The sequence below is a fragment of the Thunnus thynnus genome, chromosome 18, assembly GCF_963924715.1.
Source record: "Thunnus thynnus chromosome 18, fThuThy2.1, whole genome shotgun sequence".
Taxonomy (NCBI): Eukaryota; Metazoa; Chordata; class Actinopteri; order Scombriformes; family Scombridae; genus Thunnus; species Thunnus thynnus.
In genome coordinates, this window is record NC_089534.1 from 19,567,994 (window position 1) to 19,632,597 (window position 64,604).

Here is a 64,604-nt window from a genome sequence, read left to right on the forward strand (position 1 = left end):
TCATCAAGTTTATTTTTTAGAAAAGTAAAGACTTTTAACCCACATGACCTGGTCAAAATTTGATTGAAATGTCTGCTGTCAGGTGTGTAGACACAAGAAGTAACTGCAGCTGGACATAGAAAAATACTCAAATATTTGAATGGAGAGTGTGAGAGAACTGCTAGGTGCCTGGGCCCTAATAAAGGAAAAACTGCAGTAGAGAGCTACAAATTTTAGTTTTAACTTTATTTTTCTGCAGCACTTTATCACTAAACTGTCACTCTCACTCAATGAGCTCAATTCAACCCCCAACAAATTTTTAACAACTTTTGTTCAGCACAGTGTCATAAGTCATGTATTCAAGTTTGAAGCCGATACCATTAACGCCCTAGGAGGAGATAGCGTTTGATCGGGGCCAAAATTGGCGCAAAGTCATACTTTGATGAGCATATTGCGGACTTCCTGTTGGATTTAGGTCAGGGGTGTCAGGATATGATTTGTAGGTCTTGATGAGATGAATAATTGAGTTTTGGTTCGATCTCTTAACGACATTCCTACGGGCTGTGGCGGCCATTTTAGATACATAGGTGGTGCATTTTGGCACTTTGGGGGATAATTTTTACATTTTATCAAATTTTTCACCAGACCTGATGTGCGTGCCAAATTTGGTGACTTTTTGAACATGTTTAGGGGGTCAAATTTAGGTCTGAAGTGGTGAGATAATAAAGAAAGAAAGAAAGAAAGAAAGAAACAGAACAGATACAAGAGGGTCTTCGCCCCTTTGGGGCTCAGGCCCTAATAAACTGCTACAATGCACTCCAGAGGGCCAACCCGGTGAGAGTCTTTGATGTGATGATACAGTCCAATATGCGGGTGGGGAGAATAGCCTGGGGTGGCAGGCTCTGGCGAACCCGTCGGTGACCGACCCTGTTCTGTGGAGGTGGAGGAGACGCCGGCCCTTCCCTCGTGGTGGAGGCTCGTCAGCAGTCCCCTTTGTCTTCTTGACGTCGCCATCACCTCACACAGGCCACTGGCCACCGCTGCTCACTAAAACACAAGGACAGGACTGGCAGTAACTCGCCCTCACAAACACAACCCCACACTGAAACAAGTGTACTCTTCCTCTTTTTTTTAACTCACGCTTTTGGGCAGAGTGTTAAACTCTAGTCTCGTCATGTATCGCACTGTAGTGTGCTGTCTCTGCTGTGGCTCTGCTGCAACTCCGCTCTGATTCTGGTTCTGCTCTTTCCTGTATTTCTCTTCTCTCCTCCGCTGCCATGTCGCTTTCTTTCTGGCCTTTATTTGTGTAAGTTTAGCAGTCATTGGCAGGGAATAGTACTCTAGTAGTACTCTCAACACGGCAGAATTCAAACTAAAAGCATGCAATTAAAAACCAATAAAAACAAGCACACATAAAAGCAATTCCAACCAATCTAAAAACCATGCAATAGAAAATAAGCACCGCACACAATAATAAAAATATATATATACATAAAGGAAATCAAATAAAACCAATACTTCTGCCGTGTGACATGTGGAAGAACCATACACAGCCACAACAGCCTGACACCTCCTCATGCTGGTCACCAGCCTGGTCACACACTGCTGTGGGATGGCATCCCATTCTTCAACCAGCATTTGTCGGTTTGTGGGGTTCATCAGAGACTACCTCCAGAATCCTGACCTCAACCCCATTGAACACTTGTGGGATCAGCTTGGGCGTGCTGTTCGTGCCAGAGTGACCAACACAACCATGTTGGCTGACTTGCGACAAATGCTGGTTGAGGGGAATACGTCAAGAATGTGGCAGCTCACTGTTACTGTTTATAAAGGTTACAGAGATGTTATCTATTTTGATCAAAAACAATGGCATTCAAAGATTAAATGTGATGGGAAGACAAATAATAAGTCAGTTGGCAGATGACACAACTTTATTTTAAAAAAATGAAATTTCCTTCCCTTAGCTTTACAATATCCTTAAAGGTGCAGTGTGTGGAATTTAGTGGCTTCTAGCAGAACTTGGCAGAAATGGAATATAATATGCATAAGTATGTTTTAATTAGTGTACAATCCAATGAAAATAAGAATTTGTTTTGGTTACCTTAGAATGAGCCCTTTATATCTACATAGGGAGTGGGGCCTCTTCCACAGAGGTTGCCATGTCGCACTGCTATGTTTCTACAGTAGCCCAGAATGGACAAACCAAACATTGGCTCTAGAGAGGGCCTTTCATGTTTTTCATGAGTTTCATGGCCACTGTAGGTTCTCCTACATGCTTGAGAGGGGAGGGGAAGGGGAGGGGTATTCAGTTGGATACAATCTGCAACCTCACCGCTTGATGCCACTAAATCCTAGACACTGAACCTTTGAAGAACAACTCCACCTGCGCTTCCGGGTGGTGCAAATGGAAACACCCACTCAGCCGTCAGCTGGTTATAGCATCAGAGGCAGGGGTCCATTCATTCCTACGAAAGTTGCTCAGTGGTGCATGAAGCCAAAAAAGCCACTTCCTGCTGTGAAAACATACTGCGCACAATCTATGGGCCCCATGCACCCATAAGTTAGGGTTAGGGGTTGGGGGTGTGTGTGTCATGTAGCATGCCGTTGGGGTGACAACATTGGGGGGGTGTTGTGTAGTGAAGTGAGCGTGTCATGTTGTAAAGTGGGTGTGGTCGTGTAGGTCTGCAAAACTACAGATAGACCCTTCTCATCCAATTAGCAGCTTGAGACGGTCCAGGAAAAGCACAAAAAGCTAAATCGTCATCAGACGATAGCCAATGGGTTCCGAGATTGCATTTCGGCCGATGCATTCCACCTCTTTTGCTCTCAGCACATACTGTTTACCAGCAAGCAACCAAAGCCTCGTCAGACATAATTGGTCAATACAACTCACTACAAATGGAAACCTGTTGCCTGCACATTCTGCATTCATATGCAGATATCTGTTAAAGTAGGAAAGTAGGGAGTACAGAACTCTTATTTTGAAGGCAGCACAGCAGAAAAGTAATTGACAGAGTGCAGTAACCAATCAGGGGAAAGTCCATCCACAGGTGGAATAGCCTATTAAGTTTGTTAAACAAGAATACAAAAAACAAGTTTTCTTATTTCTGTCACTGTCTGTTTTGGTTTTGTGCCTGTAGGCTAAACAAGACTAGGAGATGTAAAACTGTATTTTCGTTTCTGTGTCTTGTTAAAAAACGAGGAAACGAAAATACAAGTTGTTGTCTCGTTTCTGCCGTTTTGGATTTAATCCAACCCTGAATTTCTCCATAAATATACTAATTCTCTAGATGGTAGTATGATGAGTCCCATTCTCATTGATATTCTCACACTGCAGAGTGCTGGTGTGCAGACCCATGCAAACTGACATCTGTTCAAAGTCAACGTTCACACCACCTACTTGATCTCATGTAATTACTTTGCATTTCCTTTAGCTGACACAAGCGCCCTCTTCACTATTAAATGCATTTGCTTTTTATTTGTGAAGAGGATTTGACAGATCTGGTTATGTACAGCGGACTAGTACATTAGCAAAAAGCGAGGGTAGGTGTCAGTATGCTTTGCTTATCCACACTTGTAATTTCACTAGTATGCAGTCTAATAAACAGATACAACACATAGGCAATAAACAGCAACTTCACACTTCAAGAATATCTTAATGATATCAGAGGAAATAAAAAAATACCATAAACTAGGACAACAATTTTGCAAAATGTCTCTAAATTTTTAACAACTGAAAGTTTTTCATTTTGGTTGATAACATGTAGAAACATGTAGAAAAATACCTACTAGTTCTACAGCCTCAGTCATAATAGATGACTCCACACTTTATTTCAGAAAATTGCATTATTTAATAAAGTAATTAACAAAAAAAATAAAAGGAAAAAAAACATGGAATGGCATGCGGTAATATCCAACATACATACTTGTGCATATCTGTTAAGTGATCAGTGAGAAATGCAGTACAAGAATCATTGGGAGGAGCCCAGGTGACCACTCTATTGGTTGGCCAAAATCCCTTCCCCAACATGGTGAAGGGATAGTGTTAAGGCCAGTATACAGTAAGCTCATATCATACCATATCATCAGTAACATTTCTCTGCTCCAATGGACCAGACAAGAAAACAAGCAAAGCCGGCTCAATGGCAAAGAGCTGAAAACAGCTGCGACATCAGACAACACTACAACCAATACAGTACTTATGTATGAGGATATGCATCAACACATTCAACGTTGACACACAGTAACATGTGTGCCGCATACTGTGTTCACTTTACATTTTAATCATTCTGTATACAATGGTGCTCCTTGGGGTGTGCTAGCAGGCCGTGTAGATGTATAAAAAATACTGATATGATGAGAAGAGTAAATGTCTGTTGGGCTCAAGGGATTTCCTTGGATTTCATTTTCCAGCATTCAAGCCTAAGTCTGTAGCGACTGAGTCCCTGTAACATCTCAGGACATACTCAACCAGAAGCCACCAGCTTCCTCGTTGTGCTGATGAGAAACCTTAGCCTGGGCTAAGGCCGCTGTTCAGGCCAGTCAGTATGTTATCTTATGGGGATTTGAGTTTTTTGGTCCGAGGAGAGGCTCCATTCTCAGCTTTAAGAACTCCATTTTCATGGTGCCCAACTAGTGGGGAGAAACAGAGGTCAGGTCAGGATCTCTACTAACACAGGACATATCAGTCATTCAGTGTGATCAGGACAAATCAAGAAAGCAGAGAGTGATGAGAGAGGAATGGGACAAGGAAAATTATGATGACTCTCACTTTGAAAAAAAAATCTGAAACAGTTGTTGCCGAACTTTGCTGTAACTATTTAACAAGAGACGATATCAGTGTATGAAACATGTTTGAGTAGGTGTTAATACTCACGCGAGTCTCTCTTCAGTGGCCGTAGGGGTTGTTTTGCGGCAGCCTTCTTGCGAACAGCCTGTTCGTGTCTGAACTCCCTCCAGCGCCTCAGCTGGAAGCGGATAAACTTCCAAAGTAGCCAAGACTGAGTCAAACATACCAGCAGTAAAACAGTCATCCTGAAGGGGCCCAAAGCAGATGGATTAGTGAAATTGTTTTGGAAAATGGACCTGATGTTGTGCGAAATGAATTAATCTAATGCAGAATCTAACAGAAGGCCTGTAAAATATGTCTTAAATTTTTAGGGTTTGACCGTAACAGTTGCCCCGGACAACTGTGGTGAGATCTGGACTACTTTGTAAGGGTTTAAGAGCAACTTGCAGGTTTAAAATTTATGTATCATAAAAATTATCCTGTGAAAGGATAAGGTATGATTTTATTAGTTTAACAAGACATAAAGGCAGAAATTACGACGGAAAAGTTAGCATTTTGAGCAGCGCCCTTAAAACAAGCTTTTTTTTCCCAACGCATCATCACATATGGGAGTCGCTCTCCCCGTCCCAGCTGCAGGTACTAATAAGTCTGAGGAGCAGTTGTCATTTGGTGAATTTGTATTTCTTTCGCTAGTTTTGTTTTGCATTTAATCATTTTTCATCAGTAGCTAATTGTGTTTGTGCAAGCTGTGCAAATTCCAGCCTGTCAGGACCTGAAGTCCTCTTTCCTAGCAGGAAAAGCAGCAGCTAGATTTCTTGCAGGTGAAGAAATGGACTTCACTGCTGCCTCTAATGGAAAACCACGGTTGTGTGTGGGCTCATTTTAGACAGGAGGGTTAAGTTATTTGCGATATGATAAAGTTCAGGATGGGATGTTAAAGCCAAGACCATGTGAGACTGATAGCTGGTGTACTTCCTCAAATACACACAGCTGCCTCATCAGCTCCGCCTTCAGCAGCAGTGTCGTGCCAACCCGAGAGGTCATGGATTCAGCTCCATGAAGACATGAACTGTTCTGGTAAGTCCTTGTTTCTAATGTTTTTAACTTCCAAATCAGTCAGCATGCTGGCTTGAATTGAGAAGTAATGTCTGATGAGTGTTTATTGTTGTTAGCGTAAATAGCCTGTAAAACTACCAGCTGATTCGCATCCTATTTTGTAAACGCGGTTACCATCGGACACAGCGCGACTTTAAATATTAACTTTGGTTATCTAATGCAGGATCCTGGTATCTAGTTGCGCTGCTTGGTGACTTTCTGTTTGCTCAGCAAAAACATTTGTAATTTTTATTCTCAGGTGGTGTAATGTAGCTGTGATATAAGCTTTTGGGAGATGCTGCAGTAATGAGTGGTGGTGTCTCTGAGGGCCTTTCATATGTAACATTAGCTGCATTTGTTCTGTATTACACAGTTATTAATGATTGACCTTCACCTTATTCTCCAGCGTAATAGTGTATATATGATGCTGCACTGTTATGTAAAAATAAGAGTTACTCTCAAAAAGGGCAGATGCATATTTGCAGTTTCAAGCTTTCTGTGGAACTCTGAAACCATCCTCAGGAGCAGGTAGAGGTGTCAGGAAACAGCTAATAAATACCAGGTGTGGCAGCTGATTGCTCAGCAGCATCTGTTAATGTCTAAACATCATGTAAACAACTTCAGTTCCTTTGATATCCCACATCTTTAAATAATGTTCAGTGTCCAGAACAAACAAACCATTACTTTAATGCCTGGCATGTTGGTAAAAATTGTATCCTGATGTTTGTAGTTTAGTTTAAGTTGGCTGTTTTTTATGTCTAACATTTTCTTTTCAACATCTGTTCTGAAACAGGTCCAGTGAGGCTTTGGATGCAGCATGAAGGAGAGGGAGTGGAGACCCTGAAGCTGTGGAGGCTAGCCATCTTCAACCTGTTAGCAATTTCAGTGAGTCATTTAATGTAATTAATTATTTGGGTCAGTGCATGTATTAAATATTATATCGCTGAATGTGATCTTAATATTTTTATCTCCCCCAGCATATGCATCAGCCCTGATGGAGTCTCTGAGGGAGGACTACTCTACGAGATAGCAGCACTGCCCTGTCCTCCACTGGTCTGGGGTCCCTTTCCAGATACTGCCAACAGACCAACAAACACAAGGCAGTTGGCCTGTAACCTGCACAGCCTTCATGGTTCAAGGAATTTAGTGTGAAACCCAGCACGGATGTTGTGGTTCTCAAATTACAGTTTGACATTATTAAAAGTCAGATTAATTCTATAATTCATACTCATATTTACCAAGAGGTTACATTTTCATTATCAGACTTACTAAATTGTTTTGTTTATTATTTTATTTTATTTATATTTAAAACCTGGTAAGATATTTATATAAAATTTGGGGGAAAATTAGGTCACGAATGATTGAGTTATGGGGTATTTTTGAACATTTTCACTATTTACTCATGGTTATTAAATAAAAAACCTGTCACATGATTGTCTATGTCTGTGTGTGTTTTGATGTAGAGCCAGACAAAGATTGAAACATTCTGAAATAGTTAATTAAGTATTGTGCAGCTTTGACGTATCAACTCTTCATTTGATCATATATGTTTGAGATAGATCCAGACACATAATGTAAAAAATTACATTCAGTATGTTTGTATGTATGTTTTACCTAATTCTAGTCAAAAATAGATAAAGTATATTTCATACCAGTGTGTTATATGTTAGTGGTTGTCTACTGTTACTCTGTGTTCAAACACATATTAATCAGTTTGATGGTGATGGTAATTTAGTAACTAAGTTAGCTTTTTTGAATTTTGGTGGTGGGATTAAACCTTGGTTTACATATGTATTAGATAATGCTTTATTTTTCTCAATGCAGTCGGAGAATATTAGAATTCACTAATAATTTTTATTTATATAGGTTTGTTATTAATTTTAGCTGCTGATGCCAGTAATGCAGTTAACTGCAGTTTGCTCTGGTTTCCTCTGTTTGTGACCATTTTCCCTGAGTTAAAAAAAAATAATAATAGAAATATTTTTTTCATACTGCTTTTGGTTTGAGTGAGAGTGCTGCTGTCACACACTGTCACAAATAATGGTAATGAAATTAAGAATGGAGTAAATAAGTCAAAATGATGGGAAACAGTTACAATAAAAGAATATTGGCCTGTTAAAATATATTCAGATACCTTTAATTATTTTTCTAGCAAGTTAAATTGTAGCTGCAAATAAAATTAATTTTAATTTTGACTTGTCAAAATCCATTTGATCGATTTGTAGAGATGCGTTTATGTGTTACTTTGAACTGAAGAGTAATTTTCTGTCAATTAGTATCAGAAAATCCTTGCTACATCAAGTGTGATTTTATGTTGTAAAACAATAAAAAGTAAACAAGGGTGACTATGTTTTATGGACACCAAGTGTAATTTGACTGTATACTCGTTACAGTAGTTGTAAAAAGTGTCACAAAATGACTCATTATCCACACATGTTGGACATTGCTCATTTTCTCACCTCACTTCTTTATGACCAGGTAAGGCCTCACCTTATCAGTACAGTGTTGAAGTTGCCCATCTCCAAGTCCAGGCCCTGGTTCTCAGCACGAGCCAAACCAAACCCGACGGCGAGGAACATCAGGGTCAGAGTAGACATCCGTGTAAACACAAAGCTGATCGCCCACAGGTCAAACCTGGGGGACGACACACAGTGAAGATGTGGTTAACAAGAAGGATGCTGAGATGATCAACTGAAAAACAAGCTAACAGAGGGGGAGAGAACAAGTCTATGATTTAGTAAATTAGTAAAGCATATCAATAAATCTTTAGGTTACAGAGGTGACCCCGGTTTTCTGATAACATGAGTGAGGTATCTCACTATGGGGTACGCCCCTCTGCATAGTCCTAAATTTAACACTGTTTAATTGCATTTTAATGTCTTTTTACCTGTGTTGCTTTTATATTCTGTCTTTATGCCTTTTATGCTCTATGTAAAGCACTTTGAATTGCCTTGCTGTTGAAATGTGCTATACAAATAAACTTGCCTTGCCTCAGAAGCCCAATACCATTACGCCAGCCCCATTGGCTGGCGGTCATGACAACTGCATCCAGAAGAGGGACATCCTCTCCCTTTAAAAAAGGGATAGTGAAGCGCCATCTACTCATTCAAAACAAGCACACCTCTTCCTCGCCTCACGCAAAGAGGGTGGTCTGGTGAGATACCTCACTCATGTTATCAGAGAACTGGGGTTACCTCAGTAACCTAAAGTTCTCTATCAAACATTTGCTTGGTATCTCACCATCGGGATATACTGACTCCCGTGTTGCCAGAAAAGCTTATCTTGAAGACCAAGTGCCAATCATTACGTTGACAAATCGCGACACACAGAGAAGACCACACTCAGCATGGTGTGCGCCAAAGGGAGTGCAATGACATCCAGTGCATAGAACCTAGCAAAGGTATGAGGTGAAGCCCAACTGGCTGCCAAGCATATATCTTGGATGGACACATCTCTAAATAGGGCCCAGGATGTCGCCATCCCCCCAGCAGAGTGAGCATGTAGACCAGCCAGGGCCTGTAGCCCCTTGATGCTGTAGGCCAAAGAAATGGCCCCAACTATCCAATGAGAAAGCCGTTGTTTCATGACAGGCTTACCCATATGAGGCTTTGCCCAGGACACGAAAAGCTGATACGGTTTCCTAAACCCCCGCGTCCTGTCCACATAGGTAAGTATCGCACACACCAGGCACAATGTATGCAACCGCGCTTGCTCCGAGGAGGAGAAAGGAGGGGGAGAAAAAAATGCTAGGTCAAGGGGGCGACATACCAAATCAGGGTTTTTTTCGTTATAAAGGCCAGATTAGGCCGTAGTACCACCCATGCATCTCCTGTGGCAAACTGAAGACAGTCAGAATGCACCAAAAAAGTGTAAATATCGCTGACCTACTTAGCAGATGCCAGTGCCAACAAAAGCACAGTCTTAAGTGAGAGCACTTTCAGATCTACCTGATCCAAAGGCTCAAACGGGGGGTGAGACAGTGCATCCAAAACAGCAATCAGGGCCAGAGTGGGAAATGCATAAAGCAGAACTTGTGGCCACTTGTGAGCCAGCACGTCCTGGCCTCTCAGAGAAAAGAACACTGGGCACTGAGTGTTCTCCCTCAAGGCGTACAGATCCACGGTGGGGCAACCGTAGCGCTCCCGAACCCGATTGGTCACCTCTAGATGGAGTCTCCATTCTCCATATAGAGGATTGCCTCTGGAGAGCAAGTCCACTGCCCAGTTCCGTACACCTGGAACATGAGTGGCTCTCAGTGACAGGAGATGCACACTGCTCCACAAAATCAGTCTGTGAGCCAGTGTGTGCAACCAAGGGGATCACAGTCCGCCCTGTCTGTTGATGTACACCACCACAGTTGTATTGTCTGACCTTATGGGCATATGATGACCCCCTATAAAAGGGAAGAAAGTGCTGTACAAGCAACCGTGTGTGCTGTAGCGCCCTCTCGTGAGACTCTGTGAGCAGAAGCCAGTCGTCGATGTACGTTGCAATGTGTATGCCCTGCCTCTTGAGAGGTGCAATAGCTGCCTCTGCGCATTTGACAAACACCCGAGGGCTTCAGGAAAGCCCGAATGGCAGGACTATATACTTGTACGTTGTGTCCTGAAAGGCAAACCACAGGAACTTCCTGTTAGGAGCATATATTGGTATGTGAAAATATGCGTCCTTCAGATAAGTTGACGTGAACCAGTCGCCGAGGCACACAAAACGCAGCAGGGCAGCGTGTGTCAGCATCCTGAACTTGTATGACCTGAGGTGTTTGTTCAGCTCCCGTAGGTTGAGGATTGGGTGGAGCCCTATCCCTCCCTTTTTTTGGAACAAGGAAATACGTCTAGTAGGCAGCACCCCCTTGTGGCCAAGTGGTGTGGTACACTGCTGGGGGCATAGTGTGGGATGCCTGCACTGGTGAAGTGCTTCTGTGGCCTATCACCCCAGAAAGATGGCTTTCTGGTGGTGACACAGAGGGGTTTATTTTTACATTGTTTTTCAACATTGTATATTTTTTTGTTTTCATCAGTGCCCTTGGCAACACGCCTGGCTGCACTGTGGACAACTTTATAGTTTGGGACAAATGTGAGTTCTTACGAGACATACAGGGAGCATGTGAATGGCTACAGCTGGTGAACAGGCTCCTTTCCTCTTCATGGGGCGGTGAACTGTAGGCGCCAACTTGGGCCCTGCATGCTCTGGAACAGGCTCAGGAACAGAGCTGGGGGAAGGGAATCTGGCATCAGCAGGGTGTTAGGCCCACTTCTTCTTCCTTGCTCCCTGAGAGGAGGTTGGGGCTGGAGGTCCCCCCTGGGCCACCACAGAGGCAAAGGATATCTTCGGCCATGGCCCCTTGTTCGGTGGTCTTGGCTGAGTTTGTGCTGGGGGTTGGGGGTCTGGGATGCTTAAAAGCCATTCCACTGGTCTGCTTTGCCCCAGCCTGAGTGAAGATCCGGCGAGGAGTGGGTATAGCCTGGGTCTTCCTTGGAAGACAAAGCTGCAGGGCTTACCCCTCCTTTTTCTTCTCCTCACACCGCTTTTGCATGGTCGCAACAGCAGGTCCGAACAGCCTGTTTGGGTCCACACTCTCATCTAAGATGTCACACTTCTGCTTGTCAGACAGATCTGAGAGATTGGGCCATCGAGCCCACTCCTGGGTGATTATGGTGGCCATGGCCCTCCCCGCTGACTGGACAGCACACTTGGTGAGGTGGAGGCAGGGGTCAGTGATGACACAGATTTCTTCCCCCAGTTCAGTCGCTGGTTAAGCGGCCATCTGCTCCTGTACTTCAGACTGATACACCAGGAGTAGAGAGGAGGCGTTCAAAGCCCTCACCGATGTGGCAACCGACTTATAGGCTCTATCAGTCATGGAAGACTGCAGGCGATTTGCCTTGGTGGGCAGGGAGGGGCCAGAGGAAGACACAGCCAACCTCTGAGTGGAGTGAAGGTGGGAAGCCACCAGGGGTTCAACCGAGGGCATGTGGTAGACGCCCTTTTCTTTTCATGTCCACACAGTCAAAGGCTGACCATTCTGAGAAAACTGGTTGCAGCTGCCTGGCTGCCTGTTTTGCTTTTGGCAGCCTCTTTCCTTCATAGTGGGATGCTGAAGCCTAAGCCTGCACCTTCAACCAAGGGATGTTTTCAGCCGCCCTCTTACACACCTCATGCAGCCCACTGACGAGCAGGGATAGAACCCCACTGACCTTTCCCCCTGCGCCCAGCCCCATAGGCTGAGATAGCTGAGATGGCGTGAAAGATGAGTTGTAATCATCATCGTCTCCCTCGGAGGAGTATGTCAGGCGCAACATCCGAACTCCTCATCATTTCCCAACAGTGCGCCAAAATGAGCAGCTGGCAGATCGCCGTCAAATTCTTCAAACATAGGAGTTTCGCCCAACTCATACCTGGTGTGGCTGAGTCAGTTGGGGCTCCGGCTGATGTTAACAGCTGGTCCTGGACACTGAGGCTTGCCTGGCGTGACAGCCTGCAGTGGAGGCTCTCATGCGTGAAGCGGCTACGGTGCTCACATGAGCCGGGTGAATCCAGTGCAGCCTGGGCATGCTGCACACCGAGACAGGCTACGCATACTGGGTGAGTATCCATAGCTGATATCTTAGCCCCACACACGCAGTCCTGTGGTGGGGGTTCTACCGCTGGTGTGGGCATAATTGACGGTGTAACATTAGCTGGTGTGCTATCGACTGGTGTGTTGAGCTTTGACAGAGCCATGGTGAGCAAATTCATTCAAAACTTTGGCTGAGGCAGGGTTTAGCAAGCAGGCTACTAGTGTGGAGGCTAGCTAGATGCTATAGCTAATACGAGAGCAGGCGTAGCTAATGCTTTTGAGGTGGCTAGCTGGGCTAAGGTGCTTGGTGTTACTGTTTGGCAACAGGCTAACAGGGAAGCTACAGTTAGCTGTATAGTGGCAGCGACTGTAGTTTAATTTATCTCTCTCTGAAAACCCGGATTTCTTTTGGTGGAGAAATTGGGAGTCCATCCATGACTCAAAAAGAAATAAGCGCCCGGAGATTGAGTGGTTAGCTCAATTTGTGGACAGTTAAGATGATATTTACGTTAGCAGTCGTGTTGCGAGTTTGCTTTTTGAGTGAAAGGCGAGAAGAGGTTTGGAATGAGTAAATGACGCTGCACCATCCCTTTCATAGAGAGAGGATGTCCCTCCTCTGGATGCAGTCATCAAGACTGCCAGCCAGTGGGGCTGGCATAATGGTATGGGGCTTCTGAGGACTATGCGGAGGGGCATACCCCATAGTGAGATACCATGCAAATGTTTAATAGAGAAGCTTGAGTCAAATTAATATCAAACTTGATCAATTTGACAAAAAACATTAAATCTTGTGAGGTTAGTTACATTTTCTGATGGCTCTCATCAGTAAAGTAGAAGAGTCTGGCGATGTGGAAGCCCAGCTCCGACACATACTGAAGGAAGAGGAGCACCAGACCCACACGACTCAAACTGCACAGGAAAAAGAAGATGATAGATTAGCTGACAAAAGAAAATAATCCTGTGTGACATCCATATAGGTTTCCATGAAAACTATATTCAATATTTATAGATTGTCCTTAACCACATGTAAGAATTTAGGTTCAAACTTCAACTTCAGAGTGTTCCATTACTGTTTTCTTTATTTCTTTTCTCACTATCCATGCATATTTCCTGACAAGCCATTGAATTTGCAGGTCTTCAAAAAGATCCTCCTGCTGGATGCTTACTTTAACAAATAGGCTGCAGAGATGTGCAGCAGATACAGGCAGATGTACTGGAGCTGACGAGAAATCTCCTCCTGAAAAACAAACAGCCTTTATTTGCAAAGATACTGCGTTGATATTAAAATCCTGGGACGTTTTGTCTTTTATCACTCTCTGTCTAATGAAGAGAACACACACACACCCAAACACACACGAGCATAGAGCTTATCTAGTCACACTCCAGTACTCCTCCAGTTCCCACAGCCTCCTTACTGACCTTGCGTACTTTCTGGAAGTAAAGCTCTGGCAAGGCATGGAGCCAGTAGGCCAGCTGAGTGAGGTAGAAAAACTTCACCTGAAACCTAGAGCAGAAATACACAGATAGAAAATAAGAGAGACAGAAAGCATGAGAAGAATGCACAGATGCCACATGGATACATCCCCTCTGCGTTTCTGTAATCAGATGACTGGACACAGCTGGTTACTCACAGTAATTAGGTTTTTTTTATGTGCATGTAAATGTGCTGGCAGTGTGTGCAGAACATGAAAAACACTGCACATGTCTGAAAAAAGGCATTCACTGACTCATTCAGAGACACATAACTTTGCTCGAAAGTGACTAAAATATCTGTGACCCCATTACAAAACACAGGTGCATTTTAAAGGTATGTGGTAGAGTAGAAATGATTAGTCAATCAAGAAAAAAGTAATCAACAACAACAACTTGTTTATTCGATGCCAAACTTTTTTGCTTAGATGCCAAAAAATTCACCGATTCCAGCATCTAAAATGTGAATATTATAACTAGTCTTCTATGATAGTAAATTAATGTTTGGACAGGTTGGACAAAACAAGAGATTTGAATATGTCAGCTCTTAAATCTGTAATAAACATTGTATTTTGGTTAGGCGCCTATTCAATTTAAAACTTTTGAGTGTATAAGGGCTTAGAACACTATGCTTCAAGTATATGATGGCCATTCCCATGCTCAATTATGTCTCATACATTTTTGGGTTGATACCATTTGTTACACAGATTAAGTCAATGTCAAAAAATCCCTCCAAAATACCACATCAAAACAACAAGACCTTGAGGAACACCATAGAAGACTTCATACTGTGATTTGGTATCAAAAACTTATGACATTTGGAGATTTCTGTAACAACTGCATTTTTTGGTGATTGGACGGCGAGCTATTCTGGAAATTGCTCAGAAACCCCCTTATTGTCAATACAGCTTGGAAAGCCATACATCCTCTGAATGGCCTATGTCTCTAGTTTGTGACTGTAAAGTTTCATGAGGCTGTGATTATTCTAGAGGTCACAATAGGTCATTCTATATAGTGAGTTCAAGTTTCAAAAAATGGTCTCACTAGAATGAAATGGCTACCATAGGGACTGACATCATCACACATGAATATAGTTGGGCTTATTGAATCCACAAGAGTCTGAGCTTTCCAGTCATACCCAATTTATGCAAAGTTTGAGGACCCCAGTATACAGAAATATTTAAATACACCGTTTTTAGAATAGACGAAAATAACACATTTATACTTCATGCAAAAAAGTGCATGGTTTGTGCCCCAAAACTGAATGGGATTAACATAAAGTGGACATGTCTGTAAAGGGGAGACTCATGGGTAACCATAGAATTCATTTTCATTCAGAAATCTTGAGGTGAGACATCAAGGGACCCCTTTGAAAATGGCCATGCAAGAAAAATTTTAATTTAAATTAAATTTAGCCTAAATTTGGAATGATATTTATCCCCCTCCCCGACAAGCTAGCATGACATGGTTGGTACCAATGAGGGCCTTCTACTTTCATATGATACCAGACTCATTGCTTTAAAACTGAGCCCGCTACCTCCTCTGAGAGACTGTAATGTTGGCCAAGGACACCAGCATCCTTGTAAAGTTGAAGAGGTTAAAAAAAAAAAAGAGATATGTATTGTTAATCAAATGTATCTGTGAACCATAACATATTTATGTATGTAACTTAACATATTACGTACATAGGTATTTATTTTATATGTAAATATATCACTGACAGTGCTAAATATACATCAGTCATACCTGAGGTGTACATGGGGATAGTTCTCCCAAAGTCTGCTGGGATGCAGGAGATATCCTTCCTGTGAGAAGAAAGAGAGAACGATACTTAAAAAGGCTTCAATACAGTCATTTATGTGCATCTCAAAAGGAAATACACTATTTATGCTTGATAAGTATGTGTGACATGTCCTCAACCAGAAAGTTATCGCTGAATACAATTATCACAGTTGTCACATTAAAATGACACTCACTGTTATGAGGATGTAGAGGCCCCACACACTAGACACCAAGTGAAACACACACAGTTGACCAGACTCATTAAATTTGGTGTTCTTGCTCTTGGAGAGATGAAGACGCCGGTTCACTTTCTGCAGCATGAACAACACAACAGATAATAGAGATGAATGCAGTTGACTCAGTCATGGTGGCATGTTGACTCTTGTTATTGTCACACACAAGGAAGTGCCGCACTAACATAAATAGCTAGGACAAGAAAAGACAGCCAATACTATATCTGGCTGCTGAAAACCTTCATGTGAGGAAGTATTCCTTTCATTACGCTTTGGAAAGCTGGGCGATGGTGCTAAAATAAAACTTCATTCTTCCTCACTGGCCTATTTCTAAACAATGATATGAGGGCTCATACTTTCAAAAGAAACAAATGCTGCTCTCTTCTAGTCTCCACAGATTTGCAAATCAGGCAGCTCACTGCTTTATATTTCTGATGTGATATATTTTGAACTACTTTGCTTAAAAACCCCAAAAAGTGTATTTGGATGCAAACACCAACAGGGGAAACCACTCATATCCTGGTTTCAGTATACAGTATGCATATTCATAGCTTCAGTATCATCAGTATCTTTCCGGTTCCTGACTTCAAAAATGCGTATTAGGATAAGCATGAAGTTTGAGGTAAGATGAGGCAATGAGGTGATATGAGGTAATAGAATAATCTTCATTTCCAATAAGTTTCCTGAAAAGAAGTATGTAATTTGGTGCCGATTATGGAAAGTGTTCAATTTGTGCTTACAATTATTTATTTCAGATTAAAATCAGAGAGTCTTTTAGTCAGCACACAGCAGGTCAGGTCAGAAATGAGTGTAGCATACAATTCAAGAAATACAGAGAATAAAGTTTCCAATAATTAATTAATGATAATAATAATATTATTAATAATAATAATAATGAATGTGGGTTCAAATGGGACAGTTCTTACATAATTAGTGTCAAATTACATACTTCTTTCTAGGAAACTTCCTGGGAATTGTGTCACAGTGAATGGGTGCTTACATCCAGAAGATACTCCTGCACTACTGCATGGAGGATGATGGCGATGAAGAAATAGAAGAGGATGGTAGCACAGTCTTTCCATCCGTAATGGTACCACGTCACCTCTCCCTCTAAGCACACAAAGGAGGAGTGAAACACACACACAGCATGTTTGCAATCAGAGGTGTGTCACACATCCTGCAGCAACAATTTAATGACGCTGATGATGCAATGACATACACTGTGGATTACAATCAGCAATATAAAATGTTTATAGCAGCAACACTGGGGCGGTGGGCACCTTCATTACTGCAGAGTAATTTCTCAGCTGCACTGCATACCTTGTGATTGTGTGGTGACATTGTACTGAGGCTGAATGAACAGTATGGCCGTCTTAGCGGTTGCCTGAAAAATGAGATGAGATGATTATTAGAAACATATTTCGGTGAACCTGTCTGAATGCAACCTGAAGATGCCGGTCATCCAAGTATCAAAAAAGTAAGTAGGGCCTACGTGTGTGTGTATGTGTTTGTGAGTGCACAGAGAGGATGGCGAGAGAGTAAGAACCCAAGCATTTCAGGATATATTGTTTATAACATTGTCGGTTCCCCCCTCAGGCATTGTAATTTGCCACTGGGAGCTGAATTCCTAAAGGTGCACTGCTGAAAAGTCTGTCTGGCATGACAAGGCTTGTATTGACCTGAAGCTTCTAACAGAGGTTCCCAAATAATTTTACATCAAGCATCCCCACAAAGACATACATTTAACAACGTTTTGCTTGTTACCTCTCAAAATAAAGTTACATCTACCTGCCACCCCATGTCACATGCTGCACACGTCTATGAATTGGATTTCATTCAAATGGTGAGTTTCACTTCTTGTTTCATTTGAACATTTTTATAGGTCTGAATAGTTTCCGGCATCTCACAAAAAAAGACTGCGACTAACAATTATTTTCACGACTGATTCATTTGTCAACTATTTTTCAAATCTGATATCTTTTTAATGTCAGAACACTTTTCAAAGTGACATCTTCAAATTGCTTGTTTTGTCTGATTAAAAGTCCCAAACTCAAAAGACAATCAATACACAATTATTTGTAACAGAGAGAAGCAGAAAATCCTCACATTTGAAAAGCTGGAACCAGAAAAATACTTTCTAAATTACTCTAAAGCAATAGATCAATACAATTGTTAATTGATTGACTAATCAATTAAATGACTACTGGCTTCAGGACAAAAAGGATTAGCCTATAGAAAGATCTAAAGAAATCCCTCTCAAGAAATCCCATCTAAGCAGATATGATTTGGCACAAATATTAAGGAATCATATTCTTATTGAGACCCCTCAAGGCACCCTAGCTGGTCCCTGGACCCCAGTTTGGGATCCATGGTGTAACAAGTCACCAGTCATTCCTTGAGTGCCAAGGACACGGGGGACTTGTCAACGCCTATACCTCGAGTTCACCCAACTGTAGCAAATATGTTGCTCTCATTTTCCGAAATGAGAAAACTGAAGGAAATCCCCTACTTATTGTTTTACATGTCCAGCTGTGTAAGCACAACTAGGATTCAGGTGTTACACCATATTTGGTGACCCATCAGATTCTGTGACTTGCAGTGTTGGAAGAGGTACTCAGATCCCTTACTTAAGTAAAAATATCAATGCCACAATGTAAAAATACTTCATTACATGTAAAAATCCTGCATTTCAAATCCTACTTAAGTAAAAATATAGAAGTAGTAGCAGCTAAATTTACTTAAAATACTAAAGTAAAAGTACTAATTTAACTAAAAGTACTAAAATTTGTACTTTTACTTTAGTACTTTAAGTAGGATTTTAAATGCAAGACTTTTAGTTGTAATTAAATATGTTTACATGGTGGTACTGACACGTTTACTTAGCTTAAGTAAACGATCTGAGTACAACTTCCAGTACTGCTGGTCATAGAATCTGATGGGTCACCAAATACGGTGTAACACCGGATTGAAAGTTTCCGAAATGCTCAAGCGGCGGCCTTGGAGTGAGTGTTTGTGAACACGTAGGAGACACTATAAACTAAAGTAACACCTAATGAATTCAGTCACTGTATGTCAGTGATAAAATCCCCTCAGGTCAGTCAGGGCAGTCTTTAAAGCGGCTGAAATCACTGCGGCCAGCAGCAGCAGCGGCTCAAAGATTGAGACGTGGCAGTTAACAACCAGCATCAAGATGGCGACAAAAACTCATACTGATTCCGTTGTCGTTTTCCAAAATAAAACTTCTAACGCCTGACGTGCATTAAGAACGAACCCTAATGCAACGGCAACGCTTTTAATTTGAATCCTGAAAACGATCTACTTCCTCTATCTGTTTGGCTCCCTGTGACACTTGATACAAACCTTGAAATCAAAATGTTGCAGCGGACTGTCTCTGCTGGAAACTGGAACAAGACATTTTTAGAGGGTAAAACATGAGATTGTTAGGAGAAATAAGTTGCATCGTATAGTTTTTGAGTAACCGCCTAGTGTCAATGCTAACAGAGAAGTTTTTACCGTATCCCGATTTCACAAACAAACTTTGAAATTAAAATTTTAAAGAGCAAAAAGCGGAACACTCTCACCGAAGCGAAAAAGCGTGAAAGGCTGTTTTTAACCCTGCTGTTTTCAGCTAGCTCAGTCCTAATCACAGGTTCCTAACTTTGACTGCGAGCAGAGTTATCATTCATTGTTCACAAAACTTGTAAAACTGCAGCAAGCAACCACCATATCCGCGGTGAATAACTACTTCAGATAGTTGAAGTAGCAAAATGTTTGCAAAGCAAAGTTATTTCGACCGAATAAGATTTCAATTCGCCACAAGTTTACATCTCTAAATGTGCAGCAGACTTGCCATCTTAAAAAACAGCTGAGTGAGACGAGGGAGGAAAAGAGAATCTGAGTTCATCTCACCTCAAACATCAATCCAATCAAAATGAAAATCACCAAACTGAAGACGATGTCGGCATGGTTTTGTATTAAGAATTCCTGGCTGAAGAAAGGGTAACTCTTGTTTCTTCGGCGAAATGCCATGTCAACTCTATGCTGTTTTCCCTGCTATTTAATAAATCTGAATTTTTCTGACTACGAAGTTCAGGAGTTAACGTTCTCACTGATCTGCGCATGCGCGGCGCCTTAAAGGGCGAGTGCCATAAATACCTTCTTTGAGGCCATTTACACAACAAAGTTCAGCCTGACATGACAAAGGACCGTTTCAACCCGAGCCACCACACACAGATGCACGTTTTAAATGTCCAAAATATGCAGAGAAGTCAACTTACAAAAATTCAGCCCAACAATGACACACGTACCATAACACAGAAACACTGATCCATTTTAAATGATTACAAACACCTTTAATCCACTCACCCAAATATGTAGGCTATTTATTGCTTATTTAAAGCCACCAGTGGCCTTGCACTTCACAGTTCAAATGTCATATAGGGCAGTCACTTAGTTGCAAGAGAAAACCTAGCATCATGTCACTACTTTGTTTGTGGATTTCATCCCTTTTACAGCAACAGCAATGAGCAAAAATGCATCTTTTACCTAGAAATAGCAATCAGGATCACATAAAAAAGTCACTACAAGTATCTCATAAGCATCTTTTCATCATTTTGTTTCACATTATTGACATTTGAAAGCTTTTTAAAGTCAGTGCCTGAGACGTTTTTTTTCCCTTCAACATAATGTAAAGTCAAAAAACATTTCAGAAATTACATGGTCAACATGTAAATAAAGTTAACACATCAAACACAGTTTCGCCAGGTTGACACACTAGCCCTGCTTAAAGCAATGCCAGTTGACATGATTATACAAAAAATACAATATGTTGTTCTCTGAGGGAAGTGTCTTTTTAAATGGGAATAACAAAAAAATCACAGCAATAGACATATGGTACAAAGGATACTTGTGCTTTTAAGAAGCCAACAAAGCTCTGGCCCGCGCTGAAATGGTTGAGATTTAGACACTTCTGCGCCCTTAAGATCTAGGAATAATATCTCTATTCTCATAACGACTGGCATTGATTAACATGAATAACAGCAGCTTCATTTTGTAATATAAAGACCACAAGTTGTCCGAGATCATGAAGCAGCTGCATATATCTAATGACGTTTATTGATATAACTCATGGCTGCTTCCTTAATATATAATTACAATCTGACAGAGCCAATATTGTGACACCGCAATATTCTTGAGACTTAAGGTAATTGCTGCCAAAGGAATTGAAACAAATGTTTGTTGAACATGAGAGTAGAAGGTGTGTCTGAGCTCCATACACCACCGATTAGCTTGTTAATTATCTTCTTGATGTCTGATGAAAACACTGTCAAAGGTTTCACCTCTGTGCGTCCAGCATTTGGGCAATGTGTTGCTCTTAGAAAATTGTTAATGGTCTAAGAAAAGTACAGGTTAGCTTAGCATTATCCCAGAATTGTTTGCATATATACTATGCCCCACAGTGTTCTAAATATACAAACACATAGAAGTGAAATTTCTGCCAGCCTTTTCATCTTAAAACACTTAAAAAGCTGGTGTACTCCTTTATTGTTGGATAAGTTGCTGTTACTTTTTCCCTGATTCTGTCATGAGAAAGCTAAAAATTATCATCTTCATCTCTTCGGGACATTATGAGCTGCCTCCTGGGACCTGTGAGGTGAGGGACACTGGAGGGAGAGTCCTGCACTCCAGAGTCTAGTTTAGGTGTGGAAGTGAAGCGTGGTCCAACCCTGCCCATTAGCCCACGGACATCTCTGTGAAGGGATGGATCGCTAGGGATGGAATTGAGACGCACACCCTGTTCCAGACCCCCAATGTCCCGGTCCAAACGGTGGTTACTGGTGCTGCTGGGAGACTGAGGATCAGCACTGAAATACAGCGTTGAACTTGACTCGGTGGGGCAGAAGTACGGCTCTGGACTGTCTCCAAATACAGACTTGCCCTCTGGTGAGCTGCGCTTGAAATCCGATTCGGGCGACTCCAACGGGCTCTCCATCTCCAGACTGTCTTCCTCTTCTTCAGGTTGTTCGTTCGACGTGGGTTCGCTCACACTCTGGAACTCATCTTTGCAGTCTGAAAGTGGTGCCAGGCCTTTCCCCTGAGATTCAGAGGTGGAGACGCCCTCACAGCTGCCTCCTGCCGTGATAGTGATGCCCTCGTTACTCTTAAACTCTTGGTTGTACTCCTCCATGTCGAGTATAGCTGCTGCTCCGCCGGCCCCGTACGCTCTGTTGATCTTCCCCAGGTCACCTGTTTTCAGGGCCAGTCGGATAAGAAGCCAGTGGTGATGGTAGCAAGGGCAGGAGCTGTTAGGCCTACCCCTACAGGTACCCGGGTGCTCCAGCAGGGAACCAGCCACACCTGAGAGGGAGAAGCTACCATGGTTTTGTATGGAGGGAACCGGCATGCTTTTGTCTCCAAGAGAGAAGGAAGACTCCCCCCGTTCTATACACGTGCTGCCCATGTGGTTGTGGTTCGTGCCCTGGGAGATCTCTGTTGACTTGGGGTGGAGGAACCGGTAGTAGAGGACTAGAGAGGTAGCGCCTGGAAAACACAGGGATAGGAAATTGTTGATTTTAGTACACTTGTCACAAGCAATATTTTTTCCACTAATTAACTGGCAATGATTAACAGAATAAGACTGAAGAATCCTTATTTCAGTTATTTTGATTTTTTTATTTAATTTTAGATTGCTCCTTGGGAATGTTTTTCATGTCTTGTTTCCTATGAAGTTTTAGATTTAATTAATTGCTTCATTCTTGTTGTACATCCAATTCAGACAGATTTATTATCAATTAATCTGATGACTATTGTCTTGATTAATTGTCATTCGGTCTAAATAATGTCAGAAAATGGTGAAACATGTCAATCACTGTTTCCCAAAGCCCAGTGTGACATCCTTAAATGTCTTGCTTTATCACAACCAACAGTCCACAACCCAAATATATTTAATTTACTATCATAGAAGACTATAGAAACCAGAAAATATTCACATTTGAGAAGCTGCAAATAGAGAATTTTGGCGTTATTTCTAAAAAAAATAACTTGATACGATTAATCAATTATCAAAATAGTGCTGATTAAGTTTCTGTTAACTGATAAATCGACTAATCATTGTAGCTCAACATCCAGTATGGCACTTCTGTAGTTCTTGTCTTGACAAATGACCAAAGTCAAACATAAATATCCATAATACTTGCAGTATTATATATGCTGTTGGTCCAAATCACAAAATAAGGCTGCAGTAGAGAACACTGCATCAGTACATTTAACCCTGTTTGCCAAAGTTTAGGTCTGGTGTTGCATCTGGATTTTTGATCTTTTTAAGTCTCCTTTGGTGTCCTGTGTTATACAGAAATTACGACAAACAAATGATTTATAGGCACTGAAATTCAGTTTCTTGGAAATACTTACAGCTCACCGGTATTTAATTGCCAAGTGCAGTGCAGTTTTAAAGGCATTTAAGATCATAGTTTATTTACTATGAAATTCAACTCAGTAAAAAAAAAGAAAGTGGAATATCCTGCACATAAGGTCTGTGTTAGGATGGTAGCTTGCACTGCATCACCAATGTACTATTGCTTATTTGACAAGTAGTACTTTAAGGGTAACATCTGTTTGTATTACAGTAATACAAACAGCTGTGTTGTCCTACTTAGAATGTGTTTGAGCCCATCTGAATCACTGTTTCAGATGCATTACTCACATACAACAAAAACTTTTTGCCTAGTTGACACTGGTTTAATAATAAGAGATAAATATAAAAAACATCTGACACAAATCTGTTCCAAAACAAAGGGAGTGCAGAAAGAGTGACTCACCGAGAAGAAAGCTGCACAACACAGTGGTGGGGAGGGTCATGTTGTCCCATGATGCTTCGCTGAGGAAGTCGGAGGCGGCCAGCAGCAGAGTGGCGTTCTCGACAAGCATGAACTGAAGGTGGAAAGAAGGTCACACCATCAGTCATCTGCAGACAGCTTTACGTCACTGTAAGCTAAGGACGCAGGAGTGAGGATGACAATGCAAACTATCTGTCTATGTGTGTGAGCGTGACTGCTGCCCTGTGTGTAGGTCAAAGAGACAAAAGCTATGCGTGGAACACAAAACAACATATTGACAACAGGCATCAGGATCAAACACGGCAGAAACAAGTTGATGAACAGCAATTTCATCAAAAGTCACTTCTTACTGCATAAAAACTGGCCATGCGGAAGCGCGATGGTCCGTCTTTGACGTTAAGGAAGAGGAAGACGTGGACGAGCCCCATGATGGCATTAAAGGCGCGCCAACACCAAGGGCCGGTGCAGATGTCTGGTTGCTGTGATACCAGCCAGAAGGAGGCTGTGAGCCAGTGAAAACCTGGAGGTCAACGTAAAAATAGACTAGGAGGTGCGAGCGCAACAGAGGATCCATATACAGTATATCAAGCTGATGCAGTGGGCCAACTTGAAAAGTAGATTAAGAGGACATGCTGCATCACTTTGAGGATAATTACATCACTCATCAACTTGAATGTAAAATGAATTCAATTCTGATGTGTGTGTAAGCTACGGAAAAGCAACCATGAAGCATGCTGCTCACCTGCTACTCCACAGACCCACCAGTTAAAGACTCTGGCAAAGAACATGAGGCAGGTCACCCTGGCACCCAGCATGCCTGCCCTCCACACCAGCTGGCACAGCAGGGCAGCCGGCGGCATGGCCAGGTGGCCTGGCCGGATCAGACAGCAGGCTCGGCTGTACAACACCAGGGCCCAGGAAATAGACAGCACACACAGACCACAGCAATAGGCCACTGAAGGTAGAACAGATGCAAATCATTAAAAAAAAATGACTCCTATGTGGAGCCAATAATTCAAGGTAAGCTCAGTTTACCTGGGGACATGATGCCCACATCAGTAGACACCACGATATATGCCTGCAGCAGACTCTGAGGCAGCGTGAGGACGAGGGCCTCCAGAAGCCAAAGGGCAGCAACATCCGCCTGCTGCATGACGGCGGCACCGAGCTCAGCCACTGAGCCCTGCATGTATAACACAGACCTCATGCAGTCCCATAACCTGCCAGAAGAGGGAGACAAAGACAGAAACCAGAGACATGATACACCATATGCACTCCTGATGATGGTTTTAACGGAAGAATAATGTCAACAGAATTTTTACTATTAACTGTGATGGGCACTAAGAGTGTCACCAAATGTGCTTGTAGTGCAGGGCACAAAAAACTACTTTGGTGGGTGGTTTGTTTCCTGGATTAGATTTTAATGAGATAGTCTAATAATGGTATGTTTTGGACATAAAGTCTGGAGTGAAAAAGGTCTCACCTTTTGAAGATGCCCAAGTGCAGTATGTGTATGACAGAGAGGTAGCAGCGCCTGTCATCACCATCATCATAGTACCATTTCACACTTAACAGCTGAACTGCCGTCCCCGGTAGAAAGAGGCCGAGAGTGAGGCCAGCCCACTGCGTCTCCTCATTCCAAAGGTAAAATCCTATACAGTAGAACACTAACACACGCACACAAACACAGACAAACACGCAAATGCAAACTGGTATAAGTATATTGCATTTCTATGTGAAATGAGAGGGGTTTTAAGGGAAACACTGCACATAAAGCTATGTGTGAGGATTTACTGAAAGCTGCAGAGTCCTTGAGAAATTAAAGAGCGACATACACCTCGCTGAAGTGTACTGTCCTTTCATTTATGGAGGATGCTGTCCTAATGTGATGATACAATCTCCAACAATCACAGATAAGTGTCCGACTCCTGGCTTTTACACACCCTGCAATTATTTGTCTTTAGTTACATAAGACATCTTATTTCCAATCACATCGACTGTCAAGGACCAGACAGTGCATGTCACTATATTGATCCTTTTAACACCTAATTTTTTTCCTTGACTGGCTGACTTCTGGCAGCTGCAGTAGGTATTTTTATCAGATGGGAATGATACACTTGCTGAAGACAAAGTCACACGTTGTACACATTCATTCACCTTATCTCCCTTGTGTCCTGCCCTTGTCCCATTGATCTGCTTAGTCAGGGAATCATCAAATCTCATAGTGCTGCCACTGTTGTCAATACAGACTCCAGATGTGCATTAATTGGAATACTTAAATAGTAGTAATAATAATAATAATAATAATAATAATAATAATCAACATCTTCATTATATATGTGTTTGTGGGGGAGTGGGGGGGGTGCAAGAGCAATCTAAAGGCTGAGCATTGTTCATGTAGCTAGGTATCAAGGACAGCCTTTTTCTGTAGAGGTTAATTGACAAAGTTGATAATTTTTCGGTTTTGTGACCCTGCTGAATGACCCCTGTAGTTTCTGTGGCCCCAGTTTGGTTAACCCAGCTGAGCAAAGCAATCACAATGTTACACTGCTGTACATTTAGCTAAAATGCTAACACTGTTTGTTAATACAGTAGTAACAGCTTCGCTATAACATCACCGTTTGAACTACGGCTGCTGCTGGAAGAGCTCCAGCATGAAGCATCATGACTGAGCAACAGCGTTTTTCATCCGTTATAAGCAACGAAAATATGCCACAGAAATACAACATTCGCCCGCCCTGTTTTTATCAAGAGATACGATTAAACCTCATGCACCAGTGAACTATAGCAGCCCGCTAGCTCTGGGAATTCTATGCCCACTTACGAGCGGTCCGTTCGGCCACGATAACCAGCGCCGACACGCCGAGCAGCGCCGCCTGGCACCACGCTATCCAGCATCCGCTCCGCCGGGCCGCCGACGGCATCCTGCGGGCGAGCGCCCCAGCAGCGTTTATCATGACACGGCTAGGTGGGAGAGGGAACAAACGGGTGACATTATCCTGGGCATCCTTCACCCTGAGTGCATCCGCTCCTTTCTTCTCCCGCTGCCTGCCCCCTGTCAAAAATATCTGACGTCACTGCGCGGTTTTTAAAGGGGCATCAGTGACTATCTTACTGTACAGAGCTCACCTTCCCTCCACCTAGGAAACTTCACCTATTCTCCACTTCCTGATCACTTATCCAAATCACGAATGCCCTCTTATCCTACTTATCGATCTAATTAAGCATCATTCTTTAAATTTCCTCCTACAAAGAGAGGTCACAAGTTGGGTTTCTGTGTCTTTTTTCAAGGGTTATTCAGCACTATGTTAACAGAGAAATCATTTTCTTTTTTGATACCTTTTGGGACATTCTCCTGTCATTTCTTTTCTTCCAGGTAGGTGAAAAAGCAGGGATCATCCAACTCCAGAGCATCTGGCAGGCACCATGGCACCTGATCAGTGTCATAAGCATTGAAGATGCTTGTAAGCTGTCTCATCATTAGATGGCCACTTTGAACATTAAGCCACCTGACACCCTTTTAAGTTGTAATGTGAGGATCACTGTGCACAGAAACTCCAGGAATGAAAGTCATACTGTGTTCCTGTCCTTTAGTCACACTGCTTTTATGATGTTTTATCTAGTAAATCAGCACAGCATCTGTTTCTCTATGTTTTAGAATGAGTGTGTGTTTGAGAGACGTGCTAACATCCTTGTTTTCATGTCTACAAATAAACTGCACAGTCATGTTGTGGGTAAATTGTCAGTCAGCTGATTAATACTGAAACTAAAATAGGGAAGTGTATGTCCAAAATTAGCCACAGAATCTGATAGATAGTCAAGATAAGTTTGTCCTCTGTGTTGTCTTTTTGCAGGGTGAAGGGTTGACACTTACTTACTGGTGGTAAGTATTCCAAGACTCATAACAGGATGTTTATCTACGTCACCAACTTCCCACATCAGCACACTAAACCCTCACCCAATATGTACAGTATATGTGACACACAGCCAACTATAGTTTCCTCTGTGTTATCACCTCTGCACTTTGCTCATTTACATTACATAGTCATGCCGCACAGTAATTGTCACTTTAATTAGAAGACAGTCATAGATACGCAAACAGACAGAGACACTCATTTTTGCACTGTGCAACCACAAATAAAGGCGAACTGTTTATGCATCATCATGTTTAGTTGATGTTCCATAAAGACATTTCAGAGATACAAAACAAGAAGCAGAAAATTTCACAAATTTCTGTATGAATCTTATATTAAGAATAGAAATGTAATAAATTAACAAAATTGTATACATTAAATCAATCAAGTCACTGGTCCCAGGCCATGCTGGAAGAGTCTTGATTCTTCACACACCACAGTCTCTGTAGAGTATAGGCTAGGCAATCCATGATTGAGATAAGGCTTTACTTCAAATAGGGCAGTGACAGACAGCTGCTTAGTTGACCTGTAAGGATTATATGGCTGGATTAGCAAGGCTGTCTTAGGGCTCTGACATGCAACCTGACTCCAGCTTGATGCTGGTCGGATGCAGAGGTAGAGGACTATGATGCAGCTGAACAGCAGAATACTCCTTTGCTGATTTGTAGATGCTTAACTCAGTGTCCCCTCTGGCATCATCCTGGTAGCCAGAGGTATGAGTCTCCATCTTCTTTATCAGGTCAATAACATTCCCCTTGTCCATCTTGGCCTCCACAGCCATGGCCTCAAGTTGCTCTGCCGCCTCGCTCATGTCAAAGCTCTCGATCTCGGAGTTGACTCGGTGTAGGTCCTCTGGCGAGTGTCTGTGGGAGACTGAGGGGGAGAGGGGGCAGAAGCCTTGGAGGTGCACCTGGAGGCTGCAGTAATGGAGATAGGCACAGGGGCAGCGAGGGCACCGGTGAGGTCGCTCCCCGGTGTGGAGGCGTTTGTGGAGCTTCAGGTGGACGAACTGAGTAAACCGGGCTGGGCAGAGCTTGCACTGGTAAGGCCTCTCACCTGAGTGTAGCCGCTGGTGGGTCTTCAAGTTACTGGTGCTGCTGAATCGCTTATGGCATACCTGTGTCAAAATAGAGCCAAAGAGAATAATGTTCATGAATTTTCTAGTCTTGACACTGTAACATAATGAACATTGGTTTCAAATACCAACTTTGAGGATGGTTTATGGACATTAATGCAATAATAATATCTCTTTTGTTGTATATGTAAAATGTGTTATAGTGGGCTTTAGAGGTGCTGGTAGGCAGATTTTGTTACCTTTGGAGAGAGCCAAGCTAGCCGTTGCCCCCTGTTTCCATTCTTTATGCTAAGCTAAGCTAACTGGCTAATAGCTCCAGCTACATATTTACCATACAAACATGGTGTCAATTTTCTTGTTCAACACTGAAGAAAGCTAGAAAGCGAATAACCATATTTCCCATAAGGTTGAACTATACCTTTAAGGGATGTAGCCATACCTTGCATTCATGAGGCTTCTCTCCTGTGTGAACCAGGTAGTGTTTCTGCAGGTGAGCCAGCTGTGTGAAGTTCTTGTTGCAGGTTTGACACCTGAAGGGACGCTCTCCACTGTGCACTCGCAGATGAACCTGAGGACGGCATTACATTACTCTGTCAAACTCAAGAAACCATGGTGACTGGTAACTTCTAACGTTGTTCAGCCACTTTCAGTGTTGTGAAAGCCACTGTATTGAGCTGGTGGCTGGCGTTACTCCCCACAATGCTTAACTAATATCATAAAGAAGAACTAACCTTGAGGTTGGACAGCTGCCCAAAGACCTTTCCACAGACGTTGCACTCATACCGGATCTTTCCGTTCTGCCTGGTGAGGGGGTAAGACAAGGTCTTGTAGCCAATGACCTGCCCTCCATGTTTAGTCTTTCTGAGGTCCATTGCATCCACAGTATTGCTATGCGTGGCAGGGGTGGGCTTTGAGGGGAGACAGTCTGAGGAGACAGCTGTGCCCAGCGGTGGTGAGCATCCTCCAGGTGCAAGAGAGGGCAGTGCTCCGCAGAGTGAGGTGACCATAGATGAGGCACTTGATGTTGAAGGTATAGGGAGGTCTGGGTGGATGTTGATGGGAGGAGAGTGTTTGAAATCTCTGAGGTTGTCTGAGGGGATCCTGAGGTAGTTTGTCCTTTTAGATATGAGGTTCTTGTTGTCTTTGTGCTCACTGATTGGTGAAAGAATGAGGTCTTGTTTGGTATCTGATAGTGCAAGTGAAAAGTCTTTGTGTCCATTGGCCCGAGGGTTGAGGAGGTGTGCATAGCCATCAAAAGGCAGAAAATGGGATGAGAATGTTAAGTGAGATTTCAGTCGATCACTATAGAACGGGTATGGGTGAGGTAGAATGCTGTTTAGGCCAAGTGAGTAGTGAGGCAGGAGATAGGGATTGTGCCTCAGAGCAGGATAAACACAATCAGGCACAGAGGGCTCTTGGTAAGGTTTGGCTATAACAGGGGTTTGACTATGCTGAAAGCTGAAGCGTGAACTGGTGGGGACAGGACTACTTAAAGCTGGCCTTTTCGTGGCTGAAGGGCCACAGGATGGCAGAGATGGTAGAGGTGCGTATCTATGGCTGTGGATTCCTTCTGTGTGGGGCTTGATAGGGTAGACAACACGGGGACACAGGGGAAAAACTGAGAGGTTGTTCTGAGATAAGGGACTGTCCAGACGTCTGGAGCAAGTAGTCAGGGTTTTGGAGGGCTCGTCCCGAAGGATTTCAGAGACGCTGTGTCCTCGTTTCCCTGTTGTCTTCTCCAAAGCTTGACTCTGCTCTGTGGGACAAATAAACGACAGGGAAATGACATCAGAAATCTATTTTAGATATACAGCATGATTCAACTGACTGACACGTACACCCATGACTTTGACATAATCTCATCTCATGATTGCATGATTTACTTTCAAAGGTACCTATTCTATAGTCCAACCTGTTGCTTTATGCTTTGATGATGATAAGATTAGCATGTGCGTTTGTATTAGGTGTGTCCACCTGTGTATTTTAGTGTGTCTTTTAAGACTGTCTCCCAGACCTTCCTGGGCACTCTATGAAAGTGGACACCAGACGTGAAACAATAGGCATCTGATCAGGATACAGATAGAATGAAGGGCAGGAGTTAGTGGGTACAGTGGGTTATTTGCATTAGAGGGCTGGCCAGTTGTAAAAGTATTTTCCACCACAAGCAGGACAGGATGCAAAGACTCTTTTTTACCTGCTTTCAACCTCACCCAGACACAGATAATCCTGAAAGATGCTTGATGTATTGGAAAAATATGCCAGTAACAACACCTACTGTAATTTAACTTAAAAAAAAGATGTGAAAAAAAGATTATGAAAACTGGATCCAAATATGCATTTTATTTGAACATATAACTTTAAGCCTAGGAAGTTATGAGGAGAGATTCTGCTTTGCTGACTTCGTAGGAAAAGAACACGAGCTGACAAACAGAGGAAGACAAAATACAGAAGTATGCTTGAACATTTCACCTACTCTTGTGCACAATTAACACCCCCCCCCCCCCCCCCCCCCACACACACACACACACAAACACACACACAGAGTAGCCCTTATCTATCTGTGTGCTCGCCTGTGTTACCCTTCCCCCTCTCTGAGAGGCCAGCTCTCAGCAAACAAACAGCCGACACTCAGTGAGATATCAATCTGTCAACGGGTCACCTTGTCAGGAAGTTCAAGTAGTCACTGGAGCGCTTCCTACCTCTCTTCCTCCTCAAGAGCCAAATAAATAAGGATTGTCATGCCAGAATGCTGTCAGCACCTCAGGCATCCCAGTACTCCTCTGTGTGTGTGAGCGTGCGTGTAAATTAGTATTTTGGTGTGTGCATGCAGTCTCTCTGCTTTTGTGTTTGTGAATGAAAGCCAAATGCCTTGTGTGTGAATGAGCTGCCAGCTGTGTTTCTATGTGGAGTTAAAAAAGGGAAACTGAAACATCGCCTAAAGTCCTGAAGTTGGTCTCATCTTACCCAGGGACTATGGCTACACCTGGAGACAGGCCCTCTCTGCTTTCAGGACCCTACTCTCCTCCTTTGTGTCCTGCTTTAACAAAGGGCCATGGGCGTGACTGAGTAACTTCTTAAACACCCACACAAAGAGTGTGTCAGTCGTCCAGCGCTTTGACTGGGAGCCTTACTCCACGATGACAATATACACCAGATATGTCTCAAAGTGCAGGCACAGGAATGGTTCTTGTTAAGTGTCCAGCGATAGTCAGTCCTTCCTAAATGGATATGGCTACTCACACACTTACCAATAGTTTCAATAGTCAGTCGGCCCAGTGGAGGGTAGTTACAGCGCTGCGCAAATTCAGGGCAGTACCACACCAGAAGCTCCTGGCCAGGCTGAAGTGGTTTGATGGTGTAGAAGTAGATGTCCAAACCACTCTGGCATGCAACCAAGTTCTGCTCCTCCACACCACAGGCTGGGTTGACATAACGCATCCAATTGCTCCGTTCCTCATTCAAACCATCCAGGATGTGGTGTAAGTGCCCCTCAGAGAAGACCTGCGGTGTGAGAGAATCCGAAAATGAGGAGACGAGAGAATGAGTTCAAAAGATGATGACAAGTCAGCATCGTGACATACTCTGAACCTGAAACTATGACAACACTGATTCCCTGATGCTTTTATGGTAAATACTGTATATGGTTTCATCTGGGATAGGCGTCATCTGTCTTTGTAATAAGTCATCTTGAGTTCCGAAAGCAACACTGAGAAAGATTTTCACTTTATGACTGGATTGTAGTACTCGTTATACTATCTCGCCCACCACTCGTCTCGCCTATTGTCTTTGTGGTAGAATCATCACCGTGCCTCTAAATGACGACTGACCTTTTTAAACGCAATTTAAATTCAGTTAAGTCGGAGTGTTATTCCTCCCTCGCTTTATGTCTATAAAACTCTTCTTTATGCCATCTGCTCTTTGAGGCTGTGCTGTCGTGTGAGTCATGGCTCTAATGTTAACAGATTGTCTGTGTTATGGCTGTTGCAAGTTTTGGTTGGGGTTGCATGATTTCAAGGTTGCTGACTCTAAACTGTAAATTACACAGACGTGTGTGTGTAATGATGGATGTCCTGATGCTGCTGATTTGTAACAGAACAGTTCTCAGGCTCAAACCCACTTCCCTGCTTAGTCAGTGTGAGAGTTTGTGAGTCTGGAGAAGCACGGACATGTGCATGGTGTATTTACTGGCAGTGATACCACTGCCGAGAGAAGCGGAGAGAGAGGAGAGCCACTGCGTCACTGAAACCAAACAGCTGTGTGTGTGACCTCAGACAGCTACATAAACTGTGCAAGCACATATATACAGTGTGTGCACATTTAAACCCATCAAATGCAGCGTCATTTAACGATACCCAAGCACTGGCAGACAGTGTCATACTTTCACAGGATGTCAGACATTGACCACAACTGCTAACTCGTGCCATGCCACAGCCACAGCAATGTCACCAGATGGAGATACAGGATGTTAACAGGTTTGAAACACACACACATTTAAACTTAATATGCAAACATACAAATCCATAGATTAACATGCATTTCACTTACCCTCCAAAAGTACTTCCTGTTGGCATCTTTCAACAGTGTTTCGTTGGTGTAGCTTTCTCCCACCAGAGGCCCGAAACGTGTCCCTTTAGGAATCAACTCCTTACTGGTCACCCCGAGCACCTGTTCAAAAAGGAGGACATGGTATTATCAAACAACAGGGTGGCTAACAAATTGGAGGCCTGGGCAAGCAGCCGGATGCACTGAGCTGAAAACATAATTAGAGGGATTCTTGGGAGTACAGTCCTCCTTATCTGACTCACCATCCCCCTTGCTTGTTTCTTGGTGACTAACCAAAAGGATCAGGTCAATTTGCTGAAAAATTGTCCTCTCCCTGAGAATTACTGTCTCCAGAAAAAGGAAATAAGTAATCAAGCAATTAGTTCTTATTGTATAGCAGCCACCATAATGAATGTGCTGCAAAGAAAATGAGAATTTTGTGACACTGTGACAGAATGTGCTCCTCAATTCACATGCTGAATATTTCATAAGCCAATCACCCATGTTATCTTTAGTTTCTCTACCATATTAAAATTTCACCACTACTCTTGTTCTGCTACCTCCAGGTGTGAAACTCACCCTCCTGTCTCAAGCCTCCAGGGTGAGGAAGAGAGGATAAGGTGTCATGGACACACACCAACCAGTCAACTGCACCTTGAGCTCCGTGTTCAAATCCCCTAAGGCAATGGTAATGTATTCTCTCTTTCATCTTGGAGCAATACTAGCATATAATGTATATAGCTGGATCAACTGCTACGTGCTTAGCCCTACAGTTTATCTCCAGTTTATCCAGCTAGTTTTACGTGGCTTTGTCTGACGGCTCCATTTGAGGTGCCCTTGTGTCACAGATTACTGTAACATATCCTGCTCTTTGGTGTCAACCATACTCCAGACAGACCTTATTAGAAGGTCAATGTGGTAGTGCAGGTATTTTGCTGCAGACGCCTGGGCTGCTTCCTCTGATCTCGCCTGACTACAGTCTTTGAGACTCAACCCTAATCTTGCATGGAGTGTTTGGGAAGGAAACCTAATGTCAATAGTGTCAATAGTCAGTAGTCTACTTGGTTAATCTTTTGTTGTGCATTTTAAGGCTTTCTGCCGTACTATCTGTGATCTACAAACTCTTCTCCATTCACGTAAACATAAACCATCTTTCCACTTGTGTGGAAATGAAACTATAACTGCCACACACTTAATCCGGATGATCCATAAGGTGGGTCCCAGTGCCTCTGCTTTGCTTTGCGTTATAATTGAGTGCTAGGACAATGGGTTGGGAATCTGAGGTAGCTACTAATCATAGAGACCTTAGGCTGTATGCTGAGGGGGGCTTGGCTATTGTCTCTGTCTTTGCTTCAACACATACATAGCAGAGAGGAAAGGCTGAAATTAGACAACAACATGTCAAGTATTTCCCTCCTGAGGATGGATGAGTGGATGGAAGGATGTTGGAGTGACGCAAGGAGATGGCACACAAAACATAAACAACTACATACCACTAGATATAGAACACAGAGAAATGTTGGGATTTTATCATTTTTCTGCATCATTTTCCTGCCTAGGCTTTAAAAAGAATAGCAGCAACTCTTCCTTTGATGAACAAATATAGACACAAGGACAAGGAAGTCTGCTTTGCTGTGTACCTCTGCTGAGTTCAGGTGGCGTTTCAGGGCCAGGTTTCTGGGTAAGGATCTCTCGGCCCGTATCCTGCTGTGGTTTTCGGACTCTTCTTCCAGAGGTTGGTCATTCACGATGTAAGTGCACTTCTCCTCAAAGTCTGTCTCCCTCCATGATGTCATGTCTACATCCTGTGTGTCTGGCATTGCTGGTGTGATGACCCCTGTGCTTTGCGGTGACCCTTCTGAGGTTAACATGGCTGTGCTGCGCTGAGAGGAGGAGGCCTGCAGGAGAGATTGAAAGATACAAATTTTGGAAATATCATTGTATATGTCGGAAGATTCAGCCATAGACGCATTTTCCCCTATTTTCCTTTTATCTTTTCCTCTTATGTCTCTATTCAATGGGAAAAAACACAGACACCACAAACAACAGCTGTATCAAGGGAAGTAAAGTTTTGAATGGAGCTAAAATTAGATTCTAGAGAGTGAGGTGTGACACAAAGGAGGTAGCGACAAGGTAGGCTGGTAAGTAGGAGGAGTGGTGGAGAATCTAACTTTCCCATCAACTGCTACTACCGGACAAACAAACTTCAAAGTGGAGCCCTCATGCTTGCTGCCCCATTGCCCCCACTGTCCCATACATCCTGTGACTATCCAAACCACAACCCCTGGGCTATAAGGGAGGTTCCTGTGCACGTCAGCCTCGGAGCAGGACCACTTTCACAAGGAAACCAGCACTTCCAGTGAATCGACCAGACTTCCTCTGAACTGACTGAGACTTGGCTCTCAGCCATCTCTAAACTCTCTTTCTCTTTCTTTCTTCCTTTCTGTTTGTTCCTTACTGTCTCTCCCTCTTTTCTCAGAAGGATTGTTGTTGGATAAGTCAGCCCCAACAACCCTCCACCCCCAGAATGTCCTGTCTGATGGGATGAAACAGTGAAATAGTGAAGAATGAGGAAGAAGAAGATAGAAGAACTTGCGATTAGAAGACAGTGATCGGATATGCTTTCTGCGAACTTCTTCCTTTTTAGACTCATCAGTTTACCACTTAGATATTGGTAGATAAGTCTGTGGCTGGTAGGAGCTCATTTAACTTGTGTTCTCTCCTGAAGTAAGACCAAACTAGGGAAAGTAAGGCATAAAATTTCCAAATCATGCACAATTTTGTATTAAAAAAAAATCTTTAGTTGGATAGGAAATGGAAAACTTTAATTTCCCTTTTGATGTTCTTAAAATTCTGTATTAAATAATCAGAAATCCTTCAAAAGTTACACAGAATTTGATATACAGTCTCTCTATGCAATAGTGGCACACATGCTGTAATAACAAAATATGATATTAAACCTATGTCAATTTGTTCTCGAGAAGAAAAAAGAGATGCAAATAAAAGTGCAGCGAAATGAGATTTATGGACAACATTTCACGCTATTTTTCTCTGAAGTGTGTCACCACAGCTGACTCGGAATGACTGTCACAAGTGTGACAGCTCACTCTGAAACTATTGAACCCAGTGACACAGCAGAAAATATATTCTGAAAATCAAGACATTAGTCAAAGGCACACAGCTGTGGTGTGCAGGACAACACGTAAAATGTCAACTCTAGAAAGCACCCTGTAACTCCGCTTACAGTCGATATACATTTCCCAGGACAGTGTCGCGATGCAAAAAAGAAATTAGTAATTGAGTCAATAAATGAAAAAAAAACAAACTCCTATCCATTTGGTTAATAATTTAGAATAATTAACACAATTTTAATCCTCTATTAGCACCAATAAGTATGATTTGAGGAGGATGTTGCACACTTACTGTGAAGCCTTGAGAGGAGCCACACATAGGTCAGGCTGTCTTTGCCCTCCTTGAAAGCTTGAGCGTCTGTAAGCAACCAGTGGCTGTTCCCCGTCTCTTGTCCTCTCTCTTGCGCTCTCTCTCTCTCTCACACGGTCTCTCAACCAACCTCAGTATCCTGTGTACCTGTGTATGACTGACTGCTCACTCGTGTGACTCTTTCTCTTGCTTCTTACATGAGAGGAGGGAAGGTGTGTTTTTGAGAGAGAGAGAGATACACTCCCTTTTCCTCTCTTGCTCCCTCCCCCTCCTCCCCTTTTACCCCATGACTCCTCCTTGGAGAGTGTGTGTGTGTGTGTGTGTGTGTGTGTGTGTGTGTATATGTCACTCTCTTGCCCCAAGGCATGAGGCTTTCTCCAGGGGGGTGCTCTGGCTGTCACACAGCTATGTCCGGATCAGACAAATACATCTTCATTTTCTGACAGTCTATCCCTCCATCTTTGGGTGAGAAGATGGCATACCTGTGTTGTGTTCGGAAGTCAAGGACACAACAGAGAGGAGATGAGGTCATTTTGGTGCTTGAGGAGTGTGAAGTAAAATTTTGAAATTCAAACGGAAGTTTTTTTTGGTTTGTTTGTTTTTTGAGGATGTCAGTTAGTTCGATTCCATTTAATGTCTCATGTAGCACATCATATTTTAAAGTTACAGTTAAAGTTAAAGTTTTGAAGTTAAGATAAATGTCAGACCCTCAATTATTTCTTGTTCTTGCTGTGTTCATCCTAATTAGATGGTCAAAATAACTAAAACACAGCTGGTAGAGTGACACTTCTTGAATACGAAGAAATCTAATATCTTCATCATAGCAACAGCTGCAGACTGAAATATTTCCACTCCATGTGTTCGTTGCCTGTTTGACTCACTGGTACAGATGGTTACATAGTTTCAGGGAGTAGAAAGATAAGATCGAATCATTAGAATTTTAGCTAAATTCTTGATATTTACTTTCTGTGAGTAATACTTTGATACTTCAGTCATGGGACATTAAATCTAGTACGAAAAGGAAGTAATCGAGAATTCTTTTAGTTTCTTATGAATCAATAAATGGAAAGCAGATTACACTGTTGGTTAATATTGACACTAGCACTAGCACACAAGTATTTTTGCTTAAACACTAGTGAAACATTAGGACTCTCTGAGAGTACACATGATACATTGCTACCTAGAAAATATGTAAAATATAGATGGTGCATATTTCCTAGTATTTTCTTTTGATTCTCCCCTTCTGTCCTCTTATTCTCTTCCTTCCAGATGTGTTTTGCTTAACTCTAATCTAAACCAATTCAATTGTGTTTCTTCTTATAATGATATATACTTAAAATATGAATTCCATGTTCAAAAACTATTCTACATCAAAATGATCAAGTAGGAAGTGTAATTAGCTGCAACATGAATCACTTCAAATACAAATGACTAAATGTAATACTGTTGATGACGTGTGTTCTCGTGCATGCAGGAAGGTTTTATTGTGTGCTCTCTCCTTCAGGAGACAGTTCAGGTCAGTTCAGTTCTTCAGACTTGTGTCCAGCTGTCCTTCTGTACTACACAGTGAGGGTGCAATCCAGAAAATGTGGATACTTGCGTCATGCTGTAAGTTTATCTGTAGGCTGGCTTTCACCCCAGCCTGCTCCATTCTTGTTCTTTCCTCCAAAGGCAACATTTGACTTGGCAGGCTGCCAGCCTGCTTAAGAATTGTCTGAATTTTCAGACTCATCATCCACGCGCTTGACACGCGACATGCAGCGAACAACAACGTTGTGTGTGTGTGTGTGTGTGTCTATGGGCTTACTTGCATTCATCTATGTCTAATGATTCTCACTCACTTTCTTCATTTTCAGCAAAGTTCATATTGCATCGCCGTGTGTCAAGTGGATTCTGTTCCTCCTAGACTCTACTTTGTTTCTGTGGTGTTCTGTCCTTCTTTTCATGCATCCTGTCCCACTCACCACACCTGACCAAGCTACTAATTATGGCTGCTGACATGAGCCACCATGTAATTTAAAATCCACTTCTCTGTCACTGTTTCGCTCTTTCTCTTTGCCTTCAGTCATTTCATTCATCACCTTCTATTCAGCTCTCCTATCCTCCTCCTCCTCTTCCTCTCTAATGCCTCTCTATCTGAACCTTCTCTTCACTACATCTATTACTCATATATACTGTGTGAGTAATTCACATAATGACAGCACGGACATTTTGTATGAGTTGTGTAGCGGCCTCTTAGCCGAGATTGCACTCAGAACTTTGGGTATGTGTGGGTGGATGCTTTTCTGCGTGGGCATATACCTGCATGGTAACTGAGTTGACTTGGACTGCCTGATATTTGACATGACATTCTTAGAATGACAGGATGATGAGCTGGCTTATGAAAACGTGACAATGACTGCCCAGAGGAAGAGCAACGAAATGTAATTTACTTGTATGTAGGCCAAGAAGAACAAGCTCTTCAGCTGACTATACACACACACACACACACACACACACACACACATATATACATATACATATATATACATATACAGTATATACAGTATAAATATATATATATATATATATATATACTGTGTGTGCTAGGTGAGAGAGATTACACTTTGTAACTTTAACTGTAGCCACAAGTGTAAATTATAGTATCATAGTAAGTGTATTTAACTGAAAAGGGGTGCATTATATTGCTTATGATTTGGCTTTTCATTAGTAACTGAATACTTTTTGTCTTTCAAAAGTTACACAGTCTTGCATCATGTGGTTGGTTCAACCAAATTACAAGAAAAAGATTTTCTCACTTCTAGTGGTATCTTGTCATGCAAACATAGTTTTGATTTTGATATTTTCCCTCACCCAATACCCATGAAGTTAAATGGAATTTCTTATCTCAAACCATCAAAAACTAAGTACAAAAGCAATGTTATAAATCTTTTTGAAGACTCAGCGTCACTCAGTGATAATAACTCTGAGTGATCCATAGACCTCACCATCATCAGGTTTCAGTGAAACTACTTTCTACTGAAGAAATAATCATATGCAGTGTGTTCTGTGGATTTTCCAGAGTAATAGGGGCGCTGTTTTTTTCAACATATTTTTTAAATGCTGAAAATACCATAAACAAAATTCCACACCCCTCCATTGTACTGGGGTGGAGGCAGAAACCTCAAATCCTGGAAAAAACCAGAGCTATCTATATGGCTAGACAGCAGTAGATGAGTGAGAAAATATATTATTTCCTTTTGCATTTAAAGAAAGGAAAACTTGCATTTTCACATTAAGATACCTGAAAGGCAGTTTGTTGACTGTACATACTTAGAATACAGAGAGCTGCTTGTACATAGGCTAAAGGTGCCTTTGGGGCCTCTGTAAATTGTCTAGGTAGCTTTAGCCCTGTAATTTCCATGCTTGAGTCTGTACCTGCCTTGGGTTATTTCTCGCAGTGGGACTAAAGGCGACCACTCCTTCCTTGTCACCTCCCCCGGGGATGAGGACAATGATCTTTGCCAGGGATGGTTGAGACTGAGCTCATTTTATAACCCATTACAGCTGAAATGTTTGACACAGCCTCCACCTCTGCCTTTCTTAAAGTTTTATGGCTGACTCAAGGAGAAATGCATTCTATCACAACTATCTTTTTGTCACAGCCCACCTACTCTACACCCATGTCACCCTCACTTTTTCCCTGCCATGCTGTGCTTTTATCGTGCTGTCAGCCTCGGTAGCCTCCCCTTCCATTTCATGTTACTTTAACTGATTTCTCTTACCATGCATTACCCAGCCCTCTACTCTGCTTGTGGTCTAGAAATCAGTCATACACACGTGCATTTCTTCCAGTCTTGACATTTCGATATACCGCATGTGCTTTATTGAAATGACAGGAGCAATATGAGTTTAATGAGAGCGTTTCTAACAGAAAAGCAGACGTGTCTTTCTCCATCTTTTTTTTTTTCTTCTTTTCCATTTCAGGTTTGAGTGTGAATAAATGTCAGCACTGCAGCACTGCCACCACCCACCTAGTCCACCAACCATCTCTCTCCTCCACTGGTGGATGATCTCCTGTTGACAGGCCAAGCGTTATTATAATGGTTTCAGGGCTAAGAGGAAAACTACTGCTCTTCACAGCAGATGTCTTTTCAAATCCTGACAAAACCACCCACAGAGATGAGGAGAAAATACTATCACTGTACTCAGCTGACCCGGAGCATACATGTCAGTAGTCTGTGAATGATAGACAATGTCCAAAGCTAGCAAGGACGCATGCGTGCTTCCAGACTTACATAAATAACATCTGTTTTTTATGCTCAAGTTTGGTGTTCACCTGCACAGACTGTATTTCCCTGAGGGGTGGGGTGGAGGGCAAGAAAGGATTAGTATTTCTTTTTTTTTTTTTTTTTTAATTTAACTTTAAATTTTTACTTTAATTTATAGATTTAATGTCCACATTAACACCTCAAATTTTTCATATGGTAGATCAATGTCAGGCATTAACCCCTTTGAATACCAAATATGATTGGTGAAGTTGACCACAAGCTTAACATTAGTGTGATGTGACTTCTGAGATGACGAATGTTGTGCTCAGACTCTGAAAGCGGCAGTGCAGAAATCCACTTAACAGCCAACTCATGAAGTGACTGGTGTCAGGCTGAGGAGTGTGAATGAAACACGTTCCAGTCTGAAACATTTGTCATGTGTCATTTCTGTCTCTCCCTTGTTCACAAACATAGTTCTGGATCAACTGAACCAGCAGCTGCCACAAGGCTAACTCTTCTGTGGTCTACTGTTGCAAGTTATAACGTCCAGAAAGGAGGAAACAATCAGTCGCTTTCAAATAACAATTTTCACGTTACAGTAACCACATCCAAGATTAGTTGAGATTTTATTCAGTTGTTTCATTCTCATTATTGTTACATGAGCAGTTTCATGCAATCCATTATTCAGACTTGTTTCTTATCAACCCCAGATGAAAAATAGATGATCTTCTTCAAAAACCAAGACCAGTTACCTTGAAAATATTTAATAATAATGCAAATAGTGCTTGGCAAGATTATTTATCTTGGATAAGAGGGGGAAAAAGTCACCCTAAAATGAGATAATACAACTTTCTTGAACTTAAATTTTTGCACTGTGTGTTTTGGGCTCAAAAGTGATAACTTGTGTTTTATGTAGTGACATCCACTGTGTTTTTAACCATTTGGATACATTTCAGAGATTTCCTTAAATGGAAAACACTGTCTGAATGGATAATATAGCCTGATAATACAGAAACAGATGTCACACTGTTTTATTCTGGCAGCCTTGTCACTCAGTCCACACTGCAGCAACATGGACTGTGATTTTTATGTGCAGAATGCCTGTGAAATTTCAATGAATAATTTACACACATACACAAATAAACACACATGCATGCATAAAATACACATAGACAAGCACACATGAGTTTACTGTGAACCCATTTTTGTTAACCATCTTGCCCTGTGAAGTCAACACACTGTGGTTGACCAGTTATTTCACCATACTCTTAAAAAAAAGACACCTTTCTGGGTATTTGGGTGCGAGAGACGTGTCTTCTTTTCCCACACTGGCTTTCAGTTCCCTATCAGCCCAGTTTATCAACCAGATTACTAATACTGAGTCTGATGAAGAAATAAAGGACTGTCCTCGTAAGTGATCTTCAGTAAACCTATCCTGCAATCTGTCCACCAACACGTCATTACTCTTAAAAAACATGCAGTATTTGCCTTTTTGTTTTTTACCGGCCATGCTTTTCTCAAAAAAAATGAGTTGCACCATTACAATCAGCTTAAACTTGATGCCCTGAGTTGAAAAAACATTTTCCTGCAAAAGACGTGGGTTGACTGACTTGAGGAGGTGGGTAGCCATGCAACAGAGGAAGTGTCAGTCCCCCAGGAGACACACCTGACTGTATTAAAAGGCTCCTCACATTGTTTTGTCTTCCTCTTGATTATTAAGGCAGACTACAGTAATGACCAACAGAAAGACGCGTCATCCGGGAAGGATGCACAAAAACTCTCGCACACAAACACACAACCTTTCTCTTATGTCCTACAGATCAAATTGTATTTCATCCAGCTGAAGAAAATAGGCAAAATTGTGCTTTCTGATGTGATGACATTGCGTTTGTGTATCTGTGTTTTTCTGTCTCTGTCCGTTTATATCTGTCTCTCAGGGCCGGCTAGCTTGTTCAGCTCAGTCAACCTTGCTGTTCTCAGATTCCTGCCATATTTCTGGATGGCTGCTGAACAAACAGAGGTGAACCTGATCCATGCTGTCACACTCTGGCGCGGAGTAGAGTTTCCCCCCAACTCTCTCTCTCACACACACACGTACACATTCAATTCAATTTTATTGAATTGAATTGAATGAATCACAACAAAAGTCATCTCAGGGCACTTTTCACATGGAGCAGGTCTAGACCACATGCTTTGCATTGGCGACAGTGGTAAGGAAAAACTCCCCTTCACACACAACTTCCTCCCCAGTATTCCTAATAAAGACATAAAGGAAGGCCAAATGTGACCCCTGTACAGGAATTGATGCAATATGTGTGAATATGTTTATTCATGCATGTACATTCCTTACTGTGTGTGTCTTTGTCTTGTGTTTGTGTCACCAATCCCTTACACAGCAGTAATTGATACTGACATGGATCTCACTTTGAATCTTTAATTATTAACAGCCAAGTGGACAAAAATATCATTTTTTTTCCTTTTAATAAACCTTTATCAAACAAAGAAATCAAGTGAAACCTGTTCAACACAGCAGTAGCCTATCAGTGCCTCAATCGTGATGGTAAAAGAGGATACAGCAGACAAGAAAACGACCGGCCTCACGTAAATGGGAGTGCAAAGTTCACAGTCACTCTATTATTGCTTAAAGTACTTAAAGGAATAGTTTGACATTTAAGGAAACAGGCTTATCAAGGACCATATTCATGAATCTTCCTAGTATTAATAATTTTTCCTAGTGACGAAATTCTAAGAAAATTCTTAGAATTATGACTAATAATTATGATTATTTTCTAATAATTTCCCCTTACAGTTGACTGGACTAAATGCTGGCTAAGATAAAAGTTATTTATGGGGCATCTTAGCACTTATGAGAAATCTTGAGGTGAAAAACTGTTAGGAGTAGGGAGGAGGACTTTTAAGAGGCTTAAGAGTTTCTTATGCAGAGGAGAAAATGGCGGAAAGACAAAGAGGTAGGAGAAATAACTCTCTTCCGGGAGTTAGATGTGAAGATTGATACCACTCTGGCCATTAGATATGAAGTTACAGCCAGGAGAAGTTAGCTTAAATTAGCAAAAAGACTTGAAGCAGGCGGAAACAGCTAATCTGGCTCTGTCCAAAGTTAATCAAATCAGCCTACCAACAACTCTAAAGCTCACTAATTAACAGTTATATCATGTTTGTTTAATCAGTACAAAAAGCACACAAAGTTGATGTTTTACACTTTTATTGTTTTTTAGTTAGCTTTCGTACAGATTAAACATCAAAATATAATGTAGTTTAGAGTTGTTAGCTTAGCATAAAGACTGGAAGCAGGTGGAGACAGCTAGCCTGGCTCTGACTGAAGGTAACAAAATCCACTTAGCAACACCTCTAATACACATTACAGTATATCTTGATGTTTAATCCGTACAAAAAACCAACAAAACATAAATTTGTGATTTTGTGTGGTTTTTTGTACTGATTAAATGAGCAAGATATAACAGTTAATTAGTGAACTGTTGGTAGGCTGATTTGACAGTTAACACAGAGCCAGGCTAGCTGTTTCCGCTTGCTTCCAGTCTTTATGCTAAGCTAACCATCTTCTGGCTGTAGATAAATGAACAAAAAGTAGAGTGGTATTGATCTTCTATCTGCATGTAACTTGGCAAGGTACCGAAGCACATTTCTCAATATGTCGAACTATTCCATTAAGATATACTTGTTGCATTCATGGATCATGTTTTGACGAATGTATGGTGCAATTTCCTCATTGAGCAAGACCACAAAAGGACTACAATACAGTGTGATTCAGTCGTTTGAGTCGACTGCTCAGGAATGGTGTCCTGAACTTTACTGCCTCTCAGTGACAACATCAATGACATCACCAGGTGCCACTGTGTCTGTCTGCACATCTCAGTCTGTGTTTGACACTTTTACACACTCACGCAAAGACACACACTCTCTCTCTCTCTCAGGACCAGTCAGACAGCACTGTCCTCCACCTGTCTCCAGTGTTACCTGCCCTAGTCATTACCAGGGTCCCAGAACCCCACTGTAAGTGCACATGTCAACAGCAAAATTACAGGGCACGCACACACACATATTTGTTTTGCTTTTAAAAGGGTAATATCGGTTTGCACGCAAGCGATACGTTCATTTTCTCCCCTGCTCCCTCCACCTCCTTTTATTTTTTACAAAACCAGAAAACAAAGCAGGTGAGGTTCAAAGACAAAACAGAGAAAAGGAGATGAAGAGAGGAGATGTGTGGAGATGATGGACACACATTGATGGTGTGTGTTTGTGTAATGACAAGGGGAAACAAGTGTTATTTCAGCCCTGTTTCTCAGGTCAATGCGGATTTTACCTCAGTGATCACAAACCACTTCTGCAACTGAAGTCAAAGTGCCATTAGATTGCAGCTTTGTTCTTCTACTTACTGTAGCTTGCCCTTGCCTGACTAATTAAGAGAAGAAACTCTCTGCTGATGTCTGCGATGATGAGAGTGTCTCTGTCTGGAAATGTGTCAGTTAAACTATGGCGAGACTTGAGGTGGAAAGAGTGCACTGACAAGTTTGACGAGGAGGAAAACACTGTGCCAGATACAAATCGCTTTGACTGAAAGATAAAGATCTATTTTCAGACAATGACATCAGCTTTTCTTTTCGCTGGCATTACTTATGCCAGTGGTTTAGTGTTGTTGTAAATCAAAGAGGCCCTACACCTGAATGTTGTGTTTTCATAAAACTGTCCTTTTATCCTCTGCTCTTTCACCAAGTTGGCTTTGGGTAATCTGAGTGCTCTCTTTCCCTTTTCAACATGATCAGTACAAACAATGACAAACTTCCCTTCTCTTCAGTGTGACTGACTTGATCTTATTGCAGCTCTTATTATGTTTTTTCTGCTGAAAGACCTTAGGACTGTATGTCTGAATAGATACTGACAGAGCCTTATTAGATGTGACATGGCTGTCATCCTGAAACAGAAAGAAGTCAGTGGGCAACATTCAACTTGTTTGCACAACTCAAAACAAAATTATTGGGTGCTCAATGATCAACACATGATATTAGTCACTGTATTTAGTCTTTACTCTGGCATCATTGAACCTGGCACAGCCTCAAACATAAACCGACTTTACCTTAGTGAGCAAACATACTGTACATGCACAATAACACATTTAGCATTTCCTATAATTTGTGCACCAATCACATCCGTCTTCTGTGCATGCTGTAATTTCCCTGACTGGATCCTCAATAACATCCTGTTGTCTGAGGACATCTGAAGGGGACAGGTTGGACTGACCCTCCACCACATCACACACGGGACAGGACAGAGCAGAGACTGTTATCCTGGCCCCGGCTAATGACAGCCGAATGAGAGAAACAGGCAGGAAGCTGTCCCCTGTGATCTCTGTATTTAAAAGCGTCCTTATTATTGCTTGTGTATTGTTTTGTAGCTCTAGGATCCCCTTGGACTGCTGTTATTAAGCTGAAGGACTGTGACTTACAATAGGTTTTTAGCTGAAGTAGGGTAAGATATAAAATTAACATGTACACCCCTTATTGCTGATGATGAGGTGTAGTTCACATTGCAGCAAACCAATAATAATGCCAAGATTTTATTCTTTTAGGGCTGCTTAGATTTGACTTTAGATTTTATTCAGACAACCCATTTTCTCTGTTGCTATGAGTTGACTAATAATCAGAATATTCCTGTCAGCCAAATCAAATGTTCATTAGCTAAATGCTAACATGCTCACAATGACAATGCAAACATGCTGATGTTTAACAGGTTTAATAGTTACTGTGTTATTTTCTTAAATTAGCATGTTAGCTTGCTAACATTTGCTAAGTAGCAATAAACACAAAGTACAGCTGAAGCTGATGGAGATATCATTAGTTCTGCAGGTATTTGGTCATAAACCAAAGTCTTGGACTCACTGAAATTTGATGAAGATGAAAAGTTAAGTGGTCACCAATGTTATTGCATTTTGTCTTGAGGAAGACATGAATGTCTGTAATGAATCTCAGGGCAATCCATCCAATAGTTGTTAAGACAGTTCTTTCAAAACCATAAATGTGAACCTGATAGTAGTGCCAGAGGAAAAGTCAGGGGATCGCCAAAGTCATTGGGATTCATACTCAGGGGAATGTCTTTACAAAATTTCATGGCAATCTATACAAAAGATGTTGAGATATTTCAGTCTGGATCAAAGTGGTGGACCAACTGATGGGCGTTGTCATTGTCAAGAAACCTCTTAAAGAGAAACAGAGGAGGGATTGGCAAAGTGACAATATCAAATAAATACCACAGGTAAATGTAGTAAGTTGTACTGTATTATAGTGCCTTTATTGGTTTCCTTAGAGTAGTATTCAAGAGTCTTAAAGACCTAATAAACAGGAAGAGAGGGAGGTGCAGCAATATCACAATAAGTATGGATGATAACAATAGTGTGCCTGTGCATCGCTTAGCAGTCACACTAATGAAGTCAAAATACTTCTTGCTGCCATGATTTGTGGCTGGCCTCAGAATGGACCCAAGTGAAATGAGAGCCTGACTTTGTGCAATGAAAACAGTGAAACCAGAAGTGAAGGTATTAAGAAGATTCCAAAAGCAAAAGTCTGATTACTACCACAATAAACTGGCAACTTATCAATGTTTTTCCTTCAGGTAAGTGAAGTGAAGAGTCATTGAACTTACAACAGAGGAGCAAAGGGGTTCATCTTAGTCATATTAAAACTGGTTAATCTAATCTCCAATCGCATTTAATGTCATGTCTACCCACATCCATTGATAGCCATGACCAATGGCTTCCTGTCTGCTTTATTGTTTAAGCAGATAGAAAACAATAAGAGCTTAACACCTCTCACAAAAAGCACTTAGTGAGTGAAGTCATGGAGATTTATGAATGAGTTAACCTTGTAGTAACCCTGTGCAGTGAAACACAACAGGTGGTCGTCTTTCTTTGTCCACTGCAACAGAGACAGGTGCTTCCTACGCTGGGGGACAGATCACTGTTGACTCCGGATGATGGGGGAAAACAAGGAAACGAGGAGGTTTAATTCATGCATGGACACTTCAAACCCAGCCCAACTCTATGTCAAACACACAAATACATGAACCCGCCCATTCTATGAGCATAAAAAGTCCATATTTCAATGCAAACACAAGGACACTCATTCAAACTGTCAGTGTTTTTCTCTCCCTGGTTTGTCAGGGAAACAGAGGCGTCAGTAGACAATAGTTCTGTGACCCATATCTGAGACTGACATAGGCAAACAGGAAGAGATCCACTTTGCATAGAGGGGTATTCCTGAATCCTTGAGGAAGGGAAGAAGAATGGAGTTGGGGGAGGGTGAGTCAGAGACTATCCTTTGACCCAAAACACCCACCTACAAACATTTCCGATACCAAACGTCCATCCTGGCCAATCAGGAGAGACCAAATCTCTCAACCCCAGGAGCAGAGGAAGAATGTAATGACCAAGTAACTACCATGGCTTGAGGCTGAAGCCAATGCATTAGTACATTAAAGTGTAATGCCACCTACAGCTGCTGGATGCTGGCTCCAAAAAATCACTGGCTCATATTGATTCCCATTCAAACCTCTCCGTATAAATACTAAGTCAGTAATTTTTTTCAACAAGTTATTATGGTTTCAATTGTTAAATTCAGACCCCCTAATAAGTGTGCTGGTGGTCATTTTTAAAATTAATAAGATTTGAAGACTAATTGTGGCTTTGATGTCTGCCATGATGGTTTTGCTTGACAGCTGTGATTGATGGTTCACTCACCTGCTGCTCTCCCCAGCTCTTAATATACTAATTACTTAATTTATTACAATACTTGCCCTGTTAGCACAATTTAGCTAAAGTTGCCAAACTTAGCCTGAGTGCGCCACTTGGTGTCCTCAGTAAGCTAATGTTAGCTTCGGTCCGACGTACTCTTTATTAGGAAGGTGCTGGGAGCCAACCATATGTAACTCTGGGCTTCAGCCAGCTCCAGTGCAAGCCAACAGGTGACGTCAAACCTCACTATGTCCATCATTATATGCAGTCTATGGTAACGACCTGAGATCAGCAATGAAATCACCTGAGACACATCCCACCCACAACTAGAGATGTGCCGGTATACCGTTTTTATTACACACCATGCTGAAACATTCTGATGGCAACAATACTGCCAACTATTTCCATACCATCATTATAGTGATTATCGCTGTTGTCAGCGGGCACCATGAGCACAGCACAGCTCTCTGGTCTAGAAGTTTCATTTTGATAAACCACAAGAAAACACCTTATTACCAGTCAAACAGAAACACAGCAGGACCAGAGAACCGGGCTCCTTTTTCTTTCTTGCTCTGGCTACTGTGGTCATGACTTGTTATTCTAAAGCTAGCTAATCGACCTAATGACATACCGTTGGTTTATGGTCAAGTGAGTACAAGTGATGGACATTGCGCAGGATTTTTTTGGTTCTTTTACAACTATTAACGCCCAAAACAAGTGCATATGAAAAAACAATCAGAACATGCATAGAATCTAAGAGAGAGAGAGACTGAGCTACTTCAACCAACTTTAACCAACCTGCACTTGTTTATGGTGTTTTTAGTGTTTTTAATGCGGTTCATTTGCAGGGTTTGTTCATTTCAGTTAAATCCAAGCCAATCATGATGTGAAGTAATTTTTACTAATATTTCAGAAAAGTTTGATGACTATCATGATAATACATAATATTTTTGGCCACAGTAGTCATAGCATGAAAATTTGAAACATCCGTACCCTGTGTTGTGTTTTACGTCACAAAGGAAAAAACACAACACAGGAGAAAAGTTTCCTGTTTTTCCACCACCCACGCTCAACCTTTCTTCACTTTCACTGTGCATTCATCCATGAGAAGACGCCACAACCAAAGAACCTTTGAAATCTCTGACAGGTTTCAGGTCGAATCTGAAAGTAACAACACTTTGGAATTTTCTGGAAGACATCTGACTGTCTGATCAGCAATGGTATCCAAACAATGTGTTTCCTTTTCAACTGAAACACTAGTGTGTTATTAAATCTGTCTCAAGTCTCTTATCTGCATAGCTGTAGAATGACATACAGTCACAATATGGCGTCAGAGAGGAGTAACACAACACATCAGCAAGATGGTCTCTATATGTAACCATCCAACGATATAGACCACTGCTGAAAACACGTATTTCTCCAGTTATACATGGAGACAAAATGAAATCAAACACAGCTAAAGTTCAAAATCCCAGATATCCATTGTTGGAGAAACTCATTTCCTAAAATTAATCATTCTGTTTCGAGGATCCGCTCATTTCCTCAAGGCCTTAAGTTACGTGCTACTTTAGCGTGCCTTATCTCATGCAATCAGTCTTGTGTAAGAGTAGGTGCCAGTGATAATGATAGTCAAATCTGGGTTGATTGATTATGTAAAGAGAGGAAGGAAGGGAGGGGAGGATGATGAGCAGAAAGAAAGAAGAGTGAAGGGTTGACCTCTCTCCTTCTCTGTCATGTAGATAAGAATGGTGATGGAGACTCAGTGGACTCAGATAACCTCTAACTAAAGGTGCAAGGTCACTGATTAAAACTTCACTATTTAATCTGCAGATTGTTTTTTTAGAATAGAGCCATAAAAATAGTTAGTTGTTCCATAGATATTTTATTTTAGCTTTATTCCAATTTCTAATGACACAGTTCACTTTTAAACTGTTGAGTGTCAGTGCATTTACATGCGTGTAAGGAAGCCTGACCAGAGTTGCTTGGAAGGTGGTAGGAGGCAGACTCAGACTTGTTGAATGGGTAAAAAAAAAGAAGAGATTTATCCTGTCCAGTGTAACAACACAAGTGTCTCAAAAAGAAAGAAATTAATAAAGGTAAATAAAACTTAAATTTACGTGCTTAACTCAGAATAACTCAAACTAAGGCATGATCACGTGCACACAACTACACATCCTCTCATTTCTGCTCTTGCCTAAACCCACATCTCTCCTCTTAAATAGGCTCCCCAATTTACCAAATTTCTTGCAGGGGTGTCCTTTCTCCTATACCAATTGGCATATAACAATGCTACTTGTATCAGTCAACATTGTTTACAACAAAATATCCCAACATAATCCTCATCACAAGCCAAAATAAGTACAAATCATATATAACAAACTTTTAACTAAGTAAAATAAATCCCCCAATACTTAGTCTAACTCATGAAATCACTGGTATTGTCAGTGAGAATGTAAAAGCAGGAAATCATTGGGTGACTCCCCCTTTTCTCCTGGAAAGTACAGTGATTATTATAAGTAACACAAGCCAATCTATGACTGAAGAAACTGAAGATACTAAACTACTTAAATTGATAAACAATAAATTAACTTAAATACTTGTTAAAACTTAAATACTTGATAAAATCATGAATGCAGGTGAAAATGTAATACAATGCTCAACAAACAAAACCCAGGATACTATGTGAAAGCAATGCTACACATACTGGCTGAACATTGACAAGTAAGGAAAGAAACACAAACTGTAATGGGGACAAATGGTGTGGTCTCAGTGTGCACAAGTATCTTGGTTATGATTAGGTTTTTGAAGTATTCAGTTATATTTTGTGCATTTTTTTGATCTGAAAGTAGAATAAATAAAAAGTGTCACTCTGAGTTTTAGTTGCTTACACCAGCTTTGTTTAAATCACACAATTAATAACTAAAACTGTGCTATCACAAACATATAAGTCACTAAAATGTTTCAGTCGGTTATTTGAGAGTTGATGTTGGGTCATGTTGGATCAGGCACAAAAAGCATGATGTTGAACTTCTAAACTTCTCTCTTGTAAAGCGTAGCCTCCAATTTGGCTTCAATTAACTGAAGTATTGTGATGGTAATTTGCGCGCAACAGTATAGCCTATATACTGGAGCAACACTAACTGTCAGTATACTGTTACATTATACATTATGTAAATTATTCAAGTATCAATGTACACCTAATTCTAACATCCATGGACAGTCATACACCCTACTACCCTAGAAATATCTGTCTGACTTGAACTAATGTACCATGTACTTTACTATAGCGTATTAACGTCATAGAACATTTTATACTCAGCAAATAGTATATTATAGTTATGGTATACCTCTTTTCTCTATTCTATTTTTATCTATTCTATTTATTTTTTATGTTTGAGTTAATCTGTTTAGCTATAATATATAATTTAGCCTTTAATTGTATTTGTTTCTTTTTTCTATCTCGTTTTTGTATTTTGATTTATGTCAAGTGGTTGCTTTAACACTTTAATTTCCCTTTGGGATTAACAAATTACTCTATCCATCTATTAGTCACAACCATTTCATTTGTTTATAATTGTATTCAGGCGAACAATATCAGTGGCAATTAATCAACTGCTTTGCAACACACCTGCATGTTTATTAACAGAATGCTAAATGAGCTTGCTTCATTGCACAACTCAAATTATCCACATTAAAACTTTAAATTACGTTCATTACACTCATTATGTCACTTCATCGTGACATCAAGTCTGGTTTCATAAATAAGCACTTCATAGAGTTTCAGCCTCATCTCCATATAAAATAGTTTAGTCAATGCACACCGCCTTTGCCATTATTCTACCAATTAGTAAGTGCTGTTGTCGTTTTCTGTCAACAGAGGGCGCTGTGATCTCAGGCTGACCACACAGCAGGCTTGTCTTTGAACTGCTCGTTGACTGTAAGCAGGGCACCTTTTCTGCCAGAAGCCTCAACCCCTAAAGTTGATGTTTTACAGGATCCAGAGAGTAATTTCAAAACCACTATTTCAGTCCCTGAGGCAACTTTTTTTGTTACGCAATTCCCGAAAACTGACCTCCAGAATGGCTTTTCAGTATCCTCAGGCTTACCGTGACGAGGCAGTTGTAAGTAAAGGTGGCTAGCTGATTAGCCTAGCGTGCTAATAAGCCGGGATGCTTCATCATCATGTTTTTTCATTCATTGAGATGAGCGCCTGCTTTGTTAGCATGCTAGTTAGCTTAGCAACCTGGACTGACTGTTGACATATGCGTTGGCAGCCTCTCGCAGTTTGGCATAACTTCATACAAATCCTAAATTAAGCTTGTCCGCTAAAATTTACCTTGCAGTTTAACGAGGTTAACTTGGTAGTAACTACTAGCTTGGTAACACAAGTCTGTCTTGATGTTGGATGCCACACCTAACTAGCTAGCTTAATCTCCTTTTTTTTCCTTTTTTTTTTTAAAACTTTGCCAGGTGGATAACTATCATGGCCAGAACGTGCCAGATCCATACAGCTGGCTGGAAGACCCTGACAGTGAAAAGACACAGGTAAATCTTCATCAGCTGTGAAATCACACTCATAAACTTTATTTCTCTTAACTGCCATATTTAGGTATAATGTCAGTTTACATTGTAAGAACACTCACAGGTGTCTTTGTGTTAATATTTGCACCGCCTCTTTGTCTGATCTCTTTTGTTTTGATTGTTTTAGTGGCAAAACTCACTTGTGTCATTCTGTTTACAAAATGTCAGTGCTAATTGTGTCACTATGTTTTGCTACTATTTATAAAGGTTAAATACAGTACATTAAGGTATAGCACTTTCCTCCAGCTTAAAGTTTTTGATATCACTAGGGCTCTGTCCCCAGAAGCTGGTTTACTGAGTATTCTGGATATCTTTGCTTTGTAAAACCTGAAACCCCATCTAGTCTGAAACATGATGTAAGAACACCAGTTACGGTTTCACTAAACATTCAGGTGGCTCAATAAAAGTCCCTTTACACTGTTTGATTTTGGGCTGTCTGAGACGAAAGTTGACAGTCATGAGAGAAACGTGATAAAATCTTTGGTAGTCAATGCAAAATGGTGCTCAGTCTGGGGAAAAATTCTGACTGTGTTAGAAATTAAAGACCAAATTTGCACAATGTGATTGCTGCCACGACGCATGTCTATGAACAGACCAATCAGAATACGACATGAAATAACACAGAATATACTGCCTGGTATGACATTTTGTAAGTGCAGTTTTTTGAATAAAGAGAGAAAACACGCTTCTCCTTAAATATGTATATATCAAAAACCAAAACGATGGAGGTGAAATGAAAAATAAGTCTGTGTGACTTTGTTGCATTTTCAAAACATCAGAGGGAGCTGATGACATGCCACATTTTTCTATTTACATTGTAGCGCTACAATTCACCATGCATTCAGTGTACAAAGATATTAATATAGGTGTCTTGCACAATGTGACATGCAATGAATGTAAACAATTGTTGTTGTTGCACAGTCTAAAGGTGCCTTAAATCAGTCTATATGCTTTCTTGAATAGGCTGCAGAGATGGGGACTCTTTTTAAGTGGTAAACCTCTGTGTGTTGCCATTCTGTCTTCTTCCACCAGGCGTTTGTCACCGCTCAGAACCAGCTGACTTTGCCATTTTTAGAGCGATGTGAGGTGCGAGACCTGTTCAAGGAGCGCATGACTGAGCTGTACGACTACCCCAAGTATAGCTGTCCCTTCAAGAGGGGGAGCAGGTGAGGCAAGCTACAACTTATAATCATTTAGCCCTTTGATAACATTTTTAGGTCATGGAAGCACCCCAGGGTTAATCATGAAAAGCCATAGCTAAGGGACAAAGTTTGGCATCAGAGCATCAATGGGATTCCTGGTTTGCTTTGATTGGACCCTGTCGGTTTAGTGTCCAGCTGGATTAATAGTCCAGATTTGTTTTTATTTAGCACAGATATGTGAAGCTGTTGTTGCACCTAAATGCTTTCTCCCCTTATTTGCAGGTACTTTCACTTTTACAACACTGGCCTCCAGAACCAGAGTGTGATGTACGTGCAGGAGAGCCTGGACGCTGAGCCCACTGTCTTCTTGGATCCAAACACATTTTCTGATGATGGGACAGTTGCCCTGCGAGGTAGCAACAAAGACTGTTGTGAAAATGAACTAGTGCTGTATTATTTGTTGCCTGACTGAATGACATATTAATTGTTATATTTGACAAGAAGTTTTGTTTGAGAATATATACAAAAATGTGATTGTTAAATGCAGTGGAGCAGATTGTCAGAACTGCTGCTTGATATGGTCATGCACTACAGAATTTGTAGTCTCCATGTCTAGAAATTGCGAACACCTCTGAACTTGCTAGACTAAAGAAAATGATTTTTTAGGAAAATGCATCTATGCACTCTATGCATCGCCTCTGTGCACTGCCTGTTGGCACCTATGTCTTGTCGGACTTTAACTTCGCTTTATGACACTTGTGTTGTATCAGTTCTCAGATGTACGTCACTTCGGATAAAAGTATCTGCTAAATGAAATTGTAAATTGTAACTGTAAATTGTAAATAGCCTGTTATTTATAGCATCCCACACTGACAGCTAAATAGAGAATGTTAACTTCCCCTGGTGTCTTTGTTGATATTTAGTGTTTGTGTCTCTTCTTCCAGGCTATGCGTTCTCTGAGGATGGGGAGTATCTGGCCTATGGCACCAGTGCCAGTGGCTCAGACTGGGTGGAGATCCGCTTCCTGCGGGTTGAAGACGCTGCGCCTCTAGAGGACCGCCTGGAGCGAGTCAAGTTTAGCTGCATGTCCTGGACCCATGATGGGAAGGGCCTTTTCTACAACTCCTACCCTGAGCAGGAGGGCAAGAGTGATGGTGAGATCAAGACAGTGTTCGACTAAATTTAGACATTCTCATTTTCTAAACTTTGCTTTGGTTGGCATAACCGACCTTCAGAATTTAAAGCACATAAGCAGGCTGGTAAACCTTGCTTTGGAAACGAAAAAATAATGCAAACAAAAGTGAACATATGGGACTGTAGATAAAAATAGGTACTCTAAAAGAAAAATAACTTGCTGTTTAATTAATATTGTCTCTGCAATCCACATCCACCCACTTCTGATCTCCTCACCTTTTCTCATCTTGACAAATTCACCACAAAAAGTCACCACTTGAGGGCAGTGATGAAAGTACAATGTTTTGTCTCCAAGGCACTGAGACCTCCACCAACCTGCACCAGAAGCTATACTTCCATGTTTTGGGGACTCCCCAGTCGCAGGACGTGCTGTGTGCCGAGTTCCCTGACCACCCCAAATGGATGATGGGAGCTGAGGTAGATGCGCAAAAGATGATTTCTCGCTCCTAAAATACATTAGAAGAAGAGCTCTTGTGTTAACTGATATTCAGATGGGATGTAATGAATAACTGTGTGCTGCAGGTATCAGATGATGGGCGCTACGTGCTGCTGTCCATCAGGGAAGGTTGTGATCCGGTCAACAGACTCTGGTATTGTGACCTTGAGACCACTCCTGAGGGTATTACAGGTATGTTTGGATGTTTATTTGTTAGGACTCTTTACTTTAATGTCCTCTGTGTGCTAGCTTTTTAACTTATTTAACATTACCTGGTATAGCTATTCCAACTTTGTTTAGATATAGGTCCGTTTGCACTTGTATTGAAAGATTTTGACATACTGATGGATTTTTCTTAAAACACGAGACAAACGAAGAACTACTGTCAGTCATTGTGAATTCTCACCACCTTCCATCTCCATATATCCAGGGCTGTTGCCATGGGTGAAGCTAATCGACAACTTTGACGCTGAGTACGAGTACGTGACCAACGAGGGCACATTGTTCACGTTCAAGACAAACCTTGACGCCCCACGTTACCGCCTCATCAACATCGACTTCGCTTCTCCAGCTCAGAGCAACTGGAAGGAGCTCATCCCTCAACACGACAAGGACGTTATCGGTGAGCCGCTGCAGCTTCACGTGGACCGTATTATTAAAATATCAGGATTAGTTTTAACATTTTATTTCTTCATATAGAAATTTCAACCACTGCTCTCTTTTTGCCACGTCTCTCCTGCAGTGTTTGCCACCTGTACATACTCCAGCTACCTGTTTGTATGCTTCCTCCACGACGTGAAGAATGTGTTGAAGATGTATCGTCTGAGCTCTGGGAAGGAGCTGAGGACCTTCCCGCTGGACGTAGGCTCTGTGGTCGGCTTCACAGGACGGAAGAGGGACTCAGAGATTTTTTACTATTTCACCTCCTTCCTCTCCCCGGGTACTAGATCACTGATTATGCACTATTCCTGGTTTGCATGTAATATGTTAAAACAGAATTTTGTCCTGGGACAACAGAAAGTCAGTCATTTAAATATGGTAGAGTAAATGAAATGATGATTTTCCTCCTTTTGCATCCAGCCATCATTTACCACTGTGACTTGACCAAGGAGCCACTGCAGCCCCACATCTTCAGAGAAGTCACCGTTAAAGGCTTCGACCCCTCCGACTACCAGACCACCCAGGTAAGAATCATGGAACGGTGGTCATAAGAGTCTCTCTATTTAAAGATTTTTATATTTTAATTTGTACAAGCTCCCACAGTTATTCTAAAAGGAAACCTCTCTAGTGCATGAGTATCACATTGTGCATGAAGGCACAACCTTGACCCAGTTTTTCAAGTACTGACTCAGTGTAAAACTGGTATTAATAATTTTGAGTGGTGGACTAGAACAATTCCCCTTCAGTCTGCTGGTATGTGACTGGAGGCATTTTTTAAAATAGGTGAAAGACATTTTATGTTCGTGTCACATCTGATATTAAAGTTAAGTTAGTTGTGTCTCGGAGTCAGATTTATTGTTATATTTCTAATAATATTATAGAAGTGAAATAGGCACTGAGGACGGGGTTTTATGAGAGCTCTGCTGTCCACCCCTTTCATCTGCCACAGACACCAGGACAAATGAATATTCAAAATAGCTTTGTCTTTGAACAATACACAAAGACACTCTAAAGCCTCATTAGCACCAGGAGAAACATTACTCACTGCTCCCATCTGTGTCCACAATCACTGCTGTGTCCTGGCTCTGTTTCAAGCCTGGTTTTTTTGTCTCTGATGATCTGTCTTTCTCCTTGTTTTTGCCAGATCTTCTACGCCTCCAAGGACGGCACTCAAATCCCCATGTTTATCGTTCACAAGAAGGGCATCAAAATGGACGGCTCCCATCCGGGCTTCCTGTACGGATACGGTGGCTTTAACATCTCCATCACGCCGAGCTACAGCGTCTCCCGCCTCATCTTCGTAAGACACCTGGGAGGAGTCCTGGCTGTTGCCAACATCCGAGGAGGAGGAGAGTACGGGGAGACCTGGCACAAAGGTGTGATCATGTGACACTTATAAATCATTTGATCTTGCAAACAAACCGCAGTCATCAGTCATCACTGTCTGATTTATCCTTGTTGAATGTGGTTTTGTCATTTAAGAGGTGAACTGTGTAATATGATAAACAAGATGCATTAAGTGATGATGAGGATTTTTTTTAAAAACCTGCCTATAGCTCTCTTTCAATCATGTAGCAGCTGGTATGTAGGTTTTACTACTAACTGATAAAAAAGTGTCAGAAGCTTTAGAGTTTATCACATGTATGAAATCATGCTCACCCATCTTGTTTATTGTGTGAAAATAGTACAAGCACAAACCCCTCACTTGCATACTTTGTATTTTTTTCCCTTTAGCTGGCATGTTGGCCAACAAGCAGAACTGCTTCACAGACTTCCAGCGTGCAGCTGAATATCTCATCAAAGAGGGCTACACCTCTCCCTCCAAACTGACTATAAACGGAGGCTCTAATGGTGGCCTGCTCGTAGGTACGTAGACTAGACTAGTAATCATTTTCAAATAAAGCTTTCAACAGTTTTGAGTCTTTGCGTCACAGTTACTGCATTGCTTTTTTTTCTCCCCTCTCTCAGCTGCCTGTGTGAACCAGCGGCCTGAGCTGTTCGGCTGCGCTGTAGCTCAGGTAGGCGTCATGGACATGCTGAAGTTCCACAAGTTCACCATCGGTCACGCCTGGACCACAGACTTCGGCTGCTCAGAAGACAAAGAGCAATTTGAGTGGCTTATCAAGTAGGTGCTCACTCATCAGAACCGATGTGTCTTGTAGATTGAATCCAAGTAAACAAGCATTCTACCTTTTTAATTAACACCTTTTTAAAATAGCTTGTTTTATAAAATAAAAAACTTTTTTAATATTTTCCATATTTACCACTAGTACACATTAGTAGAATGCTGATAGTACATATCAGCTGAGTGTCTTTTACATTCATTAAGGAACTGTGGTCCTTATTGTTGGAAAAAGTCGATATAGAGGCCTTATTGGCCTCGCCTCAAAAACAAATAATAGTTGCAAATCTAATCTCTGCACAATGGTCTATATTTGCTGATCTGTTATCAATAAACGCTGTGATAAACTGTGACACTGAAACTGAGAAAGAGCTGAAATTGCACACATAGTCACAAAAGATTCTACATGAAACATTGTGTTTGACCTGAACTTGATTATGTTTGAGTGGAATTTGCTCATTTTTGTCTTTTTAAATTGAATATTGTGGCATATTGAGCGTTTTGCTGAGGCGGGAGAAAACAATCACATTTTGTCATATTTCCTACACTCTCTCTTATATCTGGGCTCTCTAACTTCCCTCTTCTTCTCTCCACCAGATACTCCCCGCTTCATAACATCCGCATTCCAGAAGGCAACGGGGTCCAGTACCCCGCGGTCCTGCTGCTGACGGGCGACCACGATGATCGGGTGGTGCCTCTCCACTCCCTCAAATACATCGCCACCCTGCAGCACATTGTGGGCCGCAGTCCCAAGCAGACAAACCCTCTGTTCATCCTGGTGGACACAAAGTCAGGCCACGGCGCCGGCAAGCCCACCAGCAAAGTCATCCAGGAGGTGGCTGACACCTACGCCTTCATCGCTCGCTGTCTCAAAATCTCCTGGGTCAAATAAGCTGCGTTTCCCATCGAAGTGTGTGTTTTGTTTTGTTTGTTTTGTCCTCTTCCTTTACTCAAACCATCTTTGGATACAGCAACTGTTCATATATTCTTTATAACCTTACGCCAACACTTGGTACAGGATCTTTTATTGTCTTCACTCATGTTTACCCAGCCATGACTAATTTTTTTTAATTTTTCTTTTCTGTTTGTTTGTGTCCCTCCCCCTTTCACTATAAGCCTGTTAGGCTCATTTGTACACTACTACAAGCCAACATGCAGCACCCACAGCTGTCATACAGTCTCCTTTCATCTATGTTTGCAGTCCCAATTCAACAAATCACTACATTATCAACGAGATGGGTGTGTAAAGGGAGAGGGCTACCTTCACGGTTACAGCAATCAGCCGTTACAGTCATGAGGTCAAAGTGGCACTTGTTTACGTGGAGATCATTTGTAAGATTTGTGTATGGAAAGTTTCTGCGTCCTCTGGATGCTCCAACATACATATTATTTATTTTTCGTTTGGAGTCTGTTGGATGTCGAGTGATTTCAGCATGTACAATTCTGATAAGACAGTATTGTGCAAATGATTATACTGCAAGTCAACAGTATTGCCGTGAGTGTGGAAACTTGCAAAAAAAAACACTTTGCATCATGCGTGCGTGTGAAACAGTGTGTGTATGTGTGTGTTTGAGAGTGTGTTTAAACGTCAGTCCCCACATTTCTTTCAGACTGATAATGATTTCTACCTCTTGACATGTGCTGATTGTTTACCTTTTAAAGGGAACAGAACACAATGCCACAACTACAATAAACAACTTTTGAAACAGTGATTTGTCCTGCTGAGTTATTCTATACCAAAGTTAAGTTTCATTACAAAAGGATAAATCAGCTATTGTGACGAAAGGGACACTATGATATCCAACTTCGTTTAATTAAAGGATGAGTTCACAATTTTTCAAGTTTGTCTTAAAACAACAGTCAGGAGCCCAAATGAACAATGAAATAGGTTTTTCTTGCTGTAATCATTCCTCCTCTTCATACTGATCATTAGAAGATCACTTCATAATGAACTTACAATGTAAGTGATGGGGCCAAAATCCACAGTCCTCAAGTGCAAAGCTGTAAAAAAGTTAAAAGTTTATCTGAAGTTAATATGAAGCTTCGGTTGTTCAAATGAGTCAAGTAGATATCTTTCAAAGTCTTTTTAGTGCCAAAGTCCCTCTTTTTGTTACTGTACTTCCACCGCCCCTCAACAGGGAAACACTATCTGAGGAAACACAAAGAGGGAATCTGATGCTAAAAAGACTAAATATGGCAGATGTCCACTTGATATGACTAACTCAGACTACTGAAGCCTCATATAAGCTTCAGATCAACTTTTAAATGCATTTTTGCACAAAATAACTGTAGACACACTGAACCCCCCTCACTTTCATTCAATGTGCATTTAAAGGAGATCTTTTAATAGCCAGTATGAACAGGAGGAATGATTACTCCTTTAAGCAGTAGTGTCTGGTGGCTTTAAGTGCTGTCACAAACATTATAATAAGGAATTGAAGATGAAATACAGAGCAAATTTATTCAGCAGCAGTGGTGGTGGACTCAGGCTGTCTGAGGGACAGGGGTGAAAAAATATAGAGGGCACCTGATGCGTTCAATGGGCCCCCATCAGCAGAGAACAACAATGCATGTTTGGTAAAAAGGCTACATCCCCAATTAAGATTGGCATTTTATAGGGTGACTCAGAATATCCGGAAACATTTTTACTTTTTAAACATTTATTTTGCAAAAATCTCTGTAATAAAATACAGGGAATAGGTAAATGGACCAATTAACATTTTGAGAATGAGTTGTTTTGAGCATTCTTGTCAGCCAAGCGAGAAGCAAGATCGGTTAAATAAAAGAATTCTTTTGGTCATGTGTTTGTAAATGTTAATGACCTTGTTATGGTCGACTGGGACCCTCAGTGAACTACAGCAGAAGATGTGAGAGTCTTCCTTCTCCACATCTGTTTCTAAGCTGGGTCTTGATCAGCTTCATTTTGGAGAATGAGCACTTGACTGATGCAGTCGTCACTGGAAATGTAGCACATGTTTTGGGGAATTTTGTCATCTTTGGTGTGTGTTTTCTTCAAGGCACATAAGCATAGCTTGGACATTGCTGGTAGGGAGAGCATAGAGAGAGTGGAACATCTTAAGTGCAGTGATAATAATGTCTTCCTCCGTGTCATAGAATTGGCAAACATCCTTGAAAGATTGGGCAGCTCTGTGGTTTGTCATATATTTCCAGTTCCTTGGGGTGGTAAGGCATTGACATACAGCACTAGAACTGCACTTCTAGTGAACAGCCTGCCTTTGTCATGTATGATTTTACCCCAACCAAGGAAGTTATGTTTTCACTGCTCTCCATTTGTTTGTCTGTTAGCAGGGTTACTTAAAAGGTTCTCTTCCAGATTTAATAACAGTTTCATGACAGGATACATTTTTTAAACTTTTTAACATCTAATGGCTAATGCAAACATACGTTTATCTCTCTCATCTCCTCTTATGCTGCCTCTAGCTGCATTTTGCAGATCCCTTCCTATTGTCATCAATGTTCAGTCTCTTCTTGGCATTCTGTAATCATAAAGTAACCCAATGCTAATCTCCCTCTCTACAAATGGAAGTTAAAGAGATGTAAACACATTTTGAATAAAGAATAATGATTTCCTTAAAGATTTTACTACACCACAAGATTGATTTCCAGTTTGTATCAAATATTTAGTATAGAGATGACTAAGTATGTATCTACAGTACCATTTAGAAGTTTTGTATTGTACTTGTACTGTAACTAGCTACTATCCATCTAGCATATTGTTTAGCACATTATACAGCTTTGGATAGGTCTAAACATAAAACTAATTTAGTAGTAATGCATACTTAATCCAATTTAATCCATGCACTTGTTTTAATTGTAAAAAAGCCTTGTCATGTGACCTACCTCACACTGCACTGACCCAAAGACAACAGAACAGTCTAAGGAGGGTGTGACTGAGCAAACTAATGAGTAGCACTGTACCAAAATCAACTGATCAACTGAATGAAATAATGTCAGCTAGAACTACAACATGTTTATAAGGGTGCTTTATTTTCTTATGATGAGCCTACATAAACAATACATTCATTTCTACCATAATGGGCATATTTCATGTTTGTCACTGGAAGGGCACTTCACCATGTTTTTCTCCCACACAATGCACCCTATATGGCACTTCACTGTATTTTTCTCCCACACAGTGCACCCTATATGGCACTGTTTTTCATTTAAAAAATAACTTTTTCTGTTCACTAGAAGGGCACCTATACTGAACCCCCAGTTCAGCCAATTACAGTGGCAACTCATGGGGCACTGCATTATATCCTCTTCATTTAAAGAGTACATCATGTTTTCTTGCGTTTGGGTTTCGTCACACATAGAAGCAATCTATGGGGCATTTCATCCTGACTTACCCATAACTAAGACATTCATTGCAGAGCTTTGGTATATTTTCACCTTTATGTGGGCACTTTAGAGGGCATTTTGTGATACTGTGGGGGCACTTTAGAGGGCATTTTGTCATACTGTGGGGGCACTTTAGAGGGCATTTTGTCATACTGTGGGGGCACCTTAGAGGGTACTTTCGAGGCATTTTTCCGTCCTCAGCAGATGCCCCGCTGTGTCACCCAATGCTCAGCACTGTTTAATTTCTAAAATTACTAAATTACTAAAATTAGAGGACACTCAATAACTAGACCTTTATAAACAATTATAGTAGCATTTTAAGAATTCATTAAATGGTAATAAATTAATCACTACAATTAATTAACCCTAAGCATTTGGCCTTAACTCCAAAATTTCTCTATCTGATAAGAATTGGATGTAAGAGCACCTGAAGCGGCTGCTGTTTGTGTGACTGTGTAGATGTCTGGTCTTCCAGCAGGGGGCAGCTGCTGTGAAAATGACTAACAGCAGGAACAGAAAATGAGGGTGGTCTGACAGAGGGCCCCATGTGGATTACTCAACCTTCATGTTATGTTAAAAGAATTTCTCTGGTATCCCACTTTCATGTTTACAAAGGACGTTTTCTTTAGTACAACGACTTTTGTACTCAGAAATGAAATAAATTCAATCAGACTTTTTCTCTGCTAAAGTCTTTGTAGAATGGAAATTAAAATTCACCCAGAAACAGAAGCAGAAGATAAGCAAAACTACAGACACACTTTTCACTAATGTTGGATTTATTTATTTATTATTTTAAAATGCACAGCTTCCATTTCTTTTTAAAGCATAAATTGAACATTAAAATGAAAGAAAAGACCTTAACTGTACACAGTTTACACATTTAAAAACAGAAAAAAATAATAACAAAACAATTTTTAACTCACATTTTAGTGACTTCATCAGTAACATTTTCATTCTCATTTCTTTTTAAAATTAGACATTTTCTCAACTTAAATAAATAAACCATCTGTCCGATGATGACATTATTTCTTTGCAGTGGTGAGGTTATTATTCGTCAAGACTACAATAATTCTTACCAAAGGTTCTGTATTGTCATACAATTAACATACAAATGATTAACTTTTTTTAATGTAACTATAACATAAAGTTTGACATTACATGAAATAATGTACAATTTCCTCAAATACTGTCCAATAAAGTTTTATAAGATAAACTAATACTTCACTACACATTTCCATTTGGCTAGAAATACAAGAAACTTAACAAAAATGTTCAAGTCTTGTCAATAATAACTTTTACAATCTGATTAGGAAATAAAGTCTCAGTTCAGATCTCGGTTCAGTCCAAGAAATGTTAGATACATATAAATCTTTTTTTTCTT

General features: G+C 41.3%; 4 protein-coding genes across 4 annotated transcripts; 1 reads left to right on the plus strand and 3 right to left on the minus strand.

Moving 5' to 3' along the window:
- Window positions 1-3,430: 3,430 nt before the first annotated feature.
- tram2 (translocation associated membrane protein 2) lies at window positions 3,431-20,028 on the minus strand. The gene is made up of 11 exons (XM_067571792.1): window positions 19,817-20,028; window positions 17,228-17,291; window positions 16,908-17,017; window positions 15,869-15,985; window positions 15,639-15,697; window positions 13,842-13,926; window positions 13,589-13,659; window positions 13,227-13,331; window positions 8,354-8,497; window positions 4,856-5,013; window positions 3,431-4,611 (listed from the first exon to the last, which is right to left on the minus strand). Exons 1-11 carry the CDS (start codon window positions 19,934-19,936, stop codon window positions 4,535-4,537), a joined length of 1,110 nt encoding a protein of 369 aa, XP_067427893.1. The 5' UTR covers window positions 19,937-20,028; the 3' UTR covers window positions 3,431-4,534.
- A 209-nt stretch (window positions 20,029-20,237) lies between these two features.
- xkr5a (XK related 5a) lies at window positions 20,238-26,793 on the minus strand. The gene is made up of 7 exons (XM_067571790.1): window positions 26,567-26,793; window positions 25,226-25,409; window positions 24,778-24,962; window positions 24,485-24,697; window positions 24,093-24,262; window positions 23,725-23,836; window positions 20,238-22,447 (listed from the first exon to the last, which is right to left on the minus strand). Exons 1-7 carry the CDS (start codon window positions 26,697-26,699, stop codon window positions 21,501-21,503), a joined length of 1,944 nt encoding a protein of 647 aa, XP_067427891.1. The 5' UTR covers window positions 26,700-26,793; the 3' UTR covers window positions 20,238-21,500.
- Window positions 26,794-27,824: 1,031 nt separating this feature from the next.
- Window positions 27,825-37,263, minus strand: prdm1c (PR domain containing 1c, with ZNF domain). Its single transcript, XM_067571789.1, has 7 exons — window positions 36,697-37,263; window positions 34,914-35,171; window positions 33,277-33,396; window positions 31,980-32,232; window positions 29,463-30,487; window positions 29,171-29,299; window positions 27,825-28,773 (listed from the first exon to the last, which is right to left on the minus strand). The coding sequence occupies exons 1-7, from the start codon at window positions 36,721-36,723 to the stop codon at window positions 28,219-28,221; spliced, it is 2,367 nt and encodes a 788-aa protein (XP_067427890.1). The 5' UTR covers window positions 36,724-37,263; the 3' UTR covers window positions 27,825-28,218.
- A 15,373-nt stretch (window positions 37,264-52,636) lies between these two features.
- On the plus strand, window positions 52,637-60,573 carry prep (prolyl endopeptidase). The gene is made up of 14 exons (XM_067572385.1): window positions 52,637-52,847; window positions 53,197-53,271; window positions 54,340-54,473; window positions 54,732-54,862; window positions 55,394-55,603; window positions 55,939-56,060; window positions 56,166-56,271; window positions 56,510-56,701; window positions 56,822-57,019; window positions 57,160-57,263; window positions 57,884-58,115; window positions 58,474-58,605; window positions 58,708-58,864; window positions 59,459-60,573. Exons 1-14 carry the CDS (start codon window positions 52,710-52,712, stop codon window positions 59,751-59,753), a joined length of 2,226 nt encoding a protein of 741 aa, XP_067428486.1. The 5' UTR covers window positions 52,637-52,709; the 3' UTR covers window positions 59,754-60,573.
- Window positions 60,574-64,604: the final 4,031 nt, after the last annotated feature.

Coding starts and splice junctions, on each gene's coding strand:
- tram2 (XM_067571792.1), bottom strand. CDS start 19,936: ATGGCATTTCGCCGAAGAAACAAGAGTTACCCTTTCTTCAGCCAGGAA. Junction 17,292..19,816: donor TGATTGGATTGATGTTTGAG/GTGAGATGAACT, acceptor CTCATTTTTCAG/GCAACCGCTAAGACGGCCAT. Junction 17,018..17,227: donor TGTCACCACACAATCACAAG/GTATGCAGTGCA, acceptor TTGTGTGCTTAG/AGGGAGAGGTGACGTGGTAC.
- xkr5a (XM_067571790.1), bottom strand. CDS start 26,699: ATGATAAACGCTGCTGGGGCGCTCGCCCGCAGGATGCCGTCGGCGGCC. Junction 24,263..24,484: donor GTGGGTCTGTGGAGTAGCAG/GTGAGCAGCATG, acceptor GTTGACCTCCAG/GTTTTCACTGGCTCACAGCC. Junction 23,837..24,092: donor GCATGGCCAGTTTTTATGCA/GTAAGAAGTGAC, acceptor TTCCACCTTCAG/TTCATGCTTGTCGAGAACGC.
- prdm1c (XM_067571789.1), bottom strand. CDS start 36,723: ATGTGTGGCTCCTCTCAAGGCTTCACA. Junction 33,397..34,913: donor GCCACCTGAACTCAGCAGAG/GTACACAGCAAA, acceptor CTTTTTGAACAG/GTGCTCGGGGTGACCAGTAA. Junction 28,774..29,170: donor AGAAGCCTCATGAATGCAAG/GTATGGCTACAT, acceptor ATTTTGACACAG/GTATGCCATAAGCGATTCAG.
- prep (XM_067572385.1), top strand. CDS start 52,710: ATGTTTTACAGGATCCAGAGAGTAATTTCAAAACCACTATTTCAGTCC. Junction 52,848..53,196: donor CTTACCGTGACGAGGCAGTT/GTAAGTAAAGGT, acceptor AAACTTTGCCAG/GTGGATAACTATCATGGCCA. Junction 56,061..56,165: donor AATGGATGATGGGAGCTGAG/GTAGATGCGCAA, acceptor TGTGTGCTGCAG/GTATCAGATGATGGGCGCTA.